The sequence below is a fragment of the Ranitomeya variabilis genome, chromosome 5 (assembly GCF_051348905.1).
Source record: "Ranitomeya variabilis isolate aRanVar5 chromosome 5, aRanVar5.hap1, whole genome shotgun sequence".
NCBI classification, from domain to species: domain Eukaryota; kingdom Metazoa; phylum Chordata; class Amphibia; order Anura; family Dendrobatidae; genus Ranitomeya; species Ranitomeya variabilis.
Window position 1 is genome coordinate 17,847,550 of NC_135236.1, and position 72,089 is coordinate 17,919,638.

At 44.4% G+C, this 72,089-nt stretch overlaps 1 protein-coding gene across 1 annotated transcript; it reads right to left on the minus strand.

Annotated features, from left to right (window-relative positions):
- Positions 1-30,439: 30,439 nt before the first annotated feature.
- Positions 30,440-31,369, minus strand: LOC143774659 (olfactory receptor-like protein I9). The gene has a single exon (XM_077262411.1). It carries the CDS (start codon positions 31,367-31,369, stop codon positions 30,440-30,442), a length of 930 nt encoding a protein of 309 aa, XP_077118526.1.
- Between the last annotated feature and the right edge of the window lie 40,720 nt (positions 31,370-72,089).

Below are 72,089 nucleotides of genomic sequence, written 5' to 3' on the forward strand. Positions count from 1 at the left end.
AATATATTTACTTAGCAAATTGGTGACCTGTGCAATTCTTATATCACTAGTGGTGTTGAGCATTCCGATACCGCAAGTATCGGGTATCGGCCGATACTTGCGGTATCGGAATTCCGATACTGAGTTCCGATACTTTTGTGGCATCGGGAATCGGTATCGGAACCATATTAATGTGTAAAATAAAGAATTAAAATAAAAAATAGGGATATACTCACCCTCTGACGCGCCCTGGTTGTAACCGACAGCCTCCGTTCCTAAGAATGAGCGCTTGAAAGACCTTAGATGACGTCGTGGCTTGTGATTGGTCGCGTGAGCGGTCACGTGACCGCCACGCGACCAATTACAAGCCGCGACGTTATCTAAGGTCTTTCAAGCGCTCATTCTTAGGAACGGAAGCTGCCGGTTACAACCAGGGCGCGTCAGAGGGTGAGTATATCCCTATTTTTTATTTTAATTCTTTATTTTAATTTTTTATTTTACACATTAATATGGATCCCAGGGCCTCAAGGAGAGTTTCCTCTCCTTCAGACCCTGGGAACCATACAGGATACCTTCCGATACTTGGTGTCCCATTGACTTGTATTGGTATCGGGTATCAGTATCGGCAATATCCGATACTTTTCGGGTATCGGCCGATACTATCCAATACCGATACTTTCAAGTATCGGATGGTATCGCTCAACACTAATCACTAGATGCATATTAGAAAGAAAAAAAAATAGAAGAGCAGTGGTTACTGTATAACGAGGTGAATGTGCAGTAATGCTCCAACACGCCATGGCAATTCATTTATCTCAGAATGATTTCATGTATTTATAATGTCACCGACCTTTGGGTCATTTTTATTTTTTACTTATGCATTTTGGGATACAAATATTTTTTGCACTTGGTTTTAGTTAAAGATGTGTAGGCTTTTACAGGTTATTTGTTACTCTGCATGTTCAACAATGATATGGTCTGTGGTCATAAATCAGCTACAAGTAGCTAAAAAATACTTAATAAAATGCTACAAACTATTCAGAAAGACCATCAGAAAAAAGTTCTCTGATAGATTCTTAGTAAACCCATTCTGCAGCCAGCAATGGAGCGCCACATAGAAGCTATAGAAGGGCATATTTTGTGTATTTAAAAAAAAAACAAAATGCAAAAATAAATTTTATATCCCAAATCTTGCATTTTAGAAAGAAAGAAGAGGTGTACACCCAAGTAAGCTAACCGCCATAATACTGTATGTGTGAAGAGCAGAACATTTCCATGTGGCGATGATGATATTAGAAGAAAAAAAACTTACTGTTTCTATATCAGGATAAAATGAATCACACACATAGTAATGCTGATGAGATACTAGCCAAAGAATTATGTGAAGCTTCAATATACCACCATTTTATACCTTTGTGTGAGAATGATCTGTATCTGGAGAGTCCAGAGAGGTCTCCCCCGTGTGCAGCCTTAATACATGAATTGTCAGAGGAGATATTCTCCTAAAGGAGCGAGAGTAGAAAATATAATCCATAAAGTGTTTCAAAAAACTAAACTTGGCCATCCTTAGCCAAAGCATGAAGACCACGTTCCAATACTTCAATAAGCCATAACATATGATGAGTGAACTGAAATATTAAAGAGATTGTCCAGTTCAAATCGATAAGCACTGTATACTGCGGGGATTCATCGGTTTCTGACCCGGGACAGGAGGGTATGTTGGCGTTATACATACTCATGGTCAGTGGACGCAGCCTCGCTCCATACACTGTACACTGCGGGGATTCTCCAGTTTCAGACCCAGGACAGGTGGGTATGTTGACGTTATATATACTCCTGGTCAGTGGATGCAGCCTCGCTCCATACGCTGTGTGCTGGGGGGATTTGCCGGTTTCTTACCTGGGACAGGAGGGTATGTTGGCATTATACATACTCCTGGTCAGTGGACACAGCCTCACTCCATACACTGTGCACTGCGGGGATTTGCCGGTTTCTGACCCGGTACAGGAGGGTATGTTGGCATTATACATACTCCTGGTCAGTGGACGCAGCCTCACTCCATACACTGTGCACTGCGGGGATTCGCCGGTTTCTGACCCGGGACAGGAGGGTATGTTGGCATTATACATACTCCTCGTCAGTGGACGCAGCTTGGCTCCATACACTGAGCACTGTGGGGATTTGCCAGTTTCTGACCCGGGACAGGTGGGTATGTTGGTGTTATACATACTCCTGGTCAGTGGACGCAGCCTCGCTCCATACACTGTGCACTGGAGGGATTCGCTGGTTTCTGATCCGGGACAGGAGGGTATGTGTCACGGGAAGCCTAGGTAGGCAAGAGCTAATAACCCAGGCCCCTGCGATTTCCCTCAACTCCGGGAAACCCTGACTGACCCTCTCCCAGAGTTTACACTGATGGTGTGCATGTCTGGGCCTCCACCCTCACCCTGTCTCCTGTTTCAACCCTAGGCTGAAACCACCACCCACCACCCAGTGAAGAGACCACACGCCAATACCCACAGTTAGCACAGACAAGGATAATGGAAAATATGCACCACGCCGCAGTCACACAGGAATACACTATAAGTGCACAGAGCAAAACAATACAAATAAAGGAAGGAGAAAATATGACAAAGGGAAATACACCACCGGATACAAAACTCCTTCTCCTAGACCACCACTCCAGACGGAGATAACTAAGCACATGACAGAAGCTATATTTGGTGATGCCCAAAGCCCAGCAAAACTATTTAAAGGCAGTGGGCGTGACTCAGACCTCAACCCGAGTACCAGTCATATTAACCCCGGATAATCTGGATCAAATCTAACCGGCACCACTGAGCATATAGTGGACGAATGAGAAATTACCGCTGTCTGTTGGACGCCCTAGTGTGAACAAAGTCCGACATGACAGTACCCCGCCTTCTATAAGGGACCCCAGGGCCCTCACGACTTATAGGACCCGGCTTGTCCGGATTGCGGCGATGAAACATACTGACCAGCCGGTCCGCATGTATGTCTGAAGCTGGTACCCAAGACCTCTCCTCCGGCCCATAACCATGCCAGTGTACCAAGTACTGTAATGTGCGGCGCACCACACGAGAGTCAACCACCCTGGAGACTTGAAACTCTAAATTGCCATCCACCAAGACTGGAGGAGGCATCGGCACCACATCCACAGAACCCACCACCTTTTTTAATAACGATCTGTGGAACACATTGTGAATCTTATATACCATAGGGAGCTCCAATCGGTAAGCTACCGGGTTAACGATGGCGGCGACCCTAAATGGACCAATAAACCTAGGACCCAATTTAAGAGATGGTATTTTAAGTCTTATGTTTTTTGTGGACAACCACACCCAGTCACCCACACTCAGGTCCGGACCTGGCACACGTCTACTGTCAGCCACATGTTTGTACCTTGCACCCACGCTCAACAGGCGCTGTTTCTCTTTCCTCCAGACGGATTACAGTTGTGCTCCTAACATGTCCTCCTCCAGAACGCCGGAAGAGCCCTCCTGACTCAAAGTACAAAATTGAGGATGGTGACCGTAAACACAAAAGAACAGAGACTTCCCAGAAGATTCCTGGCGGTGATTATTTATGGCAAACTCAGCCAAAGGAAGGAACGTCGACTAGTGTTGAGCATTCCGATACCGCAAGTATCGGGTATCGGCCGATACTTGCGGTATCGGAATTCCGATACCGAGTTCCGATACTTTTGTGATGTTGGAAATCGGAATCGGATCCATATTCATGTAAAAAATAAATAATTAAAATAAAAAATAGGGATATACTCACCTCTCCGGCGGCCCCTGGACCTTACCGCTGTATCCGGCAGCCTCCATTCCTAAGAATGAGGAGTTTAGGACCTTCGATGACATCGCGGCTGACGTCGTGGCTTGTGATTGGTCGCGTGAGCGCTCATGTGACCGCTCACGCGACCAATCAGAAGCCGCGACGTCATCGAAGACCCTTCACGCGCTCAATCTTAGGAACGGAGGCTGCCGGTTACATCGGTAAGGTCCAGGGGCCGCCGGAGGGGTGAGCATATCCATATTTTTTATTTTAATTCTTTATTTTTTACATGAATATGGATCCCAGGGCCTGAAGGAGAGTTTCCTCTCCTTCAGACCCTGGGAACCATCCAGGGATACCTTCCGATACTTGTGTCCCATTGACTTGCATTGGTATCGGGTATCGGTATCGGCGATATCTGATATTTTTCGGCTATCGGCCGATACTATCTGATACCGATACTTTCAAGTATCGGACGGTATCGCTCAACACTAACGTCAACCACCCCTCTTGGTTGTCGGAAACAAAACAGCGTAAGTACTGCTCCAAATTTTGGTTCATACGCTCGGTCTGACCATTTGACTGAGGATGAAACACCGAAGAATGCGACAACTTGATCCCCAGCCGTGAGCAAAATGCTTTCCAAAATTTAGCCACAAACTGAGTACCCCTATCAGACACGATGTCAGACGGGACCCCGTGAAGTCTGACCACCTCCTGCACAAATACCTGAGCCAGAGTCTTAGTGTTAGGCAACGAAGGCAAAGACACAAAGTGCGACATTTTTGAGAAACGATCAACAATCACCAAGATGACCATGTTCCCAGCAGAGGAAGGCAAGTCTGTGATAAAATCCATAGAGATCTCCATCCATGACCTACTGGGTACCTTGAGAGGAAGTAGTGTACCAGCAGGATGGGAGCGGGGCGTCTTAGCCCTAGCGCACATGGTACATGCTGACACGTATGAGACCACGTCCTGTCAGAATTTTGGGCCACCAAAACCGACACGACACCAACTCCAAGGTACCCCTAACCCCTGGATGGCCAGCCATGACAGCATCATGATGCTCACTCAACACCTTTAGGCAAAGATGGAGCGGTACAAAGGATTTGTTAACGGGAAGCTCAGGTGGTACCTCCTCCTGAGCCTTGGCAATCTCAGCCTCAACCTCGGTCGTGAGAGCCGAGACCACTACACCCTTTTGGAGGATGGGTACCCGTTCTTCCCGAGGTTCTCCCCCCGGAAAACACCTGGACAAAGCATCCGCCTTAGTGTTTTTAGACCCAGGTCGGTAAGTGACAAAAAAGTTGAACCGCGTGAAAAACAATGCCCAGTGAGCCTGCCTGGGGGACAGACCCCTCCAAAAAGTGGCGCCATTCCTCAAAAGCCAACTTGATAGCCAACAACTCCCTGTTGCCTATATCGTAGTTACGTTCGGCGGGCGACAGTTTCTTGGAGAAATAGGCGCATGGACGCAAGTCGCTCAAGGATGTGCCTTGAGACAGCACCGCCCCCACTCAACCTCAGATGCATCGACTTCCACAGTAAATGGTTTCGATACATCCGGTTGCACCAGTATGGGAGCTGAAGCAAAACTGTTTTTCAGAAACTTGAATGCAGCCTCAGACCAGGCAGAGAAATCGGTACCTTTTTTTGTCATGTCACTGAGCGGTTTAGCAATAATAGAAAATTTTTTAATAAACTTTCTATAATAATTAGAAAACCCCAGGAACCGCTGGAGCGCTTTTAGGTTATCAGGACGTTCCCAACGCAGCACCGCTTGCACCTTAGCGGCGTCCATTTTGAACCCTGAAGCGGACACAATATAACCCAAAAGAGGCAACTCCTGAATAGTGTTGAGCGATACCGTCCGATACTTGAAAGTATCGGTATCGGAAAGTATCGGCCGATACCGGCAAAGTATCGCATCTAATCCGATACCGATACCCGATACCAATACAAGTCAATGGGACTCAAGTATCGGACGGTATCCCTGATGGTTCCCAGGGTCTGAAGGAGAAGAAACTCTCCTTCAGGCCCTGGGATCCATATTAATGTGTAAAATAAAGAATTAAAATAAAAAATATTGATATGCTCACCTCTCCGACGCAGCCTGCACCTTACCGAGGGAACCGGCGCCTTCTTTGCTTAAAATGCGCGCGTTTACTGCCTTCTGTGACGTCACGGCTTGTGATTGGTCGCGTGCCGCCAATGTGACTGCGACGCGACCAATCACAACAAGCCATGACGTAATTTCAGGTCCTGAATGCCTAATTCTAGGCATTCAGGATTTGAAAATTACGTCACGGCTTGTGATTGGTCGCGTGCCGCCCATGTGACCGCGACGCGACCAATCACAAGCCGTGACGTAATTTTCAAATCCTGAATGCCTAGAATTAGGCATTCAGGACCTGAAATTACGTCACGGCTTGTTGTGATTGGTCGCGTCGCGGTCACATGGGTGGCACGCGACCAATCACAAGCAGTGATGTCACGGAAGGCAGTAAACGCGCGCATTTTAAGCAAAGAAGGCGCCGGTTCCCTCGGTAAGGTGCAGGCTGCGTCGGAGAGGTGAGTATATCCCTAATTTTTATTTTTATTCTTTCTTTTACACATTGGTATTAATCCCGATACCGATTCCCGATATCACAAAAGTATCGGATCTCGGTATCGGAATTCCGATACCTGCAAGTATCGGCCGATACCCGATACTTGCGGTATCGGAATGCTCAACACTACTCCTGAACCGAAAATACACATTTCTCCAGTTTACCATAGAGCTTATTTTCTCTGAGCAGCTGTAACACCTGCCTAACATGCTCTAAATGAGTATCACGGTTGCATGAATAGATGAGAATGTCATCAAGGTACACAATAACGAATTTTCCCATGACATGAGAGAACACATCGTTTATGAAATGCTAAAAAACAGCAGGCGCGTTTGTCAAACCAAATGGCATCACCAGATTTTCAAAATGACCCTCAGGAGTATTAAAAGCCATTTTCCACCTATCACCTTGACGGACTCTTATGAGGTTGTACGCCCCCCTGAGGTCAAGCTTAGAGAACCACCTAGCACCAGTCACCTGATTAAACAGATCAGGTATCAGTGGCATAGGGTATGGGTCACGAACCATAATCTGGTTTAACTCCCTGAAATCCAGACACAGGCGTAATCCGCCATATTTCTTCTTAACGAAGAAAAACCCTACTGCCACAGGCGAGGATGAAGGCCTGATGTGCCCTTTGCTCAGACTCTCAGCGATGTAGTCTTTTAAGTCTTGCCTCTCAGGACCAGAAATGTTAAACATCCTAGCTTTCGGTAATTTGCCCCCTGGTTTTCGCCTAATAGTACAGTCATAGGGGCGAGGTGGTGGCAATTCTGAAGAACCCTTCACTGAGAACACATTCGCAAAGTCCTGCAGTGACTCAGGAATGCTAGGAGTCACAGCGGACACACACATGTGGCCAGGCAATTCTCCTGGCAAAATCCGCTCCACTGAATTATGTCCTGAGTTTTCCAGTCAATCACCAGGTTGTGTACAGCCAACCATGGAAAACCCAGAACCTTTTGAGCAGGAAGATTACTGAGCACCTTACATGTAACTTGCTCAGCATGTAGGACCCCAATGTGGAGTTTAACCTCAGCCACAAACTCAGTAATCTCCCCCTGTGGGAGAGGAGCGGCATTGATGGTGACCACCTGGATAGGATGAGGCAGTTTTTCGATCCTGAAACCGGCTGTGCACGCAAACTCCTCATCAATGAGGTTAGTGGCCAAACCACTATCCACAAACACAGTAATAGGTAGCTCTCTGCCAGAGACCACAACCTTGGCAGGGAGCATGCATTGAGAAACCACTAAGGAGGATATGCATAAACTCAGATCGGCCTCCTCCACACCCTCTGAGCTTCGTAGTTTTTCCACCATTGCACTTTTCTTAGATAGCAGAGGACAAGTATCAACATAATGACCAGTTTTACCACAGAAAAAACAGGCTCTCTGCTTCCCAAGCAAAGGGGCTAGATGCTTCACATGTGACACCCCTGCGATCTGCATATACTCCGTGGGCCCACCTGCAGCAACCTCATGTGTACCCATGCTCACTCCCATAGGCGGCGTCTCTTACACCCCCTGACACAGATGGCGATCAATACGGATAACAAGACTCATAGCGGATTCTAGAGAAACAGGAGTCTCATACATCAGAAGGGCTTTTTAACCCTTCCTGAAACCCCATGAACAAACTGACTCCGCAGTGCAGGATGATTCCACTGTGTGTCTACCGCCCACCGGCGAAATTCAGAACAGTAATCCTCTGCCATACGCTCCCCCTGGCAAATAGCGCAAATTTTAGATTCTACTAGACCCATTCTGTCAGGCTCCTCATAAATGAGTCCAAGAGCAGAAAAAAACTCTCCACTGAGTTATATGCAGCAGAAACAGATGGTAAAGAAAACGCCCATGCTTGAGGATCCCCGTTCAGTAATGACAACACCAGACCCACACGCTGAGCCTCATTACCTGAGATCGGGCACTTACGAAAATACAGTTTACAAGATTCACAAAAAGTAGCAAATTTACTGCATTCTCCAGCAACCCTTTCAGGCAAAGGAAACTTTGGCTCAGCAACTCTGCCTGCAGATTCAGCTTGCACATTAGATACTACTAGGCCCTGTTGCTGAACTGCCCCCTTCAGTTCAGTAACCTGCAGAGACAGCGCCTCCAACTGGTGGGTTATGGAAGTCATGGGATCCATGGAATACAAAAATATGGCCGATTATAATGTCACGGGAAGCCTAGGTAGGCAAGAGCTAATAACCCAGGCCCCTGCGATTTCCCTCAACTCTGGGAAACCCTGACTGACCCTCTCCCAGAGTTTACACTAATGGTGTGCATGTCTGGGCCTCCACCCTCACCCTGTCTCCTGTTTCAACCCTAGGCTGAAACCACGACCCACCACCCAGTGAAGAGACCACACACCAATACCCACAGTTAGCACAGACAAGGATAACGGAAAATATGCACCATGCTGCAGTCACACAGGAATACACTATAAGTGCACAGGGCAAAATAATACAAATAAAGGAAGGAGAAAATATGACAAAGGGAAATACACCACCGGATACAAAACTCCTTCTCCTAGACCACCACTCCAGACCGAGATAACCAAGCACATGACAGAAGCTATATTTGGCGACGCCCAAAGCCCAGCAAAACTATTTAAAGGCAGTGGGCGTGACTCAGACCTCAACCCGAGTACCAGTCATATTAACCCCGGATAATCTGGATCAAATCTAACCGGCACCACTGAGCATATAGTGGACGAATGAGAAATTACCGCTGTCTGTCGGATGCCCTAGTATGAACAGCGTCCAACATGACAGTATGTTGGCGTTATACATACTCCTGGTCAGTGGATGCAGCCTCACTCCATACGCTGTGTGCTGGAGGTATTCACCATTTTTTGACCCGGGACAGGAGGGAATGTTGGCGTTATACACACTTCGGGTCAGTGGACGCAGCCTCGCTCCATACACTCTGTACTGCGGGATTCGACAGTTTCTAACCAGGGACAGGAGAGTATGTTGGCATTATACACACTCCAGGTCAGTGGATGCAGGCTCGCTCCATACACTGTGCGCTGTGGGGATTCGCCGGTTTCTGACCAGGGAGAGTTGAGTATGTTGGCATTATACACACTCCGGGTCAGTGGACGCAGCCTCGCTCCATACACTGTGCACTGTGGGGATTCGCCGGTTTCTGACCAGGGACAGTTGAGTATGTTGGCATTATGCATACTCCGGGTCAGTGGACGCAGCCTCGCTCCATACACTGTGCACTGCGGGGATTCGCCGGTTTCAGACCCGGGACAGAAGGGTATGTTGGCATTATACATACTCCTGGTCAGTGGACACAGCCTCGCTCCATACACTGAGCACTGTGGGGATTCGCTGGTTTCTGACCCGGGGCAGGAGGGTATGTTGGCATTATACATACTCCTGGTCAGTGGACACAGCCTCGCTCCATACACTGAGCACTGTGGGGATTCGCTGGTTTCTGACCCGGGGCAGGAGGGTATGTTGGCATTATACATACTCCTGGTCAGTGGACACAGCCTCGCTCCGTACACTGAGCACTGTGGGGATTCGCTGGTTTCTGACCCGGGGCAGGAGGGTATGTTGGCATTATACATACTCCTGGTCAGTGGACACAGCCTCGCTCCATACACTGTGCTCTGCGGGGATTCATAAGTCTGTAGTCACACAGAGAGACCTGAGTCTTGTCGATTTGGACTGGACAATAAGTATGACAATAGCACCTATCAGAGAGTGGGATATAGACCAAAAAGTCGGTTCTTGAAGTTAATCTGCTGGCAGCAGTTAAAAAAACTTTAAGGATCTGAGCAAGAGCCAAATTGTGATGGCTGGACACCGAGTCAGGGAATTTCCTTGATAGCAGATCTTGTAGAGAGATCTTGGTATGCAGCGTGTTGTTTCTATCAAAAGCTATTATTGGAAAAACAACTAATGACTTAACTATCATATTCTGACTTGTTCATGCAAGGGGGTCTGAACTGGACTGTCACGTTTCTGCTCCAAAGACACCAATCACATTGTATGGTGCATAATGTGTATAGTGTCATATGACGTTTACATATTGTGCACTTATGTGATACAATGTGAAGTGCAATGTATTGTGATATAGTCTGTGATATTGTAATATGTACAGTATAGTGTACAACTAATGTATAATGTGGGGAGTCTGCAGAATAAGTACAGGGTAAAGGCCCCGTCTCACATAGCGAGATCGCTGCTGAGTCACAAGTTTTGTGACGCAACAGTGACCTCAGTAGCGATCTCGCTATGTGTGACACGTACCAGCGATCAGGCCCCTGCTGTGAGATCGCTGGTCGTGTCGGAATGGCCTAGACCTTTTTTTGGTCGTTGAGGTCCCGCTGACATCGCTGAATCGGTGTGTGTGACACCGATCCAGTGATGTCTTCACTGGTAACCAGGGTAAACATCGGGTTACTAAGCGCAGGGCCGCGCTTAGTAACCCGATGTTTACCCTGGTTACCAGTGTAAATGTAAAAAAAAACCAAACAGTACATACTCACCATCTGATGTCCGTCAGGTTCCTTGCCGTCTGCTTCCCGCTCTGACTGACTGCCGGCCGTACAGTGAGAGCACAGCACAGCAGTGACGTCACCGCTGCGCTCTGCTCTCACTGTACGGCCGGCAGTCAGTCAGAGCAGGAAGTAGACGGCAAGGGACCTGACGGACATCAGATGGTGAGTATGTACTGTTTTTTTTTTTTTGGTAACCAGGGTAAACATCGGGTTACTAAGCGCGGCCCTGCACTTAGTAACCCGATGTTTACCCTGGTTACCCGGGTGCTGCAGGGGGACTTTGGCATCGTTGAAGACAGTTTCAACGATGCCGAAGTCGTTCCCCTGATCGTTGGTCACTGGAGAGAGCTGTCTGTGTGTCAGCTCCCCAGCGACCACACAACGACTTACCAACGATCACGGCCAGGTCGTATCGCTGGTCGTGATCGTTGGTAAATCGTTATGTGAGACGGGGCCTTAAGACATAGATTAGGATTTAGGACATAAGATAGTGACTGTGAGTAGATGATGACAAAATGGTAAGAAAGTGTTAGTGTTTGGGAAAAACACCTCAAGCCCTTCTATTCAGAGGAAGATGGGCATGGAACCATGTGTGGGAGAGATAATGGACCTTGTAATTGCAAAACTGGACTGGGAATCCCTGGGGCTGACAGGATCAGTGAATGTAGGGATAGTCCAGGTATAACATAAAGAAATGTTGGAAATCGACGAAACTATGGAAATAAAAAAGGGAGAATGTTGTGTCTGATACTGCATGTTACAATCTGATGCACTTGGACTTTCAAATTAACTATTGTGTGTTAAAACTAACTGCCTGTCACCTGATTAATGTGCAGCAGTTCCCAAAACTGAAGACATACAAGTGAGTGTAACGCACTTTACACGTGACAGCATATTTTAACTTGGACATTGGGACACAATTTACCTGTAAACTGCCAGGGCGACATGAAGCAGCACTTTGCCCACAACTAACACCATATGGTACCTCACATCCAATCCCAAAAAAGCACTGCATCAGCACAAATTGCTAAAATAGCCACCTGCTGATAGAAAGATGCCAGAACTCACAATGCATACTAGTAGAGCCTATGCCATCTTTGCAAAATGAGACTCACTGGCCAGATGTGTCCCTATAGCTGTTCCAGGAAACGGATGGCCAAAATGCTACATAATGGGCACTGTAAAGGTTTCTAACCAGCATAGAATGGGTTACTAACATCTTCAGCACCAAAGGAAACAAAATCCATTTAATATCAAACACACAGACTAAAAGGAAGATCTGCAATTCACAATACATAGATATATTCTAAACCCGGGTCTCCCAGGAGGACTTTACCAACTTGTGACAATACCCCTCCTATAAAGGGTTTATTTGGATGGGCCAAATGAAATGAACGCATCAACCTACTGGCATTAACCTCAAATGATGTCACCAAGTGAATGTACAGAGCAGCGAACCATCCGGGAATCAATGATTTTCGCTAATGGAAATTCTAAATTGCCATCAATAATAACCAGTGGTAGTGGTAAAGGTAACAGTTCCACAGAATCAACAAATTTCTGGGGGCAAAGATTGTGAAAAACATTATGAATCTTTAGAGTCTGAAGAAACTTGAGGTGAAAAGCTATAGGATTGATTAATGTGACCACCTTTTAAGGACAAATAAACCTAGGACATAATTTCAAAGAAGGAACTTTTGGTTTAATATCAAAATAAGATCTGGACCTGAAAATCATTTCTTATCAGCCATACATTTGTATTTGTCCCCCATGATCTTTAAATTATTTTTAGTCAGTTCCTGTACTGATGAGAGCGAAGAACAAAATTTTTCCTCCTCAGTAGAGATGATCGGACCTTTCAATGTTCAGTTCGGTTTGATTCACCTAACATTTAGACATTTGCTGAATATGTTCAGCGAACAGTTCGGCTAATGTACCTGAACCAAATTAAATTCAATGGGAAGCAAAATCAAATGCATAGAGAGCACCTTCAAGAGGGCCAAAAAGCTTCCCAAACAGCTAAAATTAGGAAAAGGCAACAGGAATGTGGCATCCATTGAATAACAGTAGAAATGTGATGATGGCACAACAGCAGTCATCCATGGGCCATGCATGAGGCATCATGGTCTGGGCCAGTATTTACAGCTTTGAATTGAAGTTTCAATGAGGACCTTGTGGTTAAGGGAGTGGTGTAAGCATACTGTCAGGATCCACTATTATTGAGGCAGCTCTGGTTCCACTCACATTAAAACTTTTTTCCTTTCAGGCCAGCTGGGGTTAAATGCAGTTTTCCCTGCTGGCAAGCTGGTGTTAATGCAGTGCTGCTGGGTCAGCTGATGTTGCTGGTGACCACTCTCACATCATTTAAAATGTCACCTGATGCATCAGCTGACTGTTGGTGATACAGGTCCTTTCTGGAGACCGACCTAGCAGGAGCAGCTCCCTGCTGTCAGCCAAGTCTGGTGTTTGGAGACCTGTTGTTGTGCTATTTGTGGTGTGGAGTTAAGCAGCTGTGTGCATAAGCTAAGTGCTGAGTTTTTTTACCTTGTTCTTTTGTTGTTTGTGCATTCCCTTTTGGTATTGAGTTTCCCTCACTCTCATATTGTGTCATCCTGTTTATTTGCTTTGTTGTGCAGTTTACATTGTTCACCTCCTGGGGTGGGGGTTTGGGTTTAGCTCAGGGCTCAACAGGAGATAAGGACAAGTTGGTGACTTGGTTCTCCCTACCTTCAAGGGTACCCCCAAGTTAAGAAAATAAAGAACTCCCCCTAGCCTGTGGGGCAGTTCAGTGGCCCAGGTTCCTCATCTCTTGTTTTGCCATTACTGCCCCGTGCTGAGAGCTCTGATACCTCATGCAACAGCTCAGACAGACTTTTTTCCCATCCACAATCAGGTGTCACAAACATCAGTTTTTTAGACTACTAAAGGTAGAAAAATTAAAGGAGAGTAACACAGGTAACTGAATGATGATCAATTAATCCTCAGTAGAAATTTGATAATGACACGGCAGCAGTCAGTCTTGGGTCATGCATGAGGTATCAGGGTCTGGTCCACCATTTACGGCTTTTAGTTAAAGTTTAAATTAAGACATGATGGGTGAGGGACCGATGTAAGCCTGCTGTGCTGGGAGCCCTGATACCTCATGCAACAGCTCAAACTGCATTTTTGCTCAGCCACACTCAGCTGCCACAAATATCACCTCGATAAGCAACCAGTGTTAGAAGAATGTAAGAATAGTAATAAAGGTAGTTGACTGATCATTTCACCCACAGAAGAAATTTTGGAATGGCACAGTAGCAGTCAGCCATGAGCCATACTTGAGGCATCAGGGTCTGTTACAGCATTTAATCTTTTTAATTGAAGTTTTAATTATGACGTAGTGGGTAAGGGACTGGTGTAAACCTTCTTTGCAGGGAGCCATGATAACTCATGCAACAGCTAATTTATTTTTTTCACAGCCACACTCAGTTGGCACAAACATCAGTTTCATAGACTACTGTTGGTAGTAAGGATGGTAAGACAGGTAGTTGACTGATCAATTGACCCAAAGTAGGACATTTTATAATGGTACAGAATTAGGCAGCTATGGGCCATGCATGAGGTACCAGAGCCTGGGCCAACATTTACAGCTTTGAAATTTGCTTGAACTTAAAAGGTGGTTGAAGGACAAGTGTAGGACTGCTGTGCTGGGAGCTCTGCCAAATTCAGGCAACACATATGAACAATGCCCAACTTGGAGTAAAAACATTTACCCAAATTATTGCCACACACCACTAAAGTGTCATTACTCTTTGGTCTCCTTGACTCCCTTGCTTTGGCAGCCACACACCGATATTATTATTATCATTAATTGTTTTTGCATCATTTATTCCATGGTGGTCTAGATGTGAAAAGGAGTATACGTAATAAAAATAAGGACACTAATGTTGAACAATACAAGTCACCGACTGGTACTGGAAGAGAGAGGACCCTACCCATGAGGAATCAAAGTCTGCAAGAGATGGGTGAGGATGCAATTGGTGAGGGTAGAGCTACTTATGCAGCGGTATGGAGGAGCGAAGGTTCGTGTAGATTGTAGGCTTGTCAGAAGAGGTGGTTTTTCACATTCCTATTATAGGTTCTCACGGTAGGTGAGAGTATGAAATGTTGTGGTAGACAATTCCAGAGTAGAGAGGATCTACTGGAGAAATCTAGTAGGTGATTGTGGGACAAGGAGATAAAAGAGGAGTTGAAAATGAGATCTTGTGAGGATTGGAGGTTTCGTGCAAGTAAGTATCGAGAGACAAGGTTACAGTTGTATGTAGGAGACAGATTGCAAATTGCTTTGTATGCCAATCTTACGGTTTCAACAGGTTAGTTAGGGTTTCAAACAGGAGTCTCTGGGCTATGGAGAGCCAGTGCAGAGATTGACAGATGGGAAAAGCCAGGGAATAGCAGGGTGGCAGGTTTATTAGTCATGCAGAAGAGTTTTGGATACTTTGGATGGATATGAGAGTGTTAGAATGGAGGCCCCAGAGCAGGAGGTTGCAGTTGATGAGGCGAGAGATGATGACGAGGACATGCACCAGCGTTTTTGGAAATTCATGATTGAGGAATGTGCGGATCCAGCAGATATTTTTAAGTTGGAGTTGGCAGGAAGTGAAAAGAGCTTAGATCTTAGATTTCAAGGACAGATTAGAGTAAAATTTGCAGGCCTGGGGAAAGCGTGCAGCCATTGATTTTGATGGATAGGTGGATATGTAATTTGGGGTGTTTAAATCACATGGTGGAACGATGATTTTATCCATGATAAATTTTACAAATCGTGCAAAGAAAAAGATGAAACAGCAGGCTGACTGAGGTGAGTTGAGAGGGACGGAGAGCTGGGAGATGGAAGAGGGAACTGAAAATGCTGAAAAGCTGTTTATGCTTATGAGACAGGGTATATATGAGAGATGAGAAATAAGTTTGTTTTGCTGCAGTGAGTGTTTTCACAGCATTTTGACAACCTCTGTGTTAGGTGTTGAGTTCCCACCACTGCACGGGGGGATCTCTAACCATGTCCATTGCCGTCTCCCATTCTTCCTCAGCCGCAGAGGATTCTGCTCAACAGAGACATCGGTGCCAGGGTCTTGCTCAAGCTGATGCTGTGTGTCTGGTACTGCTCCCGTCCCAGGTCCAGCTATTGTATCCAGCAATAGGCGCTGCGAGAATGCGATCCTGGCACTAAGTCCTGTTTTTTATCTACTGAGCATGCCTGTGGGACGACCTCTCATTGGATGTCAGAGGTTACATGCCCAGGTCTCCAAGTGGCTCAGATTGGACCACGGGCACGGTTCCGGAAGACTGCAATTATAAAAGATTTGCATGGCCGCTCAGCCATGCACTAGAATAACCTGTAATTGTGGTGTGTGTGGATGCATGTTTGGACTGGTGAAAGCTCCTAAATGATGCTCTTCCCAAGCGTTGCTGTCTTAGTGTGATTGAAGCTGACATAGCGCCAGTTAGTGCAATCCAGCACTGTGCACGAATTTACCAGTGTCAATAGTGGCGTTCGCCAGTGTGAAGCTGTGCGCAATTAGTATGCTTTCCTACCCTATTTACAGTGGTTAGTGGCATCGACGCTGCGCACACTTAGTGCGCTAAATCTACTAGATAGCCCTCCAGGCATTGCAGTTGCAGTTCCATGTGCTTAGTGGGTCTAGAAGGACTCTTGTCCCACATCCAAGGGGCTGAGTCCTGTGACCATACACTAGCGCTCTCTCAGCCGAGCTCTGTGAGTCCTAACAGGCTATGGCATTTACTTTCCATGGTATTGTGGCTTTGTAAAGCTGCAGAGTCCGCCTCTGTACACACCAGGTGACATTAACCCACGTGTGTTCATCTATTATACCGCTATATAATGTCCGCCATTACCGGACAGCAGGTAACATCTATGCATGGTGGACCCCAGGCTGCGAACACACCTTATCACTACCTTTATATTATTTGGTGCTTTCCGCCAGCCCTAACATTATACTAGTGCCAGGGACTGGCTAGTAATGATGGAAAAGCAGTGACTGCAGCTGTACCTCCAGCAGCTGGAGGACAGGTTGGTGTCTCTCAAGCGTGCAACCTCAGCTGTGGATGTTACCGCAGAAGCTGTTCAGGCTGCTAGCGAGGCTGCAGCCCGTATGTCTGCTGCCACACCTGTTCGGCACTTTCCCACCTCCTGCTGCCAGATAAGTACTCTGGTGATAGCAAGACATGTAGGGGATTCATGGACCAGTATGCAATACATCTTGAGCTCCTGGTTGCATGTTTTCCCTCAGAGCAGACTAAAATGGGCTTCATTATATCTTTCTTTTTGGACAGGGCGTTAGAGTGGGCTACGCCGCTGTAGGAGCGTGACGATCATGTGGTGCAGAGTGCTCTGCGGTTCCTGAGCACTCTGAAGCAGGTCTTTTTAGGACCTCAAGTCACCCATGATATGGCGCTCCAACTACTGGCACTGACACAGGGCTAATACATGGTCAATCACTTTGCCGTCCACTTCCGGACTTTAGCATCTGAGCTGGAGTGGCTGCATAAATCTCTCATCCCTGTATTTTAGAAAGGGCTGGCTGACCATGTGAAAGATACTCTGGCCACTAGGGAGATTCCTGCCACACTGGTGGAGCTAATAGCGGTCTACACTCACATCCACCTTCGTTTTACCGAACAAAGGTTGGAGCGAGTCAAGTGTAGGCAGAGGTTTCGTCTGGCTCCTACCTTCTCTAGATCTCTGGAATCTCTGGATCAGGCGTTCAAGCCCCAAGAGGCCATGGAGGTATCACGAGCAGGATCTAAGTCCCGATTCGTTCGTGTACCCATGGTCTGTTCTGTTTGCCAGCAATTGGGATATTTTGCCAAGAGATATCCCCAGCGTTTGGGAAATTACCTTGTCCAGTGGCCATAGGAGGAGCAGCGACTTCTTCCAAATTGTCCTTCAAAGGGACTCTCACCTTTAGCCCATCTACTCATGTGGTAGAGCATTGCGTTGATTCTGGGGAGGAGGGCAATTTTATGTCTTCTGCCTTCACCCAACAGCACGCAATCTGGTGATGCTCGCCAAACCAGTGACTGTATGAGTGGTGGATAGGTCGACACTGCCCCACAGATTACACATAAAGCCATCCCACTTACTCTCTCCATGTCTCCTTCCCATTAGGAAATGATCTCTCTAATGGTCATACCTGAGGATATTGAAGAGGTCCTGCTACGGGTACCTTGGCTACACTATCACTCCCTCCATATTGAGTTCTCCACAGATAGAATCCTGGGATGGAGAAAATCTTGCGAGGGTAGATGCCTGAGGGAGTGCATTCAGGTTGCTACTACAGAGGTACCCGCAGATCTTTCTTCTCTCCCCAAACACTATTGGGCCTATGCAGACCTTTTCTCCAAAAGGGCTACAGAGACCCTTCCACCTCACCCCCCCTATGACTGCCCAATTGACCTCTTGACTGGTGTTCAGCCTCCCCGGGGTAGAGTCTATCCATTATCTCTCCCGGAGATGGAGGCAATGACATCCAGGACATCCAGGAAATCCAGGAAAATCTGGCAAGAGGATTAATTAGGATGTTAGTGTCACCTGCAGGGGTGCTGTTCTTCGTGCAGAAGAAGAATGGAGAACTTCGTCCATGCATAGATTACAGGGGTCTTAACGCCATCACCGTTATGAAAAAGTACCCTCTGCCCCTGATATCTGAGTTTTTTGATAGGTTGCGGAGAGCGAGGGTTTCTACTAAACTTGATCTGCGGGGTGCTTCCAACCTGATTTGCATCCGTGAGGGGGACAAATGGAAGATGGTTTTTACACCAGGGATGGCCATTACGAGTACCTGGTGATGCCCCTCTGTAATGCCCCTGACGTATTCTAGGACTTTGTAAATGACATCTTCCAGGATATGCTTCTCCACCTCAATTGTAGTCTATCTGGATGATATTCTCATCTACTCTCCATATATATATACTACCACCGGAGAGATGTTTGCAAAGTCTTCTACCTCCTATGGGCAAACTCTATGCCAAGTTGGAGAAGTGTGTGTTTGAGCAGGAGTCTTTGCCTTTCCTTGGCTATATCATCTCCGCCCAAGGATTGGCTATGGATCCTGATAAGCCACAGGCTGTGATGGACAGGCAGGAACCCCATTCTCTCAAAGTGGTGCAATGCTTTATGTGGTTCATTAACTATTATCGCCAGTTCATTCCCCACTTCTCAACTTTGGCAGCTCCCTTGGTAGCGCTCACCAAGACAGGAGCAAATCCCAAATTGTAGTCGGAGGAGGTCTCCAAGGCCTTCCTCTCTATTAAGTCTCATTTTGCTCCCATCCTACATCGTCCCGATGTAGATAAACCATTATAATGGAGGTGGATGCCTCATACATTGCTGCTGGAGCAGTCTTATTATGATAGGATGCTCAAGGTCTGAAGCATCCTTGCTTGTTTTTCTCCAAGACCTTCACACCGGCAGAGAGGAATTATTCCATCTGGGACAGGGAGTTGCTAGCTATTAAGTTGGCCTTCTCGGAGTGGAGACACCTCCTGAATGGGGCTCATTTTCCCTTCCATGTGTATACCGACCACAAAAATTTGTTTTATTTACAGACTGCCCAGCAGCTAAACACTCGCCATGCTAGAAGGTCCTTGCTCTTCTCCCACTTCCACTTCACCCTCCATTATCTTTCCAGGGAGAAGAACATCGGTGCCGACACCCTCTCCTGCTCCATAGTGTCATCAGTAGAGGGGGAGGAGCCTTGGCTAATTGTCCCCTCAGAGAGCCTGAGAACTGTGGCCCGGGTCTCCCTAGAGTCTGTGCCTCCGGGCAAGACTTTTGTTCCACCTAATTTGCAACCGGAGGTTCTCTCTTGGGCTCACTTGTCCAGGGTGGAAGGACATTTAGGGATCAAGAGGACATTTGAGCTCCTGGTGAGGACGTACTGGTTGTCGCTTATGGCCCGTGACGTCTGAGGCTATATTCGGGCGTGTGTCTCCGTTGCCAAGAACCGGTCTCCCCAGTAATGGACTGCTGGGCTATTTTACTCCCTGCTGGTGGCAGATAGGCTCTGGTACATGGTTGGTATGGACTTTGTGGTCGGCTTACCCAAGTCTCACAGCTGCACCATTATCTAGTTAGTTGCCGGCCATTCCAAAATTGTGCATATGGTGTCTCTCCCGCTGGTACCTTCTGCACGGGCCTTGGCAGCATTACTCACTAAGCACGTTTTCTGCCTACACGGCATGCCTGACAAAATTATCAGTGACTGGGGTCTCCAGTTCGCATCTCGGTTCTGGAGTGAAATTTGTCGCTTACTCAGCATTGAGTTGAACCTCTCTTCAGCTTACAATTCTGAGATGAATGGATTGGTAGAGAGGGCCAACCAGACCCTGGTCACATTCCTGCAAAATTTTGTTTCGGCTAGGCAGGATGACTGGGCATCCTTGCTACTGTGGGTGGAGTTTGCTGTTGTGATTTTGCTTTTTGCTCCCTCTAGTGGTCATTAGTGATTTGACTCTGGAGCGTCTGTCTTTTCCTATATCCTCACCTGGGCCGTTAGTTCAGGGGCGTTGCTATATAAGCTCCCTGGACCTTCAGTTCAATGCCTGGCATCGTTGAAATCAGAGCTAATCTGTTGTGCTCTTGTCCTCTGATCCTGGTTCCTGTTTTTCAAGCTAAGTCTGCTTCTTTGCTTTTTGCTTTTGTTTTGTTTGGTATTTTTGTCCAGCTTGTTCCTATCTGTATCCTGACCTTTGCTGGAAGCTCTAGGGGGCTGGTGTTCTCCCCCCGGACCATTAGACGGTTCGGGGGTTCTTGAATCTCCAGCGTGGATTTTTATAGGGTTTTTGTTGACCAGATAAGTTATCTTGCTATATTCTGCTATTAGTAAGCTGGCCTCTCTTTGCTGAACCTGGTTCATTTCTGTGTTTGTCATTTCCTCTTACCTCACCGTTATTATTTGTGGGGGGGCTTGTATCTTGCTTTGGGGTCCCTTTCTCTGGAGGCAAGAGAGGTCTTTGTTTTCTTCTCCTAGGGGTAGTTAGATTCTCCGGCTGGCGCGAGTCATCTAGCGATCACCGTAGGCATGATCCCCGGCTACTTCTAGTGTTGGCGTTAGGAGTAGCTATTTGGTCAACCCAGTTACCACAGCCCTATGAGCTGGATTTTTGTATCTTGCAGACTTACACGTTCCTCTGAGACCCTGTCCACTGGGGTCATAACAGTATGCCAGGCCAGTATTAAATGTTTAATGCATTGCAGAAGTGGGATTATAAGAAAGAAAATTTAGATTTTTTTTCTTCCCTCTCTCATTTTTTTTTTTTTTTTTCCCCTTTACCTCAGAGTGGCTTAAGCTTGCTGCAGACATGAATGTCCAGACCTTGATTACAAGTGTGGACCAGCTTGCCGCTCGTGTGCAGGGTATACAAGATTATGTTACCAGAAATCCTAGGTCTGAACCCAAGATTCCGATTCCTGAACTGTTTTCAGGAGACCGATTTAAGTTTAGGAATTTCAGGAATAATTGTAAATTATTTTTGTCCCTGAAACCTTGTTCGTCTGGAGACTCTGCTCAACAAGTAAAAATTGTTATTTCATTCTTATGGGGTGACCCTCAAGATTGGGCTTTTTCGTTGGCGCCAGGAGATCCGGCATTGGCTGATATTGATGCGTTTTTTCTGGCGCTCGGTTTACTTTATGAGGAACCCAATCTTGAGATTCAGGCAGAGAAAGCCTTGCTGGCTATGTCTCAGGGCCAGGACGAGGCTGAGGTGTATTGCCAAAAATTTCGGAAATGGTCCGTGCTGACACATTGGAACGAGTGTGCACTGGCCGCTAATTTTAGAAATGGCCTTTCTGAGGCCATTAAGAATGTTATGGTGGGTTTTCCCATTCCCACAGGTCTGAATGATACCATGTCCCTGGCTATTCAAATTGACCGGCGGTTGCGGGAGCGCAAAACCGCAAATTCCCTCATGTTGTTGTCTGAACAGACACCTGATGTGATGCAATGTGATAGAAAAACCGCAAATTCCCTCATGGTGTTGTCTGAACGGACACCTGATTTGATGCAATGTGATAGAATCCTGACTAGAAATGAGAGGAAAATTCATAGACGCCGGAATGGCTTGTGCTACTACTGTGGTGATTCTACACATGTTATCTCAGCATGCTCTAAACGTATATCTAAGGTTGTTAGTCCTGTCACCGTTGGTAATTTGCATCCTAAGTTTATTCTGTCTGTAACTTTGATTTGCTCACTGTCATCTTATACTGTCATGGCGTTTGTAGATTCGGGTGCTGCCCTGAGTCTTATGGATCTCTCATTTGCTAAGCGCTGTTGTTTTATTCTTGAACCATTAGAAAATCCTATACCTATTGGGTATTGATGCTACGCCATTGGCAGAAAATAAGCCGCAGTATTGGACACAGGTTACCATGTGCATGACTCCTGAACACCGCGAGGTGATACGTTTTCTCGTTCTACATAAAATGCATGATTTGGTTGTTTTGGGGCTGCCATGGTTACAGACCCATAACCCAGTCCTTGACTGGAAGGCTATGTCAGTGTCTAGTTGGGGCTGTCGTGGTATTCATGAGGATTCCCTGCCTGTGTCTATTGCTTCTTCTACGCCTTCGGAAGTTCCGGAGTACTTGTCTGATTATCAGGATGTCTTTAGCGAGTCCAGGTCCAGTGCATTGCCTCCTCATAGGGAATGTGACTGTGCAATAGATTTGATTCCAGGCAGTAAATTTCCTAAGGGAAGACTGTTTAATCTGTCGATACCTGAACATACCGCTATGCGTTCATATATCAAGGAGTCTCTGGAGAAAGGACACATCCGTCCGTCTTCTTCCCCTCTTGGTGCGGGATTCTTTTTTGTGGCTAAAAAGGACGGATCTTTGAGGCCTTGTATTGACTATCGGCTTTTAAATAAGATCACTGTCAAATTTCAGTATCCTTTGCCGCTGTTGTCTGACTTGTTTGCCCGGATTAAAGGTGCCAAGTGGTTTACCAAGATAGACCTTCGTGGTGCGTACAACCTTGTGCGCATTAAGCAAGGGGATGAATGGAAAACCGCATTCAATACGCCCGAAGGTCATTTTGAGTACTTGGTGATGCCTTTTGGGCTCTCTAATGCCCCTTCAGTTTTTCAGTCCTTTATGCATGACATTTTCCGGAACTATCTGGATAAATTTCTGATCGTTTATCTGGATGATATTCTGTTTTTTTCTGATAATTGGGACTCGCATGTGGAGCAGGTCAGGATGTACAGAAGGTTCCCTTTTTGGGGTTCATTTTTTCCCCTTCTGCTGTGGAGATGGACCCAGTCAAGGTCCGAGCTATTCTTGATTGGACTCAGCCCTCGTCAGTTAAGAGTCGTCAGAAGTTCTTGGGTTTCGCTAACTTCTACCGTCGTTTTATCGCTAACTTTTCTAGCATTGTGAAACCTTTGACGGATATGACCAAGAAGGGCTCCGATGTGGTTAATTGGGCTCCTGCTGCCATGGAGGCTTTCCAGGAGTTGAAACGTCGGTTTACTTCGGCGCCTGTTTTGTGCCAGCCTGATGTCTCGCTTCCCTTTCAAGTTGAGGTGGATGCTTCAGAGATTGGAGCAGGGGCCGTTTTGTCGCAGAGAGGCCCTGGTTGCTCTGTTATGAGACCTTGCGCCTTTTTCTCTAGGAAGTTTTCGCCTGCGGAGCGAAATTATGATGTGGGCAATCGGGAGTTGTTGGCCATGAAATGGGCATTTGAGGAGTGGCGTCATTGGCTCGAGGGTGCTAAGCATCGTGTGGTGGTCTTGACTGATCACAAAAATCTGATGTATCTCGAGTCTGCTAAACGCCTGAATCCTAGACAGGCCCGCTGGTCATTGTTTTTCTCCCGATTTGACTTTGTTGTCTCGTATTTACCAGGTTCAAAGAATGTGAAGGCCGATGCTCTTTCCAGGAGCTTTGTGCCTGATGCTCCTGGAGTCGCTGAACCTGTTGGTATTCTTAAGGATGGTATTATCTTGTCAGCTATTTCTCCTGATCTGCGACGTGTGTTGCAGAGATTTCAGGCTGATAGGCCTGATTCTTGTCCACCTGACAGACTGTTTGTGCCTGATAAGTGGACCAGCAGAGTCATTTCCGAGGTTCATTCCTCGGTGTTGGCAGGTCACCCAGGAATTTTTGGCACCAGAGATCTGGTGGCCAGATCCTTTTGGTGGCCTTCCTTGTCTAGGGATGTGCGGTCATTTGTACAGTCCTGTGGGACTTGTGCTCGAGCTAAGCCTTGCTGTTCTCGTGCCAGCGGGTTGCTCTTGCCCTTGCCTGTCCCTAAGAGACTTTGGACACATATCTCCATGGATTTCATTTCTGATCTTCCGGTGTCTCAGGGCATGTCTGTTATCTGGGTGATATGTGATCGCTTCTCCAAGATGGTCCATTTGGTTCCTTTGCCTAAACTGCCTTCCTCTTCCGATCTGGTTCCTGTGTTTTTCCAGAACGTGGTTCGTTTGCACGGCATCTGTTGTGAATTCTGTTTGTGGGCTCCCCCGGTGGTGTTTTATGGTAGTGCCACTTATTTGCCTTCTTCTATCCCTGATCACCTGTTGCCACCCATTAGGGGAGTTTCCTATTTAAGGCTGCTTGGCTGTTAGTCCTATGCCGGCCAACAATGTATCAGTAGCATTCTGTTGCATTCTCCTGCCTCAAGTTCCTGTTCAGCTAAGTTGAATTTCGTTTCTAGTTTATGCTATTTCTTGTCCAGCTTGCTGCAATGTGACTCTCTGTAGCTGGAAGCTCTTGTGGACTGAAATTGCCACTCCAGTGGCATGAGTTGTCACTGGAGTTTTAAAGTAATTTCAGGATGGTGTTTTTGAGTAGTGTTTTGAAGTTGACCGTGAAGTAACTCTTTCCTATCCTTCTGCTATCTAGAAAGCGGACCTCACTGTGCTAAATCTGCTGTTCATCCTACGTATGTCTTTTCCTCTTAACTCACCGTCAATATCTGTGGGGGGCTGCTATCTCCTTTTGGGGTTAATCTCTGGAGGTAAGGCAGGCCTGTATATTCCTCTGATAGGGGTAGTTAGATCTCCGGCTGGCGCGTGGTGTCTAGGGCATCGTAGGAACACTCCCCGGCTACTTCCAGTGTTGTGTCAGGTTCAGGTCACGGTCAACTTTAGTTTCCATCACCCGAGAGCTAGTCCGTTTTGTTATTTTTATTTCCCTGCCATTGGGGTAATCATGACAGGCATCCCTGAGAATATTGTGTCAGACAGAGGATCCCAGTTCGTTTCCAGATTCTGGCGATCCTTTTGTAGTAGGATGGGCATTGACTTGTCGTTTTCGTCTGCTTTCCATCCTCAGACTAATGGACAGACGGAGCGAACTAATCAGACTTTGGAGGCTTATTTGAGGTGTTTTGTCTCTGCTGATCAGGACGATTGGGTGACCTTCTTGCCGTTAGCTGAGTTTGCCCTTAATAATCGGGCTAGTTCCGCCACCTTGGTTTCGCCGTTTTTCTGCAACTCTGGTTTCCACCCTCGTTTTTCTTCGGGTCATGTGGAGCCTTCTGACTGCCCTGGGGTGGATTCTGTGGTGGATAGGTTGCAGCGGATCTGGAATCTTGTGGTGGACAACTTGAAGTTGTCACAGGAGAGGGCTCAGCGCTTTGCCAACCGCCGCCGCGGTGTGCGTCCCCGACTACGTGTTGGGGATTTGGTGTGGCTTTCTTCCTGCTTTGTTCCTATGAAGGTTTCCTCTCCCAAATTTAAACCTCATTTTATTGGTCCTTACAAGATATTGGAAATTCTTAATCCTGTATCCTTTCGCCTGGATCTACCTGTGTCGTTTGCTATCCACAACGTGTTTCATAGGTCCTTGTTGCGGCGGTACGTTGTGCCTGTGGTTCCTTCTGCTGAGCCTCCTGCTCCGGTGTTGGTTGAGGGCGAGTTGGAGTACGTGGTGGAGAAGATCTTGGATTCTCGTCTCTCCAGGCGGAGGCTTCAGTACTTGGTCAAGTGGAAGGGCTATGGTCAGGAAGATAATTCCTGGGTGGTCGCCTCTGATGTTCATGCGGCCGATTTAGTTCGTGCCTTTCACGCCGCTCATCCTGATCGCCCTGGTGGTCGTGGTGAGGGTTCGGTGACCCCTCACTAAGGGGGGGGGTACTGTTGTGATTTTGCTTTTTGCTCCCTCTAGTGGTCATTAGTGATTTGACTCTGGAGCGTCTGTCTTTTCCTATATCCTCACCTGGGCCGTTAGTTCAGGGGCGTTGCTATATAAGCTCCCTGGACCTTCAGTTCAATGCCTGGCATCGTTGAAATCAGAGTTAATCTGTTGTGCTCTTGTCCTCTGATCCTGGTTCCTGTTTTTCAAGCTAAGTCTGCTTCTTTGCTTTTTGCTTTTGTTTTGTTTGGTATTTTTGTCCAGCTTGTTCCTATCTGTATCCTGACCTTTGCTGGAAGCTCTAGGGGGCTGGTGTTCTCCCCCCGGACCGTTAGACGGTTCGGGGGTTCTTGATTCTCCAGCGTGGATTTTTATAGGGTTTTTGTTGACCAGATAAGTTATCTTGCTATATTCTGCTATTAGTAAGCTGGCCTCTCTTTGCTGAACCTGGTTCATTTCTGTGTTTGTCATTTCCTCTTACCTCACCGTTATTATTTGTGCGGGGCTTGTATCTTGCTTTGGGGTCCCTTTCTCTGGAGGCAAGAGAGGTCTTTGTTTTCTTCTCCTAGGGGTAGTTAGATTCTCCGGCTGGCGCGAGTGATCTAGCGATCACCGTAGGCATGATCCCCGGCTACTTCTAGTGTTGGCGTTAGGAGTAGCTATTTGGTCAACCCAGTTACCACAGCCCTATGAGCTGGATTTTTGTATCTTGCAGACTTACACGTTCCTCTGAGACCCTGTCCACTGGGGTCATAACAGTTTGTGCTGAAAAACGCTGTGGCAGACTCCACTGGGCAGACCCCATTCCTCCTTAATAACAGCCATCATCCGCAGGTTCCTGTACCAATGCCCATGTCTTGCACCGACTCTAGGGTGGCAGACTGGGCGATGGAGGCATGTGACATTTGGGACCGCACACAGTATGACATCCGGACCTCCAAGGAGAGCATGAGGGTTTCTACCAATGCACACCGGCGCTCCACTTCATCCTTTGCAACTGGTGACTTAGTGTGGCTTTCCACCTGTAACATCAGGCTTCGAATTGAGTCTACTAAGTTTGTGCCTCGGTACATAGGCCCCTTCAAGGTCCTGGAACAAGTCAACCCTGTGGTCTATCGGTTGGCCCTTCTTCCACACCTAGATATTTCATGTGTCCCTCCTAAAACCCATTCATCTGTCCCGGTTTTACAAGTCATCTGCTGGGACATCATGCTTGTCCACGGATGATTACAAGGTGAACGCATTTGATGTAAGGTAGTACGTGGCAAAAAGCATTATCTGGTGGATTGGAATGGTGATGGCCCAGAGGACAGGACCTGGGTGCCTATTGAGCACATTTGGGCTCCGCAGCACATTGCTTCCTTTGAGTGTAGCGAGGCCCTAGGAGGGGGGTAATGTTAAGTGTTGAGTTCCCGCCATTGCACAGGGAGAATATCGAACCATGTCCTCTGCGGTCTCCCATTTTTCCCCAGCCGCAGAGGAGTCTGATCAGCAGACACGTCTGTCCTGGCATCTTGCCCAGGCTGATACTGTGCATCTGGTTACCACTATTAATCCTGGTTCTGCTGTTATAACCAACAGTGGTCAGAGGCGATCAGATGTTCCTGGGACTAATTCCTGCTTTTTTTCAACTGAGCATGCACAAGGCATGATAATTCTGCGTCATCTCAGCAGCGTCTGCCAGTGCGGCGCCATGCGCAACTAGTGCGCTTTCCAGACCCTAGTTAGGGTGATTAGTGGCATCTGCCAGAGCTGCGCTGTATGCACATAGTGCAGAAATGTTTATTAATTTTTTCCCTGGAACCGCAGTTGTGGCACCGAAAGCTTGGTGGTCTAGCAGGACTCTAACTCCGTGTCCTTTGGGCAGGGTCCTGTGACCAGAAGACTAGTGTTCAATCTGCAGTATTGCGGCCCTGTGACGCAACACGGTTTTCCTCCTACCTTCCGGGTGAAGTTAACCCGTGTGTGTTCACATAATACCATCATATAGTCTGCCATTACCGAGAAGCAGGTGTCATCTCTGAACGGTGGACCCCGGGCTGTGAACGCACCATATTTCTTCCTTTATATTATTTGGTGTGTTCTGCCAGCCCTAACACACCATGTATGTAAGTACTTGCATAAGAATACAGTAAATAACCAGAGCCAGCATGGGTTTGTAGCAAATAAGTCATGCCAGACTAATCTAAATTTCCTTTATGATGGAATCACTGACTGGGTGGATCAGGGAAATGTGGTAGAATTTGTAGATCTCGACTTCAGCAAAGCATTTAATAAAGTATCTCATGCTATTTTTTATTGAAAAAATTACCAAATATGGGATTTACAAGGCTGTAGTTACGTAGATTCATTACTGGCTCAGTGATTGTACTCAAAGAGTGGTGATAAATGGTTGCAAATCTAACTTTCTATGTTTCTATGAAGAGATGTTATTATGTAGCTATTAACTGTCATTTGTCGCAAAATACTCATTTGTATGTATTAAATGTTTGTTATTACACAAATCCAAGTAAGTTCCAAGAGATTAATTTTTGTAAAACAGAAAATTGCAAATACAATTGTCTCCTTAACAAATGTCTACTCTACTAACTGTAACCAAATAACTTAATTATTAAATACGCTACTTGAGATCATGTCAAGCAATTTGCTAATGGGATATTTGGGGGTGATGTGCAATTGGTGCTGGATCCCTCACCAGTCACTATCTTATAAAACACTTGAACTTAAAGATAAAACTTAAAATCGTGGTAACTGACTTGCAAGTGAAACACATAAATCACCTTCTAGAAAAAAAGACTAAATATTCTTGTCCCTTGTCCCCCAATCTAACCATAGATTTGATTTTTATTCAGTTCAGCAACTAACAGTTACATCTGGGTCAATGCTTGATTTAACTACCACTTCAAATCACTCCACATCTTATTCCAAAGTAAATATGCGGAGTGGAAATTAAGTCTTAGGGTATGTGCACACGTTGCGGATTTCTTGCAGAAATTTCCTGAAGAAAACCGGAAATTTTCTGCAAGAAATCCTCATTTTTTTTTTGCGTTTTTTTTGCGTTTTTTTTCCATTTTTTTCGCGTTTTTTTTAGCATTCTGCAAGCGTAATTAGCTTGCAGAATGCTAAAGTTTTCCAAGCGATCTGTAGCATCGCTTGGAAAACTGACTGACAGGTTGGTCACACTTGTCAAACATAGCGTTTGACAAGTGTGACCAACTTTTTACTATAGATGCAGCCTATGCCGCATCCATAGTAAAAGATAGAATGTTTAAAAATAATAAAAAAAATAAAAAAATGCTTATACTCACCCAGACATCTCCTCAGCGGCGTCCGGCTCCTCTTCCTATAGCTGGTCTGTGCGCACAGGACCTTCCGTGACGTCACGGTCACGTGAGCGGTCACATGACCGCTCACGACCAATCACAGGACAGTGACGTCATCGGCAAGGTCCTCCACCGCACATCAGCTACAGGAACCGAATGGCAGCGTGCAGTGGAGGCGGGAAGACATCGAGGGTGAGTATAGGACTGTTTTTTATTTTAATTCTTATTTTTTTGACCACTTATATGGTGCCCAGTGCGTGGAGGAGAGTCTCCTCTCCTCCACCCTGGGTACCAACCGCACATAATCTGCTTACTTCCCGCATCGTGGGCACAGCCCCGTGTGGGAAGTAAGCAGATCAATGGACCCCTAGGTGTGCGGAATCCCCTGCAATTCCGCATTTTAATGAACATGTTGCTTTTTTTTCCGCGATGCGATTTTTTCGCGGAAAAAAAGGCTACATTTGCACAAAAAATGCGGAATACACTTAAAATAATAGGAGGCATATGTAAGCGTTTTTTTCGCGTTTTTATCACGTTTTTATAGCGAAAAAACGCGAAAAAAACGCGAAAAATACTGAACGTGTGCACATGGCCTTAATGATATTGTAATGGAAGAACCGCTCCATGTCATGTTCATGAAAGAAAAGTTCTTAGCCTCAACGATAGTGACAACCTCAGATATCCAGAACAATACGATGAGGCTCACACATTAGCAGTGAGCCTATAGCCATAGTGTTATAAAGATCTTTTAAATTAAATTAATTGCGATGTCAAATATCTATCTTGCAGAATCCCATGAAGACTCGCCACAGATTTCTGCCAAAATAGATTTATCTGACTTGAGAAGTCATATGCTGGAGCATCTCAATTTGAGGTTTTCCAAATGCCTTCAGAGCCTCAAAAACTAGTGAAAAATTAACTTTGTGTTGCATCTGTTTTCTCGATCCATTGTCATCTTAGACTATTTTTTAGCCAAAAACCTCAGATTAGAGATATTTCTGAATAGTTTTCCTTAGCACAATTTATAGGTCTGCGATACATCAGACAGATTACTGATATTTTTTAAGAGTTTCCTGCATGGCTTTCTTAATGTCTTTATTCCTAAAGCTGTAAATAATGGGATTGATTAATGGTGTAAATACAGTATATAGTAAGGACATGATTTTATTAACTTCTGATGTTTGTTCACTTGTTGGGAGAATATAGACACTGAACAGAGTCACGTAAAATATGGAGACCACGGTGAGGTGGGAGCTACAGGTGGAGAAGGCTTTGTGTCTACTGATATTGGATTGAATTTTTAAAACAGCTCGGACAATGTTACCATAAGATATAACAATTATTAGGTTGGGAACAATCAGTAGTGGAAAACTAAGTAAATAGAGTTGTAGTTTTAAAGGAAATGTATCAGAACAGGCAATACCCTGTAAGGGAACCAGATCACAGAAGAAATGGTCAATGATATTTGGCCCACAGAACTTTAACCTTGATGCCGATAATGTGTCAATAAATGCAACTAAAAAACTGAGAAACCAAAACAAAATGACCAAATTCATACATAACGAACTTGTCATGATAGAGACGTAATGAAGTGGATTACAGATGGCCACATATCTGTCATAGGACATCACTGTGAGAAGAAGACATTCACATCCTTCTGCAGTACAGAAGAAATAAAACTGGGCCATGCAGCCAATTAAAGTAATGGTCGCCCCATTATTGAGCAGAACATAAAACATGTAGGGGACAATATCTGTTGGTAACAAGATGTCACTGATGGACAGTTGTGAGATGAAGAAGTACATTGGAGTGTGGAGGTTCTTGCTGGTGGACACCAGGGTGATGATCAGGAGGTTCCCACATATTGTCCCACAGTAAATCAGGAAGAGCAGAAAGAACAGGGAAATTCTACAATTCTGGCTGACTTGAAATCCTAAAAGAAAAAACTCATTGAGGAAAGTAACGTTGTTCTCCTGCATTCAAGGAAAACAAAAAAACTAAATTAATCTTGACCTCAAATTTTATAAAATTATATTTTGCATTACACCAGGATGCTTTTTAACATGCAATTACTAATGACATAGTGGAAGATCAGGAAAAGTTTATGATGGTGAATGTTACATATCCTTAGAAATACAAGGCTGTGAAAAAAAAATGGAAAATCAGTGTAATCTTACTTATGTTCTTTATGTTCAGGTAATATTGTCAAATTGTTTTGTAACAACATTTCACAATATTAAATTGTTGCTGAGCAGGTCACAGAATATGTCTTGCTCCCTAAAATGTTAAAATTGTCAATTTAGTCAGTTGTATTGATAAGAAACCATGGCCTTGAATCATCAATAGCATCTTACTGAGGTCACTTCTATTTTTTGACTTGTGAAATTTACTGTAATTTATTTTGCCAAATTTGTTAAAATTGCGCACACGGTCCATTATTTTGTAACAAAATAAAAATATTCTTTATTTTGTCTTAAAATGATTTTTAACTCCAAATGTCACAAACTATTTTAGAAGTTGCACATTGGTCAATAAATGCATCAGATTAAAAACTTCTCCAGAAAACTTACTTCAGACGTGGACTGGAGTGAGGTGTGCCAAAAAAGAAAAAAAGGCGACAATTGGTAAAAGTTACATTTTACAAATCAATTTAAAATATCTGGATAACTAAAATTGTTGAGCAAAAATTGATAAATACTTGTATTGTGCTAGCTGGACAGTCCCATTGTGTGCTCCTGTTATCCCTACCCATAATTAAAATAGTCCACAGCAGCCTATAGTCGTTACACTTCGTCATTTACAGTCAATTGTTCCTAAAATGTTTTGACTTTAAATGAGGCTTAGAGATCTCGAACATAAAAGCAGAATTCTGTCATATTATAAACATGGCAAAAATATTTGATAGAGAAATATTTTGACAGAAGGAGGATGATTTCTGAATCTATCAGCATTAACTTACAATGATACAACTGTACAAGTGGATGCATGTGGGACTGAGCAAAAAGAGTCATAGGACTCTGTCCAGCAGCAAACTTGGATGACCATGGCTGTTGAAAAGGAGCCCTTCAAACCATTTACTACTTGACTACTACCCCGCCACCTCTTCTGATTAGTAGGACCGACATTGAACACCTCATTGTTGCTGTTTAATGCAAATATGAGTCTCCGGGGGTTAATGAATAGAAGAGGCGCCAAGGATTCCAACATGTAGTAGCAGGTTCTCAGGGTTCTGGTCCAGTGGACACCGACATCTACGAGGATCCAAGGTCTTATGTCTATTTTTTCTCAAATTTTCATATATGTATAAGTATTTGATGTAAAATCGATATATTACAACAACTCAGATAAACGTATTTCACTTCCTAAACATTTACATAATTCAAGGTAATTGTAAGAATAGTAGATTTTGTTCGCTGAGTGGTAAAATGTAAAATATTTCTCTTACATGAATTTCCATATTTAAGCCTTTTCCTTTTTCTCTCCTTAGTCAATCATTTTTTTAAATAAAAGATTATAAGAGGAATAAGGTTTTAATGAACAAAATTAAAATTTTTCTTGGTGCATCGCTGAGAAGATGAAGAATTTGTCTAGAAAAACTGTCTCTGAGCAATTTACTAATCTGGAGTAAATTAGTAATATTGATGAAATCCATCACTGAATTTTCTACTTCTTCCCCGGTATATTATCTGTCACTGATGCATTTTCCAAATTTCAACACAAATTTTGATAAGTGAAAAAACAAATGTAAAGTCAGAATATATGCACAGCATGAGCTCCTCATTAGATCCAGAGCACAATGAAGCTTTATATATTGTGTTCCTGTACAAATATGATGTGTTGGGTCTACAGTCGTCCCTCAGATTGTGTATTTTTATATCTGCTTGTGCACTGACAATAAGTCATTGGGGGTTATTCTCACATGTCGTTTAACACCAGGAGAGTAGATCCCATAATATTCAATTAAAATTATATAAAATATAGTATAATAAAGAAAAATTATTAATATTACTATTTGTGTTTTGTGTAGTTGATATCTTTTATTTACAATGATGGATTTAAAACTTACAACCGCATCCAAGACTTCTCCCGTGCTTCCCCCATACTCTGGAACTCTCTACCCCAGCACAACAGACTCTCGACTACCATAGAAACTTTCAAAAAGAACCTGAAGACTCACCTCTTCCGACAAGCCTACAGCCTGCAGTGATCCTGAACCTACTGAATCGCAGCACAACCAGCTCTACCCTCTCCTAGTGTATTCTCACCCATCCCCTGCAGACTGTGAGCCCTCGCGGGCAGGGTTATCCCTCCTTATGTACCCATGTGCCTTGTTTTTGCTCATGTTTAATGTATTTGTCTATATTTGCCCCGTATTTCACATGTAAAGCGCCATGGAATAAATGGCGCTATAAAAATTAATAATAATAATAAGAACTAGTGCATCATGAATTTTAAGAAATATACCATCATCATCAGCTTTAAAAATGGATCAAAAAGTCTTAAAGACAATTTATTAACAACTTGTAAGTAGTGATGGGCAAACCTGAAAAGCAAAGTCCGAGATCCATGCTGAACACCTATTGTCTGTGCATGGACCCCCATACACAGACTACTCCAGGATGTCAGTGTTACTGTTTGGTTCGGAACCCCAAAAATAGTCTTTTTCCCATGCTGCCACATGTGTGACATAGTGTGAAACACACATTGATCTGCAATAAGTTAGTCATTGCCAGTCAGAGAGTTATGATTCCTATGCTGTCAGATGACAGCATGTGAACCAGCAGCTGTGACCAGCAGTGAAAAGGTTACCGCCGGTCACAGATGCCAGCTCATGAGATTACTACTATCATTAGCGTCTTCCTGCTGTCTCTGATAGAAGCGAGGGCAAGAAAAGCTAATGAGAGTATTCATCAGCTGGCACCGATGCAATAAATAGTTTTTTCATTTTATTTTTTAAATGACATGGGGTCTCTTCTACTATTGAAAACCAATGCAGGTAAAACTGACAGCTGCAGGCTGCCCCCTCAGCTGTTAGCTTTCTCATGGCTGGTTATCAAGAAACGAGGGGTCCCACCTCGCTTTTTTTAATTAATTAAATAAATATTTTAAAGAAATGGCATTGGTTCCCCCCATTTTTGACAACCAGCCAAGCTAAAACAAACAGTTAATGACTGGTATTCTCAGACCGGGAAGGGGCCATGGATGTTGCTCCTTTCCAGTCAAAAAATAGCAGCCCACAGCCGCCCCAGAAAGGATGCATATATAAGATGTGCCAATACTGGTGCTTTGTCTGGCTCTTCCAACTTGCCCTGCTGCAGTGGCAAGTGGTGTATAAGTTGTCGGTTTGATGTCACCTGTTTTATGGCCGCTGATATCAAGTCCAGGGGTAAGTAATGTAAGACAACCCCATTACTAACCCCATAGAAAGATTGCTAAAATAAACACTGAAATAAAGTCCTGTAATTGAAATAAAGACACCAACACTTTTATTTGAAATAAAAATGAAAAGCAAAGTTACACTCCCCTTCACTTGTAATCCATTGATGTTTATGTCCCCTTTAAAAGACAAAAAAGAATAAATCATGACTTTTCCATATTCCTTTCTTTTAAGGTAAGGACTTTATTCTGGCTGGCATTTTTTTTACAATCTAAGGAACGCATTAGTGATAGGAGTGTCTTACAGATGTCTCTCCATTATTAACCTCTGGGATTGATGTCAGCTGACAATACAAAGTTGACATCAACGCCCACGATCGGCGCTAGCACCGAGCACTAACATTTAACCCCTCTGATGCCACTGTTAGCAGTGACAGCAGCATAGAGAAGCATCGCGCAGGGAAGGGGGCTCCCTGCGAGCTTCCATCAGTAGATCAGCTTCCATGAGCTTCCAACAGCTCCATCTGTAGAAAAATAAGAAAGTTATAGCTCTCAGAATAAAGTGATGCAATTTTTTTTTCTATAAAATAGTTTTTATTGTCTAAAAGTGCCAAAACATAAAAAAGATATAAATGAACTATTGCTGTAATCGTACTGACCTGAAGAATAAAGTTGTCTTACCAATTTTACCACACATGGAGCGGTATAACAAAAAGCAATTCCTGAATTGCTGGTTTTTGTTCACTCTGTCTCCCAAAAATCAGAATAAAAATAGATCATAAAATGTCACGTGCCTGAAAATGGTACCAATAAAAACGTCAGCTCGTCCAACCAAAAACTAGACCTCACATGACTCTGTGGGCCAAATATGAAAAAATTATAGTTCTCAAAATATGGTGATTCAAAAACTAGTTTTTGCAATAAAAAGTTTCTTCTAGTGTGTGACAGCAGTCAAACGTAAAAATACGATATAAATCTGGTATCGCTGTAATCGCACTGACTTGAGCAATATAGTCGCCTAATCATATCTCAAAAGGAACAGCATAACAAATACATAAGGGTATATATACTAGATTCCTTGTTAGGGTGTTGATCCAGGGAACTAGTCTGATTGCTGTATGTGGAGTCGGGAAGGAATTTTTTCCCCAAGGTGGAGCTTACTCTTTGCCACATGGGTTTTTTTTTGCCTTCCTCTGGATCAACATGTTGGGGCATGTTAGGTTAGGCTATAGGTTGAACTAGATGGACTTAAAGTCTTCCTTCAACCTTAATAACTATGTTACTATGTTTGTTGTGATTTTGCTTTTTGCTCCCTCTAGTGGTCATTAGTGATTTGACTCTGGAGCTTCTGTCTTTTCCTATATCCTCACCTGGGCCGTTAGTTCAGGGGCGTTGCTATATAAGCTCCCTGGACCTTCAGTTCAATGCCTGGCATCGTTGAAATCAGAGCTAATCTGTTGTGCTCTTGTCCTCTGATCCTGGTTCCTGTATTTCAAGCTAAGTCTGCTTCTTTGCTTTTTGCTTTTGTTTTGTTTGGTATTTTTGTCCAGCTTGTTCCAATCTGTATCCTGACCTTTGCTGGAAGCTCTAGGGGGCTGGTGTTCTCCCCCCGGACCGTTAGACGGTTCGGGGGTTCTTGAATCTCCAGCGTGGATTTTTATAGGGTTTTTGTTGACCAGATAAGTTATCTTGCTATATTCTGCTATTAGTAAGCTGGCCTCTCTTTGCTGAACCTGGTTCATTTCTGTGTTTGTCATTTCCTCTTACCTCACCGTTATTATTTGTGGGGGGCTTGTATCTTGCTTTGGGGTCCCTTTCTCTGGAGGCAAGAGAGGTCTTTGTTTTCTTCTCCTAGGGGTAGTTAGATTCTCCGGCTGGCGCGAGTCATCTAGCGATCACCGTAGGCATGATCCCCGGCTACTTCTAGTGTTGGCGTTAGGAGTAGCTATTTGGTCAACCCAGTTACCACAGCCCTATGAGCTGGATTTTTGAATCTCGCAGACTTACACGTTCCTCTGAGACCCTGTCCACTGGGGTCATAACAGTATGCCAGGCCAGTATTAAATGTTTAATGCATTGCAGAAGTGGGATTATAAGAAAGAAAATTTTGAGGTTTTTTTTTCCCTCTCTCATTTTTTTTTTTTTTTTCTTTTCCCCTTTACCTCAGAGTGGCTTAAGCTTGCTGCAGACATGAATGTCCAGACCTTGATTACAAGTGTGGACCAGCTTGCCGCTCGTGTGCAGGGTATACAAGATTATGTTACCAGAAATCCTAGGTCTGAACCCAAGATTCCGATTCCTGAACTGTTTTCAGGAGACCGATTTAAGTTTAGGAATTTCAGGAATAATTGTAAATTGTTTTTGTCCCTGAAACCTTGTTCGTCTGGAGACTTTGCTCAACAAGTAAAAATTGTTATTTCATTCTTACGGGGTGACCCTCAAGATTGGGCTTTTTCGTTGGCGCCAGGAGATCCGGCATTGGCTGATATTGATGCGTTTTTTCTGGCGCTCGGTTTACTTTATGAGGAACCCAATCTTGAGATTCAGGCAGAGAAAGCCTTGCTGGCTATGTCTCAGGGCCAGGACGAGGCTGAGGTGTATTGCCAAAAATTTCGGAAATGGTCCGTGCTGACACATTGGAACGAGTGTGCACTGGCCGCTAATTTTAGAAATGGCCTTTCTGAGGCCATTAAGAATGTTATGGTGGGTTTTCCCATTCCCACAGGTCTGAATGATACCATGTCCCTGGCTATTCAAATTGACCGGTGGTTGCGGGAGCGCAAAACCGCAAATTCCCTCATGTTGTTGTCTGAACAGACACCTGATGTGATGCAATGTGATAGAAAAACCGCAAATTCCCTCATGGTGTTGTCTGAACGGACACCTGATTTGATGCAATGTGATAGAATCCTGACTAGAAATGAGAGGAAAATTCATAGACGCCGGAATGGCTTGTGCTACTACTGTGGTGATTCTACACATGTTATCTCAGCATGCTCTAAACGTATATCTAAGGTTGTTAGTCCGGTCGCCATTGGTAATTTGCATCCTAAGTTTATTCTGTCTGTAACTTTGATTTGCTCACTGTCATCTTATCCTGTCATGGCGTTTGTAGATTCAGGTGCTGCCCTGAGTCTTATGGATCTCTCATTTGCTAAGCGCTGTGGTTTTATTCTTGAACCATTAGAAAATCCTATCCCTCTTAAGGGTATTGATGCTACGCCATTAGCAGAAAATAAACTGCAGTATTGGACACAGGTTACCATGTGCATGACTCCTGAACACCGCGAGGTGATACGTTTTCTCATTCTACATAAAATGCATGATTTGGTTGTTTTGGGGCTGCCATGGTTACAGACCCATAATCCAGTCCTTGACTGGAAGGCTATGTCAGTGTCTAGTTGGGGCTGTCGTGGTATTCATGAGGATTCCCTGCCTGTGTCTATTGCTTCTTCTACGCCTTCGGAAGTTCCTGAGTATTTGTCTGATTATCAGGATGTCTTTAGCGAGTCCAGGTCCAGTGCATTGCCTCCTCATAGGGAATGTGACTGTGCAATAGATTTGATTCCAGGCAGTAAATTTCCTAAGGGAAGACTGTTTAATCTGTCGATACCTGAACATACCGCTATGCGTTCATATATCAAGGAGTCTCTGGAGAAAGGACACATCCGTCCGTCTTCTTCCCCTCTTGGTGCGGGATTCTTTTTTGTGGCTAAAAAGGACGGATCTTTGAGGCCTTGTATTGACTATCGGCTTTTAAATAAGATCACTGTCAAATTTCAGTATCCTTTGCCGCTGTTGTCTGACTTGTTTGCCCGGATTAAAGGTGCCAAGTGGTTTACCAAGATAGACCTTCGTGGTGCGTACAACCTTGTGCGCATTAAGCAAGGGGATGAATGGAAAACCGCATTCAATACGCCCGAAGGTCATTTTGAGTACTTGGTGATGCCTTTTGGGCTCTCTAATGCCCCTTCAGTTTTTCAGTCCTTTATGCATGACATTTTCCGGAACTATCTGGATAAATTTTTGATCGTTTATCTGGATGATATTCTGGTTTTTTCTGATAATTGGGACTCGCATGTGGAGCAGGTCAGGATGGTCTTTAAAATTTTGCGTGAAAATTCTTTGTTTGTCAAGGGCTCAAAGTGTCTTTTTGGTGTACAGAAGGTTCCCTTTTTGGGGTTCATTTTTTCCCCTTCTGCTGTGGAGATGGACCCAGTCAAGGTCCGAGCTATTCTTGATTGGACTCAGCCCTCGTCAGTTAAGAGTCTTCAGAAGTTCTTGGGTTTCGCTAACTTCTACCGTCGTTTTATCGCTAACTTTTCTAGCATTGTGAAACCTTTGACGGATATGACCAAGAAGGGCTCCGATGTGGTTAATTGGGCTCCTGCTGCCGTGGAGGCTTTCCAGGAGTTGAAACGTCGGTTTACTTCGGCGCCTGTTTTGTGCCAGCCTGATGTCTCGCTTCCCTTTCAGGTTGAGGTGGATGCTTCAGAGATTGGAGCAGGGGCCGTTTTGTCGCAGAGAGGCCCTGGTTGCTCTGTTATGAGACCTTGCGCCTTTTTCTCTAGGAAGTTTTCGCCTGCGGAGCGAAATTATGATGTGGGCAATCGGGAGTTGTTGGCCATGAAATGGGCATTTGAGGAGTGGCGTCATTGGCTCGAGGGTGCTAAGCATCGTGTGGTGGTCTTGACTGATCACAAAAATCTGATGTATCTCGAGTCTGCTAAACGCCTGAATCCTAGACAGGCCCGCTGGTCATTGTTTTTCTCCCGTTTTGACTTTGTTGTCTCGTATTTACCAGGTTCAAAAAATGTGAAGGCCGATGCTCTTTCCAGGAGCTTTGTGCCTGATGCTCCTGGAGTCGCTGAACCTGTTGGTATTCTTAAGGATGGTATTATCTTGTCAGCTATTTCTCCAGATCTGCGACGTGTGTTGCAGAGATTTCAGGCTGATAGGCCTGATTCTTGTCCACCTGACAGACTGTTTGTGCCTGATAAGTGGACCAGCAGAGTCATTTCCGAGGTTCATTCCTCGGTGTTGGCAGGTCACCCAGGAATTTTTGGCACCAGAGATCTGGTGGCCAGATCCTTTTGGTGGCCTTCCTTGTCTAGGGATGTGCGGTCATTTGTACAGTCCTGTGGGACTTGTGCTCGAGCTAAGCCTTGCTGTTCTCGTGCCAGCGGGTTGCTCTTGCCCTTGCCTGTCCCTAAGAGACCTTGGACACATATCTCCATGGATTTCATTTCTGATCTTCCGGTGTCTCAAGGCATGTCTGTTATCTGGGTGATATGTGATCGCTTCTCCAAGATGGTCCATTTGGTTCCTTTGCCTAAGCTGCCTTCCTCTTCCGATCTGGTTCCTGTGTTTTTCCAGAACGTGGTTCGTTTGTACGGCATCCCTGAGAATATTGTGTCAGACAGAGGATCCCAGTTCGTTTCCAGATTCTGGCGATCCTTTTGTAGTAGGATGGGCATTGACTTGTCATTTTCGTCTGCTTTCCATCCTCAGACTAATGGACAGACGGAGCGAACTAATCAGACTTTGGAGGCTTATTTGAGGTGTTTTGTCTCTGCTGATCAGGACGATTGGGTGACCTTCTTGCCGTTGGCTGAGTTTGCCCTTAATAATCGGGCTAGTTCCGCCACCTTGGTTTCGCCGTTTTTCTGCAACTCTGGTTTCCACCCTCGTTTTTCTTCGGGTCATGTGGAACCTTCTGACTGCCCTGGGGTGGATTCTGTGGTGGATAGGTTGCAGCGGATCTGGAATCTTGTGGTGGACAACTTGAAGTTGTCACAGGAGAGGGCTCAGCGCTTTGCCAACCGCCGCCGCGGTGTGGGTCCCCGACTACGTGTTGGGGATTTGGTGTGGCTTTCTTCCCGCTTTGTTCCTATGAAGGTTTCCTCTCCCAAATTTAAACCTCGTTTTATTGGTCCTTACAAGATATTGGAAATCCTTAATCCTGTATCCTTTCGCCTGGATCTTCCTGTGTCGTTTGCTATCCACAACGTGTTTCATAGGTCCTTGTTGCGGCGGTACGTTGTGCCTGTGGTTCCTTCTGCTGAGCCTCCTGCTCCGGTGCTGGTTGAGGGCGAGTTGGAGTACGTGGTGGAGAAGATCTTGGATTCTCGTCTCTCCAGGCGGAGGCTTCAGTACCTGGTCAAGTGGAAGGGCTATGGTCAGGAAGATAATTCCTGGGTGGTCGCCTCTGATGTTCATGCGGCCGATTTAGTTCGTGCCTTTCACGCCGCTCGTCCTGATCACCCTGGTGGTCGTGGTGAGGGTTCGGTGACCCCTCACTAAGGGGGGGGTACTGTTGTGATTTTGCTTTTTGCTCCCTCTAGTGGTCATTAGTGATTTGACTCTGGAGCTTCTGTCTTTTCCTATATCCTCACCTGGGCCGTTAGTTCAGGGGCGTTGCTATATAAGCTCCCTGGACCTTCAGTTCAATGCCTGGCATCGTTGAAATCAGAGCTAATCTGTTGTGCTCTTGTCCTCTGATCCTGGTTCCTGTATTTCAAGCTAAGTCTGCTTCTTTGCTTTTTGCTTTTGTTTTGTTTGGTATTTTTGTCCAGCTTGTTCCAATCTGTATCCTGACCTTTGCTGGAAGCTCTAGGGGGCTGGTGTTCTCCCCCCGGACCGTTAGACGGTTCGGGGGTTCTTGAATCTCCAGCGTGGATTTTTATAGGGTTTTTGTTGACCAGATAAGTTATCTTGCTATATTCTGCTATTAGTAAGCTGGCCTCTCTTTGCTGAACCTGGTTCATTTCTGTGTTTTTTCATTTCCTCTTACCTCACCGTTATTATTTGTGGGGGGCTTGTATCTTGCTTTGGGGTCCCTTTCTCTGGAGGCAAGAGAGGTCTTTGTTTTCTTCTCCTAGGGGTAGTTAGATTCTCCGGCTGGCGCGAGTCATCTAGCGATCACCGTAGGCATGATCCCCGGCTACTTCTAGTGTTGGCGTTAGGAGTAGCTATTTGGTCAACCCAGTTACCACAGCCCTATGAGCTGGATTTTTGAATCTCGCAGACTTACACGTTCCTCTGAGACCCTGTCCACTGGGGTCATAATATATGTTATAACACATACATAAAACCAATTCTTCACATGCTGCTAATTTTTTCATTCTGCCTCCCAAAGACCTCAGCAAGGCTTGGCGCACATTAATCCTGTGCTCTATGCTGAGCGCTTACACCGGGGTTTCCGTGTACATCTATGAAATATGTGATTTAAACACAACCTCCGGCAGAAAATTCCTTATAATGAGGCAGATGGAGGCACTGTGGATGCCATGGGACCTGAGATCTGGCGGTGTCTGTCTTATTAGGATTGCATAAAAGTGCCGTTGGCCACAGTCTTGTGCACTTCTGAAAAGAACACCACTGATCAAAGGCCAGACAGAGTCCAAAGTAAATCTGCTGCCTCATTACAGTGAATGGATCCATCGGAGGTTTTATCTGTAACGTCACTCAGATACTTAGGTGGAAACCCCAAAGTAAGTGCTCAGTGTAAAATGCCGGATAAATGTAATCCCAAACGTTATGTAAAATGTTCCCAATAAAATCTTCAACTCAATCCACAAAAAAATCAATTCCCCACTAAAGTCTGTCATCTGTTAACGGAAATATAGGGGGCTTTCATGTTACTGATAGCACAAAGGCTCGGGAAAAGCAAAATAGCTCCTCATGAACCAAAAGAAATTCAGCAAATTCTCCACTTCCAAATCCAAACGCCCCCTCCCTTCCGAGCCCCAGTGTTCTTAAACCACATTTAGTGCCCACATGTTTGGCATTTGTGTAGTGATGAGAGCCCGCCTAATTTACAGGTGCGTGTCTCCAGAAGCATGAACTGGGCATAATCTACTGGTAACTACAACGGCAGTTTGCAGTTTTCACTCAGCAACACCCACTGCTGCCTGTTTCTGGAAAACACCCATGGAGTCAAAATTGTCACTACATCTGTAGATAGATTCCCAAAGGGTTATAATTCTCAAAATGTGGTCACTTGAGGGGGGATTCTGCTCTTCTAGCACTTAGGGGCTCTTTATTTGGGATCTGCAAACTAGTCTAGGAAAACATGGGCTCCAGGAGGCAAATAGCGCTCCGTCCCTCCCGAGTCACTCCACATGGCAAAGTAATACTGTACAGCCACATATGGGGTATTTCCTCATTCAGCAGAAATTGTGGGACAAATTCTGGTGCCACAATGGTGTCACTTGTGGGGGGTTTCCACTGCTTAGGCACATCATGGGCTCTCCAAACTTGACATGGCGTTCACTCATGATTCCAGCATACTTTACATTCAAAAAGTCAAGTGGTGCTCCTTTCCTTCCAAGTCCTGCCGTGCACCCAAGCAGTTGTTTTCCTCCACATATTGGGTATCAGCAGACTCAAAAGAAATTGCACAACAAATTGTATGGACCAATTTATCTTGTTACCATTATAAAAATGCAAAATGTGGAGCTAAAAAAGATTTATCTGGGAAAAATTAGATTTTTTTTATTTTCACGGCTTAAGATTATAAACTTCTGTGAATCACCTTTTGGTTCAATCTACTGAAATGATATCTAGGTAAGTTCCCTAAGGGATCTAGTTTCCAAAATGGTTTTAATGGCTGTGTTTTTTCCTTGTTAAGGCACATCAGGGGCTCTCCAAACATGACATGGCTTATGCTATTTATGACAGCAATTTTTACATCCAGAAAGTGAAATGGTGCTCCTTCCCTTCCGAGCGCTGCCATGCGCCCAAACAGCAGATTTCTCCTACATATGGGGGATCTTCATGCTCAGGAGAAATTGCACAACAAAATGTATGGTCCATTTTTTCCTGTTACCCTTGCAAAAGTAAAAAAAAAATATGTCTAAATGAAAATTTTTGTGAAAGAAAAGTAAATGTTTATTTTTTTCTTCCACATTCAAAATAAAGGGTTAATCCATTTCTTGAATGTGGTTTTGAGCACCTTGAGGGGTGCAGTTTTCATAATGGCTTCATTTTTTGGGTATTTTCTGTCATGAATGCCCCTCAATGTCGCTTCAAATGTGAGGTTATATCTACAAAAAATGGGTTTGCAAATTTTGTTGTAAAAATGAGAAATGGCTGGTCAAATTTTAACCCTTATAACTTCCTAAGAAAAAAAAATATATTTCCAAAATTTTGCTCATGTAAAGTAGACATGTGGGAAATGTTATTTATTAACTATTTTGTGCAATATGACTCTCTGATTTAAGGGCATAAAAAATAAAAGTTTGAAAATTGCGAAATGTTATCATTTTTTGCCAAATTTATTTTTTTTTCACAAATAAACACAAATCATATCAAAAAAATGTTACTACTATCATAAAGTACAATATGTCATGAGAAAACAATCTCAGAATCACTGGGATACGTTGAAGCATTCCAGCATTATAACCTCATAAATGGACAGTGGTCAGAATTGTTAAAATTGGCCTGGTCAGGAAGAGTGAAAACAGGTTTCGGGCGAAAGGGATAAATTAGGCACACCCATCAGTTAGTACGTGAAAATGTGTGGACACAAACTCAACTGCCAAGTTGTGAAAAACCTGTGTTCTGCTGATGCAGGAATTATCAAATGGTGCTGTATGTTGTGGCATGCTCAAGATATTTTTCCACATATAAGCATGCTAACCCTGACTTTTGACAGTCTTTAAAGAAAAAAAGTGTGCAGTCAAACAGAGCGCTGGGCATTCAGAGGAGATTTCAAAATAAGTTATTGCTTTAGGGCATACATTAAATATATAAATCATAAACCTACCCTATAAAATCAGATTTTATTGTTACTATTAAAAACCAAAACGTGGTCAGCATCAAAATCAAAAACACCGTCAAATACCAAACAACTCTCTGGGGATTTTTTCTTGGGGGGGTCACTAGTATGGTACCTATGCTTGCACCTTCCTATCAGCAGAGGTTGGCACCCTATGGGATACGTATTGGCGCCCCCGCTCAATGATGGCTGCCCTAATGGCCCTAAATATGAATGAACCATATGCTCCCTCCCAAGATAGGGAATAAAGGGCACCTCTGTATTTAAACAATAATCACTCCTAACATTCTAGGGATACCCTAGTTCCCAACAAAAGTGCAAATAAAAAAAATGATGAACAGAATCCGCGATCGGTGGTAACAATTAGCATTTGGATTCTAATTTTCAATGCTGGTAGGATAACCATTCAAGAAGATCAATATGTTTAGATAATTATAGATGGTTATCCTCTTATATGATGAGGTATCCAAAGGCCATGACCATTAGTTGCTGCAGTTCAACAATGCCCTTACTCCCACTATGGTCATAAACAAAGATTCACACATGGCATAAAAATGATGGTACTCATCCATGCAATGCCACCTGCCAGTTCCGCCTCAATGTGTTTCACCCCTCTGGCTCATCAGGAGGCCCGATATACAAAATGTGTTCCGATCTGGATATGATGCTTGGTGCATTCAGAGGAGAGCAAAGGTTAATATAAATGGACAGACCTTTATTTAAAATGCTGAACACACAACGCATTTCGGCGACTGAATGCAGCCTTCATCAGGTGCTGAAAAAAGATAACAAGCAAATGGCTTATATATAACAAATAGTGTTGAGCATTCCGATACTGCAAATATCGGGTATCGGCCGATATTCGCTGTATCGGAATCCAAATACCGAGTTCCGATATTTTTGTGATATCGGAAATCGGAATCGGAAGTTCCTATAAGTTCCCAGTCATCTTCGGCGTGTGCGGTACTTATGGTTCCCAGGGTCTGGAGGAGAGGAGACTCATGACCGCTCATGTGACTGCGACATCATCGAAGGTCCTTCACTCACTGCATTCTTAGGAACGGAGGCAGACGCTTGCACCGCTGAGGTCCAGGGTCCGTCGTAGGGGTGAGTAGATACATATTTTTTATTTCTATTCTTTATTTTTTACATGAATATGGATCCCAGTTTCCTCTCCTTCAGGACCATCCAGGATCGCTTCCGATATTTGTGTCCCATTGACTTTCATTGGTATCGGGTAGGGTTGAGCGACTTTCATTTTTTTAAGATCGAGTCGGGTTTTGCGAAACCCGACTTTGTCCAAAGTCGAGTCGAGTGAAGTCGGACGATTATCGCGAAAAGTCGGGGATCAACCGAAACACGAAACCCAATGCAAGTCAATGGGGAAGCATAGTCGGCAGTGAGTGGAGGCCAGGAAAACACCTACAGTGCCCATTTTAATGCCAAAAACATCCATTCTTGTTTCTGAAGCTTGTCAATCTTTATTAACTTTATAATAATAGTTGGGCATTGGAAATTGGGGGTCATTTGGCTAAAGTTGTGGGGGGTAGGGCTGGTACAAGGTTTAGTGGGCCAAGGAAACGTGGACTACATCACGGCGGTGGAGCAGTGAGAGGTAAGTATTTCAACTTTGCAAGTGCTGTGATCCTGAGCAAGCAGGGAGGCCCACTCGTTTGCATTGGCACTGGCACAGGGCCCCTCAAAGTACGGCGGTGTGTTTGCACGTCGGGGGCGCCTCCCACCGGCAGCGACACTTTTGCGTACTCTGAGGGGCCCTGTGCCTGTGACGTCGCCAACGAGTATGCCCCCTACCTGTTGAAGAAACCTGCACTTTCATCTGCACCTTCCTCTTTGTTCCTGTGTAAGGTGGTATAGTATGCGGGAAGGGGAACCTGACTTTCAGCAGGGTCAGATTGTGACTGTGTAGCGTGCAAGGGGAATGTAGTGGTCTGGGTCAAAGTACCACAAGACTCATCTAGCACCGGCTGGGCAATTGGCAGGATGAGGCGGAAACACTGATATAGGCCCAAATAATAAAGTGGGTAAAATGCAGTTCAAAATTGGTAACAGGACTAACCAGGTGGCATTGCTTAGTTCAGTGGAGTAGAAAACCCAGGAGCGGCACACACCGTTAGTAGGCCCCAACCACCAATTTTTAAAAACAACTACTTAATGAGAGCCTGAATGTTGAAGCTCAGACAAGGAAACCTGGAGGAGAACACCCAGGAGGAGGAGAACACCCAGGAGGAGGAGAACAGCCAGGAGGAGGAGAACACCCAGGAGCGGCACACACCGTTAGTAGGCCCCAACCACCAATTTTTAAAAACAACTACTTAATGAGAGCCTGAAGGTTGAAGCTCAGACAAGGAAACCTGGAGGAGAACACCCAGGAGGAGGAGAACACCCAGGAGGAGGAGAACAGCCAGGAGGAGGAGAACACCCAGGAGCGGCACACACCGTTAGTAGGCCCCAACCACCAATTTTTAAAAACAACTACTTAATGAGAGCCTGAAGGTTGAAGCTCAGACAAGGAAACCTGGAGGAGAACACCCAAGAGGAGGAAAACAGCCAGGAGGAGGAGAACACCCAGGAGCGGCACACACCGTTAGTAGGCCCCAACCACCAATTTTTAAAAACAACTACTTAATGAGAGTCTGAAGGTTGAAGCTCAGCTTTATACAGTGGAGGACAACACCAGGGAGCGGCACACATTGTTAGTAGGCCCAACCAAACTAGTAGCCCCACTGCATTTTTCAAATTCCTATAGGCTGAAAACCTGACAATTGAAGCTCAGTTTTTTTCAGAGGAGGACAGCTTTATTGAGTGGCACAGACAGACACAGGTAGTAGGGCTTAAACAAAAAAGTTGGCTCAATGCAGTTTTAAAAAGGTTACAGGGGTACACAGGCAGCATTTGTGTGGTCAGCAGAGGACAATTTGAATTAGGGACTGCAGACAGACTTAGTAGGCCTAAAATAAAAAAAGGAGGCTTTATGCATTTTGAAATAGGTTCCAAGGATACACAGGCAGCATTGGTGTGGTCAGTGGAGGACAATTTAAATTAGGGACTGAAGACACACTTAGTAGGCTGTCCCCTGTGGACCATGCATCCACCACATTAACCCATTGCGCCGTAATGGACACGTAACCTTCCGTGGCCATGCCTACAGGTCCATGCGTCTGTTGTCAGGTGCACCTTTGTACTCACAGATTGCCAGAGTGCATGGACAATGCGGTCTTTTACATGCTGGTGGAGGGCTAGGATGGCTTTTCTCGCAAAAGAAGTGTCGACTGGGTAGCTCATAGCGTGGTACAGCATAGTCCATCAGGCCTTTATTAATATTAAATAAAATAAATAAATAGCCTCTATGAACTTTAAAATAGGTTCCAGAGGTACACGGGCAGCATTGGTGTGGTCAGTGGAGGACTATTGGAAGGAGGGACCGCAGACATGCTTACTAGGCCTAAAATAATTAAAAATAGGCTCAAGGCACTTAGAGTTATCTCGCAGGGGTACACGGGCAGCATTGGTGTGGTCAGCGGAGGACGATTGCAAGGAGGGACCGCAGACAGGCTTACTAGGCCTAAAATAATTTAAAATATGCTCAAGGCACTTAGAGTTATCTCGCAGGGGTACACGGGCAGCATTGGTGTGGTCAGCGGAGGACGATTGCAAGGAGGGACCACAGACAGGCTTACTAGGCCTAAAATAATTTAAAATAGGCTCAAAGCACTTAGAGTTATCTCGCAGGGGTACACGGGCAGCATTGGTGTGGTCAGCGGAGGACGATTGCAAGGAGTGTCTGACACAGTTAGTACACCCAAGAAATAAATAGATGTTAATGTCTCGCAAAACAACAAAACAAAAAAACAAAAGTGTGGCATACTTAGGTACAGGGGTGGTCTCCTCTGCTGAGTTTCAGACATAGTAATTTGGCACTAAGTATTTACTGGTGGTGTCAATATAGGACACTGACCCTGACTATTTTAACTAGCATCATACATGTCAACAAATTGGTATTGTCAGTGCCAGGCATTGAATGATGTCAGCGCATAGACTAAACATTGGTGGAGCTGTGAGAGATAATTTTGCATGTGGCAGAGCACAGTTTGAGCTGGGGGGGAACTCTCTTGTGGCCGTGGTACCGTCCCAGGGCCCCTCATGTTACAAAGGTGTGTCTGACGTTGGGTGCGCACCACCACCGCCAGAGACACTTTATTGTACTATGAGGGACCCAGTGGCAGTGCCGTCAACCAAAAGCGGGCACACCCACCTCTTCAGACAAACGGCACTCTAACGGGTGCTTGCACCAAGTGGCGAGACCACGGCCCCGTGGGGGGAGTTTTCCCATTGAGGGAGGTGTAAACATGTTGTATGCTGGACAAACAGCTGCTGCAAATTAAGAGATTGGAACACTCAGTAACACCAGTCCACAAGCAAGACCTTTTTATAGGAAAGCTAGGTGTCAGCCAGGAAAGGTGGGGCAAAATAATTTGAAATCCAGGAGTGGTTCATTTTAATGAAGGTTAGATCATCCACATTTTGGGTAGCCAGACGAGTCCATTTTTCAGTTAATATTGAACCAGCAGCACTGAATACTCTTTCTGATAGCACACTAGCTGCTGGGCAAGCAAGCTCCTGCAATGCATATTCTGCCAATTCAGGCCAGGTGTCTAACTTGGATGCCCAGTAATCAAATGGGAATGACGGTTGAGGGAGAACAGCGATACGGGATGAAAAATAGTTTGTAACCATACTGGACAAATGCTGTCTCCTGTCACTTTGAATAGATGCTGCAGTACCTGTCCTGTCTGCGGTCATTGCGAAATCACTCCACAACCTGGTCAGAAAACCCCTGTGTCCAACGCCACTTCTGATTTGTACATCTCTAACACCTCTGCCCTGTAGCCCCCTGCATCTCGTGTGAGGACCATCACCGGCGCTGTGTGCTTGGAATGCCTGAATCAAACGTTCTACAATAGTTGCTTGTTTGTTTGCTAATATTTGTTCGAGGTTCTCATGGGGCATAATATTTTGCAATTTGCCTTTATAGCGAGGATCAAGGAGGCAGGCCAACCAGTAATCGTCATTGGTCATCATTTTAGAAATGCGTGGGTCCTTTTGGAGGATACGTAAGGCGTAATCCGCCATGTGGCCAAAGTTCCAGTTGTCAAATCTGCGGTTGTGCTGGTTTGAGGGGCAGTTACTGGCAAATCTACGTCACTTGTCTCCCTTAAAAAACCAGAACCCGGCCTTGCAACGCCACTAATTTCTGTTGGCCCAGGAGAAGCTTCCTCATTAAAAAAGTACTCATCCCCATCATCCTCCTCGTCCTCCTCTTCTCCCGCTACTGCGTCCTCTACACGGCCCTGACCAGACAATGGCTGTTTGTCATCAATGCTTTCCCCTTCCTCGGCTACAGATGCCTGCTCCTTTATGTTCATCAAACTTTGCATCAGCAGACGCATTAGGGGGATGCTCATGCTTATTATGGCGTTGTCTGCACTAACCAGCCGTGTGCATTCCTCAAAACACTGAAGGACTTGACACAGGTCTTGTAGCTTCGACCACTGCACACCTGACAACTCAATGTCTGCCATCCAACTGCCTGTCCGTGTATCCTCCCACAAATACATAACAGCACGCCTCTGTTCGCACAGTCTCTGAAGCATGTGCAGTGTGGAGTTCCACCTTGTTGCAACGTCGATGATTGGGCTATGCTGGGGAAGGTTCAAAGACCACTGATAGTTCTGCATACGGCTGGAGTGTATGGGCGAATGGCGGATATGCGAGCAAAGTCTGCGCACTTTGAGGAGCAGGTCGGGTAACCCCGGATAACTTTTCAGGAAGCACTGCACCACCAGGTTTAAGGTGTGAGCCAGGCAAGGAATGTGTTTCAGTTGGGAAAGGGCTACGGCAGCCATGAAATTCCTTCCGTTATCACTCACTACCTTGCCTGCCTCAAGATGTGCAGTGCCCAGCCATGACTGAGTTTCTTTCTGCAAGAACTCGGACAGAACGTCCGCGGTGTGTCTGTTGTCGCCCAAACACTTCATTGCCAATACAGTCTGCTGACGCTTGCCACTAGCTGTCCCATAATGGGACACCTGGTGTGCAACAGGGGCAGCTGCAGATGGACTGATTGTGCGACTGCGGTCTGTGGACGAGCTATCGCTTCTGCAGGAGGACGAAGAGGAGGATGAGGAGGGGGGGCGAACGCCAACAGACAACTGTTTCCAAGACCGTGGGCTAGGCAGAAGTGTCCCAATATTGCTGTCCCCTGTGGACCCTGCATCCACCACATTCATCCAGTGTGCCGTGATGGACACGTAACGTCCCTGGCCATGCCTACTGATCCATGCATCTGTTGTCAGGTGTGTTGTGAATTAGACTTTTTGGCTCCCTCTTGTGGTTACTAGTGACATGACTCTGGGATTTTCTTCCCTCAGTTTGCACCCAGCTGGGTCGTTAGTTAGGGGTGTTGCTATATAAACCTCCTGGAACCTTAGTCCAGTGCCTGGCATCGTTGTAATCAGACACATTCTGTTTGCTCCTATCTGCTGGTCCTGGTTCGTGCAAAATTAAGCTAAGTCCTGCTTCTTTGTTTTTTGGGTTATTTGCTTGCTCTCATTTTTGTCCAGCTTGTACTAAATGTGATTCCTGACCTTGCTGGAAGCTCTAGGGGGCTGGTGTTCTCCCCCGGGCTGTTAGACGGTTCGGGGGTTCTTGAATTTCCAGTGTGGATATTTTTGATAGGATTTTTGCTGACCATATAAGTTATCTTTCTATATTCTGCTATTAGCTAGTGGGCCTCTCTTTGCTAAATACCTAGCTCATTTTTATGTTTGTCTTTTCCTCTTACCTCACCGTTATTATTTGTTGGGGGCTTCTATCCAACTTTTGGGGTATTTTCTCTGGAGGCAAGAAAGGTCTTTCTTTTCCCTTCTAGGGTTAGGTAGTTCTCCAGCTGGCGCGAGACGTCTAGGATCAACGTAGGAACGTTCCCCGGCTGCTGGTATTTGTGGTGCTAGGATTAGATATATGGTCAGCCCAGTTACCACTGCCCTATGAGCTGGTTTTCTGTGTTTGCAGACTTAGCAATTATTCCTGAGACCCTCTGCCATTGGGGTCATAACAGTATGCCAGGCCAACATTTAATGTTTAATGCATTGCAGAAGTGGGATAATAAGAAAGGAAATTCTGAGGGTTTTTTTTTTCTTTCCTCTCTTCCTCCCCTTTACCTTTGAGTGGCTTGTGCTTGCTGCAGACATGAATGTCCAGACCTTGATTACAAGTGTAGACCAGCTGGCAGCTCGTGTGCAGGGCATACAAGATTTTGTTACCAGTAGTCCTATGTCTGAACCTAAAATACCTATTCCGGAATTGTTTTCTGGAGACCGATTTAGGTTTAGGAATTTCAAGAATAATTGTAAATTGTTTCTTTCTCTGAGACCCCGTTCATCTGGAGATTCAGCTCAGCAAGTTAAAATTGTTATTTCTTTTTTGCGGGGCGACCCTCAGGATTGGGCTTTCTCGCTAGCGCCAGGAGATCCGGCATTGGCAAATATTGATGCGTTTTTTCTGGCGCTCGGATTGCTTTACGAGGAACCCAATCTTGAAATTCAGGCAGAAAAAGCCTTGCTGGCTATTTCTCAGGGTCAGGATGAAGCTGAAGTGTATTGCCAAAAATTTCGGAAATGGTCCGTGCTTAGTCAGTGGAATGAGTGTGCTCTGGCCGCAAATTTCAGAAATGGCCTTTCTGAAGCCATTAAGAATGTGATGGTGGGTTTCCCCATTCCTACAAGTCTGAATGATTCTATGGCGCTTGTTATTCAAATTGACCGGCGTTTGCGGGAGCGCAAAACCGCTAATCCTCTGGTGGTGTTGTCTGAACAAACACCTGATTTAATGCAATGTGATAGAATTCAGACTAGAAATGAACGGAAAAATCATAGACGTCAGAATGGGTTGTGTTTTTACTGTGGTGATCCTACACATGTTATATCAGCATGCTCTAAACGCCTAACAAGGGTTGTTAGTCCTGTCGCCATTGGTAATTTGCAACCTAAATTTATTTTGTCTGTGACTTTAATTTGCTCTTTGTCTTCTTACCCTGTTATGGCGTTTGTGGATTCAGGTGCTGCCCTGAGTCTTATGGATCTGTCATTTGCCAAGCGCTGTGGTTTTGTTCTTGAACCGTTAGTAAATCCTATTCCTCTTAGAGGTATTGATGCTACGCCATTGGCAGAAAATAAACCGCAGTTTTGGACGCAGGTGACCATGTGCATGACTCCTGAACATCGGGAGGTGATTCGTTTTCTTGTTCTGCATAAAATGCATGATTTGGTCGTTTTGGGTCTGCCATGGTTACAGACCCACAATCCTGTCTTGGATTGGAAGGCAATGTCTGTGTCAAGTTGGGGCTGTCAGGGAATTCATGCTGATTCCCCGCCGGTGTCTATTGCTTCCTCTACTCCTTCGGAAGTTCCTGAGTATTTGTCTGATTATCAGGATGTATTCAGCGAGTCCAGATCCAGTGCTCTGCCTCCTCATAGGGACTGTGACTGCGCCATAGATTTGATTCCAGGTAGTAAATTTCCTAAGGGAAGATTATTTAATCTATCTGTACCTGAGCATGCCGCAATGCGTTCGTATATCAAGGAGTCTCTGGAGAAGGGGCATATCCGTCCATCCTCTTCCCCTCTTGGTGCGGGATTCTTTTTTGTGGCCAAGAAGGACGGATCTTTGAGACCTTGTATTGACTATCGGCTTCTGAATAAAATCACTGTAAAATTTCAGTATCCTTTGCCTCTGTTGTCGGACTTGTTTGCCCGGATTAAAGGTGCCAAGTGGTTCACCAAGATAGATCTTCGTGGTGCGTATAACCTTGTGCGCATTAAGCAAGGTGATGAATGGAAGACTGCATTTAATACGCCCGAAGGTCATTTTGAGTACTTGGTGATGCCTTTTGGGCTTTCTTATGCTCCCTCAGTGTTTCAGTCCTTTATGCATGATATTTTCCGGAAGTATCTGGATAAATTTATGATTTTTTATCTGGATGATATTCTGGTTTTCTCTGAAGATTGGGACTCACATGTGGAGCAGGTCAGGATGGTGTTTCAGGTTTTGCGTGAGAATGCCTTGTTTGTTAAAGGCTCAAAGTGTCTCTTTGGAGTACAGAAGGTTCCCTTTTTGGGGTTTATTTTTTCCCCTTCTGCTGTGGAGATGGACCCAGTCAAGGTCCGAGCTATTCATGAGTGGACTCAACCCACGTCAGTTAAGAGTCTTCAGAAGTTCTTGGGTTTTGCTAACTTCTACCGTCGTTTTATCGCTAATTTTTCTAGCGTTGTTAAACCTTTGACGGATATGACCAAGAAAGGTTCTGATGTTGCTAACTGGGCTCCTGCAGCCGTGGAGGCGTTCCAGGAGTTGAAGTGCCGGTTTATTTCGGCGCCTGTTTTGTGCCAGCCTGATGTCTCACTTCCCTTTCAGGTCGAGGTGGATGCTTCTGAGATTGGGGCAGGGGCCGTTTTGTCACAGAGAGGCCCTGGTTGCTCGGTAATGAGACCATGTGCTTTCTTCTCTAGGAAGTTTTCGCCTGCTGAGCGGAATTATGATGTTGGCAATTGGGAGTTACTGGCCATGAAGTGGGCATTTGAGGAGTGGCGTCATTGGCTCGAGGGTGCTAAGCATCGTGTGGTGGTCTTGACTGATCACAAAAATTTGATGTATCTCGAGTCTGCTAAACGCCTGAATCCTAGTCAGGCCCGCTGGTCATTGTTTTTCTCCCGTTTTGACTTTGTGGTCTCGTATTTACCAGGTTCAAAGAATGTGAAAGCTGATGCTCTTTCAAGGAGCTTTGTGCCTGACTCTCCTGGAGTCACAGAACCTGTTGGTATTCTTAAAGCGGGAGTTATCTTGTCAGCCATTTCTCCTGATTTGCGACGTGTGTTGCAGAGATTTCAGGCTGGTAGACCTGACTCTTGTCCACCTGACAGACTGTTTGTTCCTGATAAGTGGACCAGCAGAGTCATTTCCGAGGTTCATTCCTCGGTGTTGGCAGGTCATCCGGGAATTTTTGGCACCAGAGATCTGGTGGCTAGGTCATTTTGGTGGCCTTCCTTGTCACGGGATGTACGGTCATTTGTGCAGTCCTGTGGGACTTGTGCTCGAGCTAAGCCTTGCTGTTCTCGAGCCAGCGGGTTGCTCTTGCCCTTGCCTGTCCCGAAGAGGCCTTGGACACATATTTCCATGGATTTCATTTCTGATCTCCCGGTGTCTCGGGGTATGTCGGTCATCTGGGTGGTATGTGATCGCTTTTCAAAAATGGTCCATTTGGTGCCTTTGCCTAAGCTGCCTTCCTCTTCCGATCTGGTTCCTGTGTTCCTTCAGAATGTGGTTTGTTTACACGGCATTCCTGAGAATATTGTGTCTGACAGAGGATCCCAGTTTGTTTCCAGGTTCTGGCGATCCTTTTGTGCTAGGATGGGCATTGATTTGTCGTTCTCGTCTGCCTTTCATCCTCAGACTAATGGACAAACTGAGCGAACTAATCAGACTCTGGAGGCTTACTTGAGGTGTTTTGTTTCGGCAGATCAGGATGATTGGGTGACCTTCTTGCCGTTGGCTGAGTTTGCCCTTAATAATCGGGCTAGTTCCGCTACTTTGGTTTCGCCATTTTTCTGCAACTCTGGTTTCCATCCTCGTTTTTCCTCGGGACATGTGGAGCCTTCTGACTGCCCTGGGGTGGATTCTGTGGTGGATAGGTTGCAGCTGATCTGGAATCATGTGGTGGACAACTTAAAATTGTCACAGGAGAAGGCTCAGCGTTTTGCCAACCGCCGCCGCGGTGTGGGTCCCCGACTTCGTGTTGGGGATTTGGTGTGGCTGTCTTCTCAATTTACTCCTATGAAGGTCTCCTCTCCTAAATTTAAGCCTCGCTTCATCGGTCCTTACAAGATATTGGAAATCCTTAATCCAGTGTCCTTTCGCTTGGATCTTCCGGTTTCGTTGGCCATTCACAACGTGTTCCATAGGTCTTTGTTACGACGCTACGTTGTGCCTGTGGTTCCTTCTGCTGAGCCTCCTGCTCCGGTGTTGGTTGAGGGCGAGTTGGAGTACGTGGTGGAGAAGATCTTGGATTCTCGTCTCTCCAGACGGAGGCTTCAGTATTTGGTCAAGTGGAAGGGCTATGGTCAGGAGGATAATTCCTGGGTGGTTGCCTCTGATGTGCATGCGGCCGATTTAGTTCGTGCCTTTCACGCTGCTCATCCTGATCGCCCTGGTGGCTTGGTGAGGGTTCGGTGACCCCTCCTTAAGGGGGGGGGGGTACTGTTGTGAATTAGACTTTTTGGCTCCCTCTTGTGGTTACTAGTGACATGACTCTGGGATTTTCTTCCCTCAGTTTGCACCCAGCTGGGTCGTTAGTTAGGGGTGTTGCTATATAAACCTCCTGGAACCTTAGTCCAGTGCCTGGCATCGTTGTAATCAGACACATTCTGTTTGCTCCTATCTGCTGGTCCTGGTTCGTGCAAAATTAAGCTAAGTCCTGCTTCTTTGTTTTTTGGGTTATTTGCTTGCTCTCATTTTTGTCCAGCTTGTACTAAATGTGATTCCTGACCTTGCTGGAAGCTCTAGGGGGCTGGTGTTCTCCCCCCGGGCCGTTAGACGGTTCGGGGGTTCTTGAATTTCCAGTGTGGATATTTTTGATAGGATTTTTGCTGACCATATAAGTTATCTTTCTATATTCTGCTATTAGCTAGTGGGCCTCTCTTTGCTAAATACCTAGCTCATTCTTATGTTTGTCTTTTCCTCTTACCTCACCGTTATTATTTGTTGGGGGCTTCTATCCAACTTTTGGGGTATTTTCTCTGGAGGCAAGAAAGGTCTTTCTTTTCCCTTCTAGGGTTAGGTAGTTCTCCGGCTGGCGCGAGACGTCTAGGATCAACGTAGGAACGTTCCCCGGCTGCTGGTATTTGTGGTGCTAGGATTAGATATATGGTCAGCCCAGTTACCACTGCCCGATGAGCTGGTATTCTGTGTTTGCAGACTTAGCAATTATTCCTGAGACCCTCTGCCATTGGGGTCATAACACAGGTGCACCTTTGTAGTCACAGATTGCCTGAGTGCATGGACGATGCGGTCTTTAACATGCTGTTGGAGGGCTGGGATGGCTTTTCTCGAAAAGAAGTGTCGACTGGGTAGCTCGTAGCGTGGTACAGCGTAGTCCATCAGCGCTTTGAAAGCTTTGCTTTCAACTAACCAGTAAGGCATCATCTCTAATGAGATTAGTCTAGCAATGTGGGCGTTCAAACCCTGTGTACGCGGATGCGAGGATGAATACTTCCTTTTCCTAACAAGAGTCTCATGTAGGGTGAGCTGGACTGGAGAGCTGGAGATCGTGGAACTAGCGGTGGTGCCGGTGGACATGGCAGACTGAGAGAGGGTTGGAGATGGTATTCTTGCCGGTGCCCTACATGCAGTGTTTCCTACTACGACCCTGGTGATTCCCTGACTACTTTGGCCTGGAGACGAAAACTGCACAGATACTGCAGGTGGTGCGGGAAATGGTGGGCTTACAGCGAGGGAAGGGATGTAGCTTTGCTGACTAGCTTCATTGGCCGAGGGTGCTGCAACCTTTAGGGACGTTTGGTAGTTAGTCCAGGCTTGCAAATGCATGGTGTTTAAATGTCTATGCATGCAACTTGTATTTACACTTTTAAGATTCTGACCTCTGCTTAAGGTAGTTGAACATTTTTTACAGATGACTTTGCGCTGATCATTTGGATGTTGTTTAAAAAAATGCCAGACTGCACTCTTTCTACTATCGGATACCTTTTCAGGCATTGCAGACTGAGCTTCTTTAACCGGATGGCCACGCTGTCCTCCAACTGGTTTTGGTTTTGCCATGCGTTTTTGGCCAGATACGGGCCCGGCAGATGGAACCTTTTGTGATGTTGATGCCTGCTGCGGCTCCTCCTCCTGCACTTCAGAACTACTGCCGCCTGCACCCTGATCCCCCAATGGCTGCCAATCGGGGTCAACAACTGGGTCATCTATGACCTCCTCTTCTATGTCGTGTGCAACTTCGTCTGTGTCACCGTGTAAGCCGGTGGTATAGCGTTCGTGACGAGGCACCATAGTCTCAGCTGGGTTTGATTCTGGCTCAATACACTGCGAGGGCAATGTTCTGGTCTGAGTCAAAGGAACAGCATAGTAATCTGGCTGTGGCTGTGCATCAGTGCACTCCATGTCCGATTCAACTTCTAATGGGCATGGCCTGTTAACTGTTTCACTGTCTAACCCAGGAACGGTATGTGTAAAGAGCTCCATGGAGTAACCCGTTGTGTCGCCTGACGCATCCTTCTCTCTTGTTCTGGGTGAAGAAGACAAGGAAGCGACTTGTCCCTGACCGTGAACATCCACTAACGACGCGCTTTTACATTTAGCACTTTCAGAAGAGGAGGCAAAAGAGCTAGAGGCTGAGTCAGCAAGGAAAGCCAAAACTTGTTCTTGCTGCTCCGGCTTTAAAAGCGGTTTTCCTACTCCCAGAAAAGAGAGCGTTCGAGGCTTTGTGTAGCCAGACGACGAACCTGTCTCAACAACTCGAGACTTAGGTGCTGTATTGCTTTTACCACGACCACCTGATGCTCCACCATCACTACCATCATTACCAGCTGACAATGACCGCCCACGGCCACGACCTCTTCCACCAGACTTCCTCATTGTTTGCAAAACGTAACCAAAGTAACGGTATCTGTTACTGTAAAACAACTTATAAGGTGAACTCAAACTTCTGTAGGATTTATATATACCTTTATAGGTGGCTGACAATGAAAGGAAAATCAGGCCCAATTTTACACACTAGGTTTTATGTGCCCCAATAATTTGAGACAGATGGCACACACAGGAACGGCACTCAAGCACAAATGGCAATCTTAATCTCCCACTATGTTTTTTTTTTTCAGGGAGAATTAAAAAAAAAATAAAAATTCCCAGTATGACACACTAGGTTTAATGTGCCCCAATAATTTGAGACAGATGGCACACACAGGACCGGCACTCAAGCACAAATGGCAATCTTAATCTCCCACTATGTTTTTTTTTTCAGGGAGAATTTAAAAAAAAATAAAAAAATTCCCAGTATGACACACTAGGTTTTCTGTGCCCAATAATTTGACACAGATGGCACACACAGGACCGGCACTCAAGCACAAATGGCAATCTTAATCTCCCACTAGGTATTTTTTTCAGGGAGAATTTAAAAAAAAATTCCCAGTATGACACACTAGGTTTTATGTGCCCCAATAATTTGAGACAGATGGCACACACAGGACTGGCACTGAAGCACAAATGGCAATCATAATCTCCCACTATGTTTTTTTTTTCAGGGAGAATTAAAAAAAAAATAAAAAAATTCCCAGTATGACACACTAGGTTTTCTGTGCCCAATAATTTGAGACAGATGGCACACACAGGACCGGCACTCAAGCACAAATGGCAATCTTAATCTCCCACTAGGTTTTTTTTTCAGGGAGAATTTAAAAAAAAATTCCCAGTATGACACACTAGGTTTTATGTGCCCCAATAATTTGAGACTGATGGCACACACAGGACCGGCACTGAAGCACAAATGGCAATCTTAATCTCCCACTAGGTTTTTTTTTTCAGGGAGAATTAAAAAAAAAAAAAAAATTCCCAGTATGACACACTAGCTTTTCTGTGCCCAATAATTTGAGACAGATGGCACAAACAGGACCGGCAGTCTAGCAGAAATGCAAATCTTAATCTCCCACTACTTTTTTTTATTCAGGGAGAATTTTAAAAAAAATTTCACAGTATGACACACTAGGTTTCCTGTGCCCCAAGTATTTGAGACAGATGGCACACACAAGACCAGCACTCAAGCAGAAATGCCAATCTTAATCTCCCACTGCTTTTTTTATTCAGGGAGAATTTAAAAAAAAATTCACAGTATGACACACTAGGTTTTCTGTGCACCAATTATTTGAGACAGATGGCACACACAGGACCGGCACTCTAGCAGAAATGCCAATCTTAATCTCCCACTACTTTTTTTATTCAGGGAGAATTTAAAAAAAAATTCACAGTATGACACACTAGGTTTTCTGTGCACCAATTATTTGAGACAGATGGCACACACAGGACCGGCACTCTAGCAGAAATGCCAATCTTAATCTCCCACTACTTTTTTTATTCAGTGAGAATTTAAAAAAAAAATTCACAGTATGACACACATAACCAAAAAAGAAATGGACACCAAAGCTAAAAATACCAACTTTATTAGAGGATTATTAAAACAAATACATAAATATACAAATAAGTATATAGATAAAAAACGATGCAATAGAAAAATGAAAGGCAACACTAGTGCCACGTACAAAATATCAAGCTAACCAGCAGAAGGAGGTTGGTATATCCCAGTCCCACAAGGGTATACTAAGAGATGCAATAATAAGCTAATATAGGCTTTGAATATTAGTGGTGACAAAACCAACCAAACAAATGGTGGAGATACATATAGTAGCTTGATACTAATAGTAAGGTATGGGGAGAAACTGTGTATGCATATAGATTAAGGTATAGATAAATAATTATAATACAATACAATACCTAATACAAAAAGTAATACGGCAAACATGCCCTATACTGCCATCCTCAACATATCAGTGTACATATATAGGGAAAGTCCCGAATGCGTATGAGGGAAAGACAGTATACTTACTGAATAATAGATGCATACACAGAATCCCCCTGTGACCGTACGTGGACAGAGGAGCCCCGACGCGCGTTTCTCAGATGCTGCTTCCTCGGGGGGCGCTAGTGTGAAGATGAGGAGGATCTCTTTTTATAAGTAAGTAAAACGCTCCGGGCGGTAATGGCGGCGCTTACTCCTGGTGCCGCATTAACCGGAAGCAGCGGAGTTGGCGTCCGACGTCACTCCCAGGCACCCCGCACTGACGCGCCAGTGGGAGGGGCCAAAGGAGCGATGCACTACGGACGCGTGTCCACGGCAACCAGTACATGCAGGCCATGAGAAGCGCACACCGCTCAGGACGAAGGAAAACGGCTACATGAATGAAGCGTAAAGCGAGAAGCCAGTGATAAGATAAGTGCACATACCTGACCGGAAAGAGTGTAGGTGAAAGGACGGTGAAAGTAAATACAAGAGTGCACACCAGGGTGTTGGAGAAAAAAAAAAAAAAAATACCTAAAACAAAGAGGAAGAAAAGTAAAAAGTGTATAACACAAATGCATTGCTGGATAAGAAAATAACCAGAGAGATATAGAATAATATATGAGTATATAAGTGCAAAACAACATATACACCGAGTGTACTCCCATTAAGGGAAAAAATTGTAACAACACATATAAAAATACATGTATATATATACACATACATATATACATATATACTCATATACATACATATACATAAATACACAATAACACAACAAATTCCAGACAATAACATTCGTTCAAAACTGCAACAGTGAAAATCACTGTGCAGTAAAATAAGGTGCAGGGCAAGGTGCAAAAATTAACCAATCCTATGGATATAATATAAAAGTGAATTGATAAATTATCTAAGACCCACAAAAAAGGTAATAAATGATTAAGATGTGCGTCCGGAGGACACAACAACAAGAAGTGATGGATTCTTTGAGTATAAAAAAGTGATAATATCATAATATAAAAGTTTTTTTTGAAGAATACAGTTCACAATACACAAATGAACGTGACATTGATACGATCAGAACAGACATCCAGGTCAGGATAAATCCTAGGCTTCTCAGATGTAGAAGGATCCATAAACGCTTCCTGAGATCATATAGGATGAATACACATACTAGATAACCGATACAATCTGTTAAAATAGACAAAAAAAGAGAGAAGTGAAAATCAAGAATAAAAACAAGGATAAGAGAAACACTAGACTAAAAATGTTTTAAATAGAAGCCAAAAGCGACTATAAAAAACTATAAAAATGGGACAAAGCTGAGGACCTCATTGAGGCCTTTAGGACGGACACAGTCTATGCGAACAATCCATTGGGCTTCCATTTGGGCAAGGCGTTTCTTCAAGTCTCCACCGCGTCCATCCATGATGACACGATCTATACCACGTACCCTAAGCAACTGGCTATTGCAGCCGTGTTTTTCCTTAAAGTGCCGTGGTATTGGCTTCAAAAATTCATCTGCCACTGGATTGGATGCTGCTTTAATATCACAAATGTGTTCCCCAATTCTGATGCGTAGCTGGCGTGATGTTAGGCCTACGTAAATGAGTCCACAGGGACATGTGGCGTAATACACCACATGGTCCTTGGAACATGTAATGTACTGAGTAATCCGAAATTCTTTAGATCCGTCACTGGACAGACAGGTAAAACACCGTTCCAAGTTTCTACATGCTGTACAATCCCGACAAGGGAAAAAACCCCATCGGGGGCCCTTAGAGCCAAAAACACATTTAGATTCCCGTCCCCTGTAGTGACTATGAGTTAGTAGGTCACGTAGATTTTTATTTCTCCGGTATGTTATGGAGGGTGTGTTGGTAAGGCAATTAGTTAATACCGTGTCATATTTAATGATGGGCCAGTATTTATCCAAAACTTTCTTCATCATTGTGGAATTGCTTGAGAAAGTAGCTATAAATCTCACCTGATTAGATGTTTTGGATTCCTTATTAGTCTTCAAGAGATTTATTAGGTCCATCCGAGAAGCTCTTCTTTTACACCGTCGGACTATTCTAGATGAGTAACCGCGATCCAAAAACCGGTTAGAAATATCCTCAGCATGTTTTTGATACGTTTCATCCTCGGAGCAAATGCGTTTAGCCCTAAGAAACTGTCCATAGGGAATGCTGTTTTTAAGATGTCTGGGGTGGGCTGAGGTAGAGTGTAGCAGACTATTAACTGAAGTTTCTTTACGATGCAGATCACTCTGTAGTAGGCCATCACCACCCTTATGAATACGCACGTCGAGGAAATCCACGCTATCTCGGCTGTAATGGCAGGTAAGTTTGATGTTAGACTCATTGATGTTTAATTCATCCACAAATTTCAACAGATCACTTTCGGTACCCTGCCATATTGCAAAAACATCGTCTAAATATCTAGACCACATAAGTATGTTAGAAGAGAGGGGGGTAGCATCGGTAATAAAAATTCTCCTCTCCCACAGCCCCAGGAACAGACATGCATAGGACGGCGCAAAGGCCGCCCCCATGGCTGTACCCTGGAGCTGTAGGTAGAGTGCCCCCTTAAAAATAAAGAAGTTGTGAGTTAGTGCAAAATCCAGCAGGGACAGCAGGAATCTGCCGAAGTAGTCATCGATGTCTGCATTGCTTAAAAAGAAGCTGACTGCCTCCATACCGTCAGCATGCCTGATTGACGTATAGAGGGACTCGACGTCTAATGTTACCAACCACATATCAGGCTCCAAATGGATATTAGAAATTTTAGATAGTATGTCCCCCGTATCTCTCAAATAAGATGGTAGAGTTTCGACAATGGGTTTGAGGTAAAAGTCCAACATCTTACCTATATTCTCTGTAAGACCCCCATTGCCAGAGACGATAGGCCGGCCAGTGGGACACGTCAGATTCTTATGGACTTTAGGTAATAAATACAGGCATGGAGTCCGGGGCGCATTTGGAACCAAGCCATCTCTCAAATCTTTAGTGATTAATCCATCTGTAAATGCATCTTCCACTATATCAAATAATTCAGCCTGAAAAATAGAGGTGGGATTGAAACTCAACTTCTTGTATGTATCTTCATCACGAAGCTGCCGGAATGCCTCTTTTTCATACATCTCCGTGGGCCACAGCACGACATTACCACCTTTGTCTGCAGGTTTTATTAACAGGTGGTCCATAGAGCGTAATTCAATCAATGCCTGTCGCTGTATTCGGGTTAAATTATCGTGCTGTGAACCCACTGGGATTTTTTTTAAATCTTCAGTGACCACACGAACAAACGTCTCAATTTCAGGAAACAGATTCAAAGGAGGAAAACGTTTAGGTTTAGGGAGCGTAAACTTACCCTTTGATATAACAGGGGAGACTTCCTCACATAGCTCATTTAAAATGGCAATAGTTTCCTGCTCCTTGATAGTCCATTGAGTGTTGTCTGCATTTTTTCTTTGGTGTAGCTTGTGGAGTACAAGTTTCCTTGCGAAAAGATGAAGATCTTTTACGGCTGTAAAAAAGTTAAATGATGAGGTAGGAGAAAAAGATAAACCAAGACTCAATACTTCCAACTGTGCATCAGTGAGGATCACAGAGGAAAGATTAATCACCTGTAATTTAGATGATCCTGCCACATTGGTATGGGGACGCTAAGAAAAATTGTGTTTACGTGTGTAGTTAGTGCCTTTACGTTTGTTTCTACCACTAGCCGAAAAGCGCTGTATATCCAAGATCTCAGTGTTACCTTCAGCCGATGATTGGGAGGAAATAGAGGAAGATCTAATGGATAAACGGGGTTTGTGCCATTTATACACAGAGTTAGTCTTGAAATCCTGCACATCCCGCATAAATTTGCTAGTCTTGACCTCTTTAATTTCCTTTTCCCAAATAATAAACTGACCATCCAAGTCCTTTTTGAAGGCATCCAGATCTGCTGGACTTGCCAACTCAATAAGTTTCTGCTGGAGAGTCTCAATCTCACCCTCCATAGTGTCCAAGCTGTTTTTATCCATCCCAATCAGGAGACCGATAAGGGTGCGCGAGCATACATTGCATGTTTCCTCCCACCTGGAACGGAACAGGGAATCCTCAACAGGGAATGAAGGTAGAATTTTAATCCGAAGGCCCCTGGGGATCATATTCTTGGACAAATAACTTTCCAGGGTAGCCTTGTTCCACCAGATACGCATTCGTTTTTTCAGCATATACTTCAAATTAGTCTTAATATCCACAATAGTCCCATTTTCATTTGAACCACTAAGTGTCGCCTCACTTTTAAAAATTGCATCGATATGTGCCAGCCAGGTTTGATCCCGTGCTCTAAGATCCATGGCCCACTAGAAAAAGTGCTGAAACACACAAAAATAGATCAGTATACCTATAACATGGGCGCTCAGAGTAAATGCTCCGCCATCGCATGTAATCATATAACCAAAAAAGAAATGGACACCAAAGCTAAAAATACCAACTTTATTAGAGGATTATTAAAACAAATACATAAATATACAAATAAGTTTTTTATAGTCGCTTTTGGCTTCTATTTAAAACATTTTTAGTCTAGTGTTTCTCTTATCCTTGTTTTTATTCTTGATTTTCACTTCTCTCTTTTTTTGTCTATTTTAACAGATTGTATCGGTTATCTAGTATGTGTATTCATCCTATATGATCTCAGGAAGCGTTTATGGATCCTTCTACATCTGAGAAGCCTAGGATTTATCCTGACCTGGATGTCTGTTCTGATCGTATCAATGTCACGTTCATTTGTGTATTGTGAACTGTATTCTTCAAAAAAAATTTTTATATTATGATATTATCACTTTTTTATACTCAAAGAATCCATCACTTCTTGTTGTTGTGTCCTCCGGACGCACATCTTAATCATTTATTACCTTTTTTGTGGGTCTTAGATAATTTATCAATTCACTTTTATATTATATCCATAGGATTGGTTAATTTTTGCACCTTGCCCTGCACCTTATTTTACTGCACAGTGATTTTCACTGTTGCAGTTTTGAACGAATGTTATTGTCTGGAATTTGTTGTGTTATTGTGTATTTATGTATATGTATGTATATGAGTATATATGTATATATGTATGTGTATATATATATACATGTATTTTTATATGTGTTGTTACAATTTTTTCCCTTAATGGGAGTACACTCGGTGTATATGTTGTTTTGCACTTATATACTCATATATTATTCTATATCTCTCTGGTTATTTTCTTATCCAGCAATGCATTTGTGTTATACACTTTTTACTTTTCTTCCTCTTTGTTTTAGGTTTTTTTTTTTTTTTTTTTTCTCCAACACCCTGGTGTGCACTCTTGTATTTACTTTCACCGTCCTTTCACCTACACTCTTTCCGGTCAGGTATGTGCACTTATCTTATCACTGGCTTCTCGCTTTACGCTTCATTCATGTAGCCGTTTTCCTTCGTCCTGAGCGGTGTGCGCTTCTCATGGCCTGCATGTACTGGTTGCCGTGGACACGCGTCCCTAGTGCGTCGCTCCTTTGGCCCCTCCCACTGGCGCGTCAGTGCGGGGTGCCTGGGAGTGACGTCGGACGCCAACTCCGCTGCTTCCGGTTAATGCGGCACCAGGAGTAAGCGCCGCCATTACCGCCCGGAGCGTTTTACTTACTTATAAAAAGAGATCCTCCTCATCTTCACACTAGCGCCCCCCGAGGAAGCAGCATCTGCGAAACGCGCGTCGGGGCTCCTCTGTCCACGTACGGTCACAGGGGGATTCTGTGTATGCATCTATTATTCAGTAAGTATACTGTCTTTCCCTCATACGCATTCGGGACTTTCCCTATATATGTACACTGATATGTTGAGGATGGCAGTATAGGGCATGTTTGCCGTATTACTTTTTGTATTAGGTATTGTATTGTATTATAATTATTTATCTATACCTTAATCTATATGCATACACAGTTTCTCCCCATACCTTACTATTAGTATCAAGCTACTATATGTATCTCCACCATTTGTTTGGTTGGTTTTGTCACCACTAATATTCAAAGCCTATATTAGCTTATTATTGCATCTCTTAGTATACCCTTGTGGGACTGGGATATACCAACCTCCTTCTGCTGGTTAGCTTGATATTTTGTACGTGGCACTAGTGTTGCCTTTCATTTTTCTATTGCATCGTTTTTTATCTATATACTTATTTGTATATTTATGTATTTGTTTTAATAATCCTCTAATAAAGTTGGTATTTTTAGCTTTGGTGTCCATTTCTTTTTTGGTTATATGATTACATGCGATGGCGGAGCATTTACTCTGAGCGCCCATGTTATAGGTATACTGATCTATTTTTGTGTGTTTCAGCACTTTTTCTAGTGGGCCATGGATCTTAGAGCACGGGATCAAACCTGGCTGGCACATATCGATGCAATTTTTAAAAGTGAGGCGACACTTAGTGGTTCAAATGAAAATGGGACTATTGTGGATATTAAGACTAATTTGAAGTTTATGCTGAAAAAACGAATGCGTATCTGGTGGAACAAGGCTACCCTGGAAAGTTATTTGTCCAAGAATATGATCCCCAGGGGCCTTCGGATTAAAATTCTACCTTCATTCCCTGTTGAGGATTCCCTGTTCCGTTCCAGGTGGGAGGAAACATGCAATGTATGCTCGCGCACCCTTATCGGTCTCCTGATTGGGATGGATAAAAACAGCTTGGACACTATGGAGGGTGAGATTGAGACTCTCCAGCAGAAACTTATTGAGTTGGCAAGTCCAGCAGATCTGGATGCCTTCAAAAAGGACTTGGATGGTCAGTTTATTATTTGGGAAAAGGAAATTAAAGAGGTCAAGACTAGCAAATTTATGCGGGATGTGCAGGATTTCAAGACTAACTCTGTGTATAAATGGCACAAACCCCGTTTATCCATTAGATCTTCCTCTATTTCCTCCCAATCATCGGCTGAAGGTAACACTGAGATCTTGGATATACAGCGCTTTTCGGCTAGTGGTAGAAACAAACGTAAAGGCACTAACTACACACGTAAACACAATTTTTCTTAGCGTCCCCATACCAATGTGGCAGGATCATCTAAATTACAGGTGATTAATCTTTCCTCTGTGATCCTCACTGATGCACAGTTGGAAGTATTGAGTCTTGGTTTATCTTTTTCTCCTACCTCATCATTTAACTTTTTTACAGCCGTAAAAGATCTTCATCTTTTCGCAAGGAAACTTGTACTCCACAAGCTACACCAAAGAAAAAATGCAGACAACACTCAATGGACTATCAAGGAGCAGGAAACTATTGCCATTTTAAATGAGCTATGTGAGGAAGCCTCCCCTGTTATATCAAAGGGTAAGTTTACGCTCCCTAAACCTAAACGTTTTCCTCCTTTGAATCTGTTTCCTGAAATTGAGACGTTTGTTCGTGTGGTCACTGAAGATTTAAAAAAAATCCCAGTGGGTTCACAGCACGATAATTTAACCCGAATACAGCGACAGGCATTGATTGAATTACGCTCTATGGACCACCTGTTAATAAAACCTGCAGACAAAGGTGGTAATGTCGTGCTGTGGCCCACGGAGATGTATGAAAAAGAGGCATTCCGGCAGCTTCGTGATGAAGATACATACAAGAAGTTGAGTTTCAATCCCACCTCTATTTTTCAGGCTGAATTATTTGATATAGTGGAAGATGCATTTACAGATGGATTAATCACTAAAGATTTGAGAGATGGCTTGGTTCCAAATGCGCCCCGGACTCCATGCCTGTATTTATTACCTAAAGTCCATAAGAATCTGACGTGTCCCACTGGCCGGCCTATCGTCTCTGGCAATGGGGGTCTTACAGAGAATATAGGTAAGATGTTGGACTTTTACCTCAAACCCATTGTCGAAACTCTACCATCTTATTTGAGAGATACGGGGGACATACTATCTAAAATTTCTAATATCCATTTGGAGCCTGATATGTGGTTGGTAACATTAGACGTCGAGTCCCTCTATACGTCAATCAGGCATGCTGACGGTATGGAGGCAGTCAGCTTCTTTTTAAGCAATGCAGACATCGATGACTACTTCGGCAGATTCCTGCTGTCCCTGCTGGATTTTGCACTAACTCACAACTTCTTTATTTTTAAGGGGGCACTCTACCTACAGCTCCAGGGTACAGCCATGGGGGCGGCCTTTGCGCCGTCCTATGCATGTCTGTTCCTGGGGCTGTGGGAGAGGAGAATTTTTATTACCGATGCTACCCCCCTCTCTTCTAACATACTTATGTGGTCTAGATATTTAGACGATGTTTTTGCAATATGGCAGGGTACCGAAAGTGATCTGTTGAAATTTGTGGATGAATTAAACATCAATGAGTCTAACATCAAACTTACCTGCCATTACAGCCGAGATAGCGTGGATTTCCTCGACGTGCGTATTCATAAGGGTGGTGATGGCCTACTACAGAGTGATCTGCATCGTAAAGAAACTTCAGTTAATAGTCTGCTACACTCTACCTCAGCCCACCCCAGACATCTTAAAAACAGCATTCCCTATGGACAGTTTCTTAGGGCTAAACGCATTTGCTCCGAGGATGAAACGTATCAAAAACATGCTGAGGATATTTCTAACCGGTTTTTGGATCGCGGTTACTCATCTAGAATAGTCCGACGGTGTAAAAGAAGAGCTTCTCGGATGGACCTAATAAATCTCTTGAAGACTAATAAGGAATCCAAAACATCTAATCAGGTGAGATTTATAGCTACTTTCTCAAGCAATTCCACAATGATGAAGAAAGTTTTGGATAAATACTGGCCCATCATTAAATATGACACGGTATTAACTAATTGCCTTACCAACACACCCTCCATAACATACCGGAGAAATAAAAATCTACGTGACCTACTAACTCATAGTCACTACAGGGGACGGGAATCTAAATGTGTTTTTGGCTCTAAGGGCCCCCGATGGGGTTTTTTCCCTTGTCGGGATTGTACAGCATGTAGAAACTTGGAACGGTGTTTTACCTGTCTGTCCAGTGACGGATCTAAAGAATTTCGGATTACTCAGTACATTACATGTTCCAAGGACCATGTGGTGTATTACGCCACATGTCCCTGTGGACTCATTTACGTAGGCCTAACATCACGCCAGCTACGCATCAGAATTGGGGAACACATTTGTGATATTAAAGCAGCATCCAATCCAGTGGCAGATAAATTTTTGAAGCCAATACCACGGCACTTTAAGGAAAAACACGGCTGCAATAGCCAGTTGCTTAGGGTACGTGGTATAGATCGTGTCATCATGGATGGACGCGGTGGAGACTTGAAGAAACGCCTTGCCCAAATGGAAGCCCAATGGATTGTTCGCATAGACTGTGTCCGTCCTAAAGGCCTCAATGAGGTCCTCAGCTTTGTCCCATTTTTATAGTTTTTTATAGTCGCTTTTGGCTTCTATTTAAAACATTTTTAGTCTAGTGTTTCTCTTATCCTTGTTTTTATTCTTGATTTTCACTTCTCTCTTTTTTTGTCTATTTTAACAGATTGTATCGGTTATCTAGTATGTGTATTCATCCTATATGATCTCAGGAAGCGTTTATGGATCCTTCTACATCTGAGAAGCCTAGGATTTATCCTGACCTGGATGTCTGTTCTGATCGTATCAATGTCACGTTCATTTGTGTATTGTGAACTGTATTCTTCAAAAAAATTTTTTATATTATGATATTATCACTTTTTTATACTCAAAGAATCCATCACTTCTTGTTGTTGTGTCCTCCGGACGCACATCTTAATCATTTATTACCTTTTTTGTGGGTCTTAGATAATTTATCAATTCACTTTTATATTATATCCATAGGATTGGTTAATTTTTGCACCTTGCCCTGCACCTTATTTTACTGCACAGTGATTTTCACTGTTGCAGTTTTGAACGAATGTTATTGTCTGGAATTTGTTGTGTTATTGTGTATTTATGTATATGTATGTATATGAGTATATATGTATATATGTATGTGTATATATATATACATGTATTTTTATATGTGTTGTTACAATTTTTTCCCTTAATGGGAGTACACTCGGTGTATATGTTGTTTTGCACTTATATACTCATATATTATTCTATATCTCTCTGGTTATTTTCTTATCCAGCAATGCATTTATGTTATACACTTTTTACTTTTCTTCCTCTTTGTTTTAGGTATTTTTTTTTTTTTTTTCTCCAACACCCTGGTGTGCACTCTTGTATTTACTTTCACCGTCCTTTCACCTACACTCTTTCCGGTCAGGTATGTGCACTTATCTTATCACTGGCTTCTCGCTTTACGCTTCATTCATGTAGCCGTTTTCCTTCGTCCTGAGCGGTGTGCGCTTCTCATGGCCTGCATGTACTGGTTGCCGTGGACACGCGTCCCTAGTGCGTCGCTCCTTTGGCCCCTCCCACTGGCGCGTCAGTGCGGGGTGCCTGGGAGTGACGTCGGACGCCAACTCCGCTGCTTCCGGTTAATGCGGCACCAGGAGTAAGTGCCGCCATTACCGCCCGGAGCGTTTTACTTACTTATAAAAAGAGATCCTCCTCATCTTCACACTAGCGCCCCCCGAGGAAGCAGCATCTGCGAAACGCGCGTCGGGGCTCCTCTGTCCACGTACGGTCACAGGGGGATTCTGTGTATGCATCTATTATTCAGTAAGTATACTGTCTTTCCCTCATACGCATTCGGGACTTTCCCTATATATGTACACTGATATGTTGAGGATGGCAGTATAGGGCATGTTTGCCGTATTACTTTTTGTATTAGGTATTGTATTGTATTATAATTATTTATCTATACCTTAATCTATATGCATACACAGTTTCTCCCCATACCTTACTATTAGTATCAAGCTACTATATGTATCTCCACCATTTGTTTGGTTGGTTTTGTCACCACTAATATTCAAAGCCTATATTAGCTTATTATTGCATCTCTTAGTATACCCTTGTGGGACTGGGATATACCAACCTCCTTCTGCTGGTTAGCTTGATATTTTGTACGTGGCACTAGTGTTGCCTTTCATTTTTCTATTGCATCGTTTTTTATCTATATACTTATTTGTATATTTATGTATTTGTTTTAATAATCCTCTAATAAAGTTGGTATTTTTAGCTTTGGTGTCCATTTTTTTTTTGGTTATATGATTACATGCGATGGCGGAGCATTTACTCTGAGCGCCCATGTTATAGGTATACAGTATGACACACTAGGTTTTCTGTGCCCCAATAATTTGAGACAGATGGCACACCCAGGACCGGCACTCTAGCAGAAATGCCAATCTTAATCTCCCACAATTTTTTTTTTGCTTTCAGGGAAAAGAAAAAAAAAAAGAAAAAAAAAAAAAGAAACAGTCCTACAATTACTATCTCCCTGCAGTAATCTCAGCCAGGTATGGCAGGCAGCAATAACAAGGAGTGGACTGCTGCACAAAAAAAAAAAAGTGTGGACAAACAAACAAGATAGCTGTGCAGAAAGGAAGGAACAACTGGATTTGTGCTTTGAAAAATGCAGTTGGTTTGCACAGCGGCGTACACACATAGCAACGCTGCTATCAGGGAGCCTTCTAGGGCAGCCCAATGAGCTACAGCGCTGAGGAAAAAAAATGTAGCTTCCACTGTCCCTGCCAACAAAAAGGTGGTGTTGGACAGTGGAAATCGCTACAGCACAAGCGGTTTGGGGCTTTATGTACCCTGCCTAACACTATCCCTGCTTCTGAAGAAGCAGCAGCAACCTCTCCCTACGCTCAGATCAGCAGCAGTAAGATGGCGGTCGGCGGGAACGCCCCTTTATAGCCCCTGTGACGCCGCAGAAAGCAAGCCAA

What these genes read in the sequence shown, in the direction of transcription:
- LOC143774659 (XM_077262411.1), bottom strand. Translation starts at nt 31,369, where the DNA reads ATGCAGGAGAACAACGTTACTTTCCTCAATGAGTTTTTTCTTTTAGGA.